This window comes from Synchiropus splendidus, chromosome 8 (assembly GCF_027744825.2).
Source record: "Synchiropus splendidus isolate RoL2022-P1 chromosome 8, RoL_Sspl_1.0, whole genome shotgun sequence".
NCBI lineage: Eukaryota > Metazoa > Chordata > Actinopteri > Syngnathiformes > Callionymidae > Synchiropus > Synchiropus splendidus.
Genome location: NC_071341.1, coordinates 24,392,606 through 24,463,433, shown reverse-complemented (window position 1 = coordinate 24,463,433; position 70,828 = coordinate 24,392,606). Strand labels below are relative to the sequence as shown.

General features: G+C 48.8%; 2 protein-coding genes across 3 annotated transcripts; both read right to left on the bottom strand.

The window, feature by feature from the left end:
• Window positions 1-26,371: 26,371 nt before the first annotated feature.
• On the bottom strand, window positions 26,372-53,638 carry si (sucrase-isomaltase (alpha-glucosidase)). Its single transcript, XM_053872261.1, has 47 exons — window positions 53,515-53,638; window positions 53,360-53,436; window positions 53,119-53,239; window positions 52,717-52,826; window positions 52,442-52,593; window positions 51,569-51,740; window positions 50,969-51,068; window positions 49,530-49,642; window positions 49,320-49,445; window positions 47,498-47,629; window positions 45,545-45,664; window positions 43,583-43,696; window positions 43,427-43,511; window positions 43,196-43,313; window positions 42,115-42,286; window positions 41,670-41,786; window positions 40,780-40,934; window positions 40,405-40,489; window positions 38,972-39,028; window positions 37,774-37,898; window positions 37,401-37,489; window positions 37,256-37,305; window positions 37,009-37,182; window positions 36,636-36,785; window positions 36,281-36,487; window positions 36,059-36,213; window positions 35,535-35,703; window positions 34,715-34,811; window positions 34,462-34,574; window positions 34,092-34,217; window positions 33,693-33,821; window positions 33,504-33,617; window positions 33,366-33,428; window positions 33,179-33,295; window positions 33,022-33,109; window positions 32,818-32,956; window positions 32,549-32,682; window positions 32,403-32,437; window positions 32,140-32,256; window positions 30,784-30,932; window positions 30,080-30,164; window positions 29,956-30,012; window positions 29,756-29,880; window positions 29,604-29,692; window positions 27,959-28,008; window positions 27,380-27,550; window positions 26,372-26,497 (listed from the first exon to the last, which is right to left on the bottom strand). The coding sequence occupies exons 1-47, from the start codon at window positions 53,636-53,638 to the stop codon at window positions 26,429-26,431; spliced, it is 5,436 nt and encodes a 1,811-aa protein (XP_053728236.1). The 3' UTR covers window positions 26,372-26,428.
• Window positions 53,639-63,589: 9,951 nt separating this feature from the next.
• slitrk3a (SLIT and NTRK-like family, member 3a) lies at window positions 63,590-69,193 on the bottom strand. Of its 2 annotated transcripts, XM_053873582.1 has the most exons (3): window positions 68,733-69,193; window positions 68,281-68,365; window positions 63,590-67,347 (listed from the first exon to the last, which is right to left on the bottom strand). In XM_053873582.1, exon 3 carries the CDS (start codon window positions 67,287-67,289, stop codon window positions 64,590-64,592), a length of 2,700 nt encoding a protein of 899 aa, XP_053729557.1. In that variant the 5' UTR covers window positions 67,290-67,347; window positions 68,281-68,365; window positions 68,733-69,193; the 3' UTR covers window positions 63,590-64,589. The 2 variants fall into 2 exon arrangements, with proteins under 2 accessions (XP_053729557.1, XP_053729556.1); XM_053873581.1 differs by lacking the exon at window positions 68,281-68,365.
• Between the last annotated feature and the right edge of the window lie 1,635 nt (window positions 69,194-70,828).

Below are 70,828 nucleotides of genomic sequence, written 5' to 3'. Positions count from 1 at the left end.
GCCCAGTATGGAAACATTGATGAAATGACATAAAGCACCACTTTAGTCTCAACTACTGCAGTCATAGCAAACTTTGCCGGATCACAACTCATGGTTTTGAAATGTCGATGACTTGTCATCTATTGACCAACTTTTGATGTGTTTCAACAGTGAGCTATCGAGCAAAAACCCAGCATTGACTAAGACATTGAGAGCGGAGGATCGGTTCAGAACACTGACCGGGATGATCGAATACCTTGGCATTCTGCTGTGCACTCGCTGACACAAAATGGCCGGAGGAAGAAAAATGGATGTGTCTGCGTGAAGATCTTCATGTCGCAGTCGCTACTGGTCCACATCAGAAAGTGCTCAAGGCATCTGAGGGCCAGGTGAGACTCCATCACATGCTTGAAAGGCTCCGTCAAATGAGTGATGAAAGCTCAGTGGCGTCTCCAGACTGGTGCAGCTCTGACCATAACGACGGCTCTGCCTTGGCTGGGTGTTGTGCTGACAGTGGCTCAGCTTCCAAGACAGTGTTATGGTGCTGCTCTCGTCAATTGTCTTTGTTTCTTCACAGAAACATCAAGAGTGTGCTTTATATTTGCCATCTTTGACTTGCAGAGGCCGTCTATGCTTCAAAGGCTATTTGGCTGCCAGATTGGACTGTTGTAGCGGCCCACCTCACCAGGTCGCAGGTTGGAGCCCAGTTCCAGATGTGAATGGCTCAGCCGTCGGTGGTTCTGCTGCTGGTGACTGGTGACAGTCAGTGGAAGTAGCCTAGATGGTTGAAGAGGGAAAAGAAAGGAAGGAAGACACCCGCTGCCACAGTGCGAGGCCGATTGAGTTTGAGCACCGCCTGGATGATCGGCGCCGAGGTGACGACGATGTGGGCAGACATCTTGCCTGCTGCTTCTCAGGTGGTTCTCTTACACACCACGCGATGAGTGCCGCACTCACATGTGTGTTCAAATAACCCTCACGGGGACCCAGGAGACGCACGGGTCTGACCACATTCTCAAGCTTGAACTCACAACAGAAAGTGCTTGAATAGAAACAACTGCTGTAACTCTCAATGCAGCTGGGATCCGAGCTGTGGAACTAGAGGTGCTGTCAACACAACCCCAGATGGCGGCGGTTAGCTGGCGACGTTCAAGTCCAGGGACGTTTGGATCTTGATCGGCAGCTTCCAGTTTCTCTAGTGTTGCTGGTTTTTTGATCACTATGGTGGAATGTGTCCTAGTTCACCTAGTTTGTGTGTGTGTGTTGCTCTCTCCGTGCGTCTCATGGGTATTGCACTGTAGTGAGTGTGACTCGACCGTACTTTCCACTGACTCGTCTTCGGTGGTGTTTGTGCCCAGTTCAGCGATGGCCACGGTTTTCCCCAGTGTGTCTCGCACGCGGATCAATGCTTCTGTTACCACTCGCCAAACACTGTTGGGTTCGGCCTGTTTCCGACTATGACATATGTATGTTTGTTTACATGACGTGGAGCCTTTGAGCTTTTGGGTTCACTTTCACTTTCCTTTTTTTTGTTGCTAAAAATGAAAGAGAGATGCATAGCGTTAAATAATCCAACCAACAGGTGTCAGGTTGATCACTGTCCGATTTCTTCTTCATTGCTGATGCTGTAAGACTTTTAGCTGAGACCAGTTTTGGATTGATCAATCACAAGTGAATCAACTGTAGAATAAGATTAAAATGGAGAAACATCCAACATCCTTTTTTGTTTTGTTTTCATACACAACGCTCCCATATTTTTTGCTCCCAAGAAACGACTTTGAAGTATGCTGCATGAATTGGCCCAAACACTTAAGAATAATCTATTCCTATCAAAGTCAAACCGACATTCACGGCACAAACAACCTATTACATTGATTCACTTTGAGCAAGGCAGTGCAATTTCAGCCAGTTTTTGAAAACAAATTGTCTTTGAAGTGAGCAGGAAGTCTAGAGGAGGCAATGCATCACTGTAAGTCACCCCAGCCATCCCTTATGTGCCATATTTCAGAGGCACAGAGGTCGCAGACTGTCGCAGTAAACATCCAACACAATAGAAAAGCTAAAAGCACACGCGACCTCTGCTGAGGAGGCGGAGCACCTGCCGCAACAGATCACAGTGAGACGCTGCTGCTTCCTGTTCCTCAGAGGGGCCAAATACCAAATGACATGCAGCGTCGTCCTCACTGAGGCCAGGTGCCCCCAGTATTGGAGTGTGTTCAGAAGAAATCAGTCAATATGCATTCACAGGCTTCACACCTACGTCTGTATACACCCACACCTGCGCACGCCGCAGTCAACCGTCACTCGTGCCGGCAGAGAGGCAGCTGCCTGAGCCAGGCACACACACACACCCGAGTCACGTTGTGGGCTGCAGCTCCTGCCCTGCCTCGACCCTCTCCCCTGCTCTCATGAAGTCAGCGGCTGTTCATCATTCATTTAGAATGGGACCAGCAGGGCTTTTCCTGGTGGACAACTCATGACCGTATTCTAGCTCCCCATTGCTCCCTCCCCCGCTCTACTTTCAACTGACAGTCAGCCATGGATTTTGGTAGAAATGCTCAGCTCAGGAACCTTGTTATTGACATTCATTTCCCCAAAACTTGTCGGTTGAATGATGAAAAGATTCATCTGACTTGAGATTAGTGTGCAACTCATTGATGGAAAGACACTGATGAAAAGGCTCCTTCAGCATGTGGCTGTGTCCGTCACGTTCATGTCTGTCCTTCAGCCTCAGATGATGAAAATGGCTGAGATGCAACAGCACACGTCCGATTGCAACATATGGGAACAGTGGAGTGGAGCAAACTTAATGAAGCGTTGGAGGGATCTGTCCAATTAAAATACGTCTCAACAACACAACAATCATGTAACCATTAGATGATGTTGCAAAGGAGCAGAGCGTTCATCTCACTGTCAGCGCTTTGCCCACAGCCTCTTCCTGGAGAAGTGAGTTTAAAGCAGCACGTCCCCAGTCCACCTCCCGATGATGGATCTCAGGGCCATTCACAAGGTTTTCAAGGATGGCGAGGCGGAGTAACGCCGGGGTCCAAGCTCGCCGCCAGCACCGTGCCACTGTTTTCCTGGCAAGACTCTTCGGTTTATTGCAAGAGATGTTTTCCTGTGAAGCCGCTGTTTGAGTGATGATGAACGTTCTGACACTGTCCTCATCTTCTTCAATCTGCCTGAAGTTTCCACGAGACTTTCATCAAATGTACACGGAGGGCGCCACCTACTGTGCTCTGAGAATCGGCACAGTGATCCGTGAAGCCTCATCAGTCTGTCACGACTTGCTGATGCCACTGATGCAGTAGAAACTTGTCTTGTGATCCATCCACGTTGTTAATCTTCCAGAATGATCTGAATGCAGTGGACATTTGCCAGCGCTGACTTTTCCCAAGTCTAGATTCAAGAACAGACTTGTTTGCTATTTTGATTCAAATGGACAGAGACCATTGTTCTGAAGCTCAGTGCTTTCAAATGCACTGGAATCATGTCGAGTCACAGCAAATCCTCAGCAAGTGTTTCCTCCCCAGGCCACACTCACACAAATGACACAGCTCGGCATCGTTTCTTTCCAAGGCCTCTTATCATAAAGCCCATCACAAATTAGTATGGATCCACATCAGCATCAAGCCGTGACTCGCCAGGCGGATTGTTTGCGTCTTGAGTCAGTGCTACGTTACCGATCAGGATTGCTGAGGTGGCTTGCATCCCTCGTGGGACGCGCCTGTGCTGCCGCGCCAGGGCAGCTCTCTGCTGGATTCACAAGCCTTCTGGTTCTGCGTCTTTACTGTGTCACTTCACGAGTCACGAAAGCATTCGCATTGTGGATTACAACCTTAATTCCTCCCTTTCTCTGAATGACTCATCTGACTGAAAGTGGCCGCAGTCATAACAAACACTCTTGGATGATCCGCTGTGGCCACCACTGAAGGGAGAAGCCCACAGAGACAGATGAAGGAGGAGATGGTGGGCAAACAATGGTGATGGGCCAACGAAGCTTCATGAAACTGTTTCAATGAAATCAACTATGAACTGAGAGCGCCACCTAGTCTGCATAGCACTGAAAATAAAGACACGGTTTCATCAGCCAATGCTTTATTTAGAGTGATATTATGTAATATTTGAACACGCATCCATATGTTGAACATGTCCACTTGGTTAGTTCCAGCGATTCCATATGGCTTGTGATGGGCTGAAGAGGCCTCATGACACAGCGTCCTGACTTTTCAAGCTCAGCAGCTGCTGCTGTTGGACTAAAATTGATGTGGTTCCATTGACATTCTGGTGGAAAACCAATATTTTCTAGAGCAGAAAGCGCCATCTAGTGGGCTCTGAAAAGGAGGGCACAGTTTCAGTTAGCTTCTTTGTCGTTTTCCTCCTTCGATACTGACGTCATTTGTTTTCCATTTTCACTCAAAACTCATCTTATCTTTGACATTGGACTGTGTATATGATGTCTTTGACTTATCAAACACTGTGTTTCTCTCAGCAATGTCCACGCAGCCCATTTATGGACCGTCGCCCAGCCCTGCAGCTTTGGCTGTCATTGGATATTGACTCAAATGTGTCCACTTCATAGTAGTAGGGTTTAAGACAAGGCCCCTCCGGCCACATAAACACAGTGTTACAAGTGCACGTATTTCACCTTTTCCGACGTGACTGTGGTCTGTGAATGAATGCGAGTATATTCATTCACGTTGTGCAGGGGCTGTTGAGTTGTGTAAATGTCAGCCTGTCAGAGCAGCGGCATCAGTGAGAGCAGGTGTTTTCTGACGGACAGGTGTGACATTTAGCTTGAGTTTTAAGAGCCCAGCTCCATCCATCTTTGCCGTCCCTTCTCCTTACATGCGCCCGGACACACATGCCAGTCGCGAAAGGACACTGAAAGAGAGGCACGCTTGCCATTGCTTCCGAGGAGCACAGTCATCGATGCCATTCTAATCGGATCTCTGTTCTTCACATGATCTGTTCCTCCTTGTCTGCTGACCAAACGGAAGGAGTCGACATGTTCTTTTTGGCGCGCCATCTTCCACGACCCGCCGCCGTATGTGCACCGAAATGTGATTTCAACGCCAGGTGTTCTGCCTCTAAAAGGCATTTGTTTTCAGCTCAGACTTGCAGAATATCTCTGGTGCCCAAAGGGTCAGAGGGAGTAATGTGTTGATGCTCTCAGGTGCACCAACCCTGCTGTCTTCTGCGTTAAAGGCCAAAGGATAAAATAAGTTGCCGACAGCTGTGCTACTTTGTCCTCCCTCTGTGGTTCAGTTCAGATGAAAACAGATGTGAGATACACCTGTCTCTTTCCACTGTGCCTCATCCAAGAATGGGTTGCATTTATGCTGCATTTGAAGATATGTTAGTCAAAAACAACAACTATATACATGTATATACATATAAAAGAGACACTAATCCACAGACTGGTGACTGCAAGGCCGACCAGTCTGATGGAGCAAAGACAGCCATGTCTGACCTCCAGCGCCGACAGAACTCTGACCTGACCATGAGACCATATTACAGCAGTTCTGAAATCTCCTTGGAGCCTGTGACTCAGTTTTATACTTTCATTGTGTTGCAAAGCTCTGAATGGTTATTTATCTGACATGCTTTTACATGCACATTGGCCCTGGAGCCATGGTGGCAGTCACCAGTGTTCGGGGAGCTCTCCAACCTTCCAATGCATCAGACAGTCCCGTCAGAAAACTGTCTGTGGCCCCACATTGAGTGCAATGAAGCCATTTTCAGCTCCACTTCTTATGTGTTGTGCTGTATACTGTTGGCCTGGAAAACACGTTCCCTCTCACGAGGCCAATGTTTGAAACCAACAAGTCACTGATTCATTTGTCATGTACACGGCGTTTGCCTTCATCATAACACGATTCATGTTTCCGGGATTGTTATCCATGATTCTGGAGAAATACCCATCACTTGTTGCACGATGGCATGAACAATGACGACAGTCAGTGAAACTGAATCTTTCCATTGTGAATGGTGTCTATCCTGCCAATCTCCTCCAGAGGCCGCGAGGGTTGGGACAGCGCCTCCGAATGAGTCTGATCTGGGACAGTAAAAGCAGGTCTGGAATGGAGCCATGAAGCCCCTCAGATGCCTGGGGTTTAGAGGAGGCCAGCAGGCAAATCCAGGCTGCGGGGAGGACAAGGCTGTCATGTGCATGTGTTTGTCTGTCAAGTGAACACAAGCTTTGCCCTGCAGTGGAATGGATGAGTGGGCTCTCTTTGTCTCTGGCTTCCCATCTGTGTCTGTCTGAAACCTCGTACCTGGATGATTCTAACATTACAGACACACAGCACTGAGCAGTGAAATGGAAGTCAACATCAATGAAGAGACGGGTCGTTCGAGAGAATCTGTAACGACCGTAAAACACCTTCACGTGAAACTGAGACAAATCGTTCCACTGTTATTCAGCATCTGCAAACATGGCACTAGTGAAGACAATCATGGTTCCACCTTCTTCACTGACCGACGGCAGTCACGGCTCACACTGACCTTTGGTGTGGTCTGATTTCAATCCATGGACAAGGACAAGGACAAGATGAAGACAATAAACACAGCGATTCAGACAATAAAACAGCAGGGGCTCTGCGATAGTTTTGTTGAGTCAATCTTGTTGACGCAATTGTCAGTTTTGTTTGGTGTAGTTGGTTTACTTGCTTGGCTCCTCTCCGTCAGCATTGTTTAGAAACTGTCAAAATTGAGTTTTTTATTTTTATTTTATTTGTCGTGTCAGTGGTGAAAGGTGGTTTGCTCTCTTCAGGTTGGTGGAGAGTTCTTGCCCCAAGTGGTGGAGTTTAAGTATCTCGGGGTCTTGTTCTCGAGTGAGGGAAAAGGGGAGCGTGAGATTGATAGACGGGTCGGTGCAGCGGCAGCAGTGATGCGGTCGCTGTATCGGACCGTCGTGGTGAAGAGGGAGCTGAGTCACAAGACGAAGCTCTGGATTTACCGATCGATCTACGTTCCCTCCCTCACCTGTGGTCACCAGCTTTGGGTAATGACCGAAAGGGTGAGATCGCGGATACAAGCGGCTGAGATGAGTTTCCTCGGCAGGGTGGCTGGGCGCACCCTCAGAGATAGGGTGAGGAGTTCGGTCATCTGGGAGGAGCTTGGGGTGGAGCCACTGCTCCTCCACATCCAGAGGAACCAGCTGAGGTGGCTCAGGCATCTGATCCAGATGCCCCCTGGACGCCTCCCTGGGGAGGTGTTCCGGGCATGTCCTACAGGGAGGAGACCCCAGGGAAGACCCAGGACTCGCTGGAGAGATGATGTCTCCGGTCTGGCCTGGGAACGCCAAACCTAAAAAAAAATCATAATAATCTCTGTCTTGCAAACGGTATTCAAATCTGTCCCTAAATGTGAGTCATGCAGCAGTGACCAGTGACCAGAAGAGCAGGCTAAAGAGCAGTCAGCGTTTCCTCTACCATACTATTGGTGGTGTGGAGCAACAATTGAAATATGATTGTGTTTCTTCTTTTCTTCATTTCAGTCTCAGTGCTGCAGTTTTGAACCTGAATAAAATGATCATCTTCATTTGCCTAGAAATGTGGCGACGAAGATCTATTCACTTCCTTCTTGTTCATCTTTCGTCAGTACTTCTACCACAAAGTACACAAATCCCAGTTGTGACTCAGTCAGACACTAAAGTACACTGCAGAAAAAATCCATTTGTATGTAGAAAAGTACTGAAAGTGTCAGAGTGTGGCGTGTGAGATGGAGGCGGAGTGTGGTGCACACTCAGACACAAGCTCCAATGGTGCAGGTTCAGCCAGTGGGGGCGGGGACTAAGCATGGTTAGGGACAAGCTTGACGTGGCTCTCGTAAAGGTACTCGACAGGGAGTTTCAGAAGTGAATGTGTGGCAGGTAGGAGTTTTATTTTGGATCTTTGGTTGGAGAAAGTCAGTTGAATTTGCTCACGTATCATCGCCATACTGCATCATCATCATCGGCAGATGCTGCGCTGCAGTGTTCAGAAGAAACTAACGTTAATAGTCCTGCGGCGTCGTCGTGGCTTGGAAAGAAAAAAGAAAAAAGTCAAGGCAGTGGGGGCGACCAGAAAAATCCTCACTGGAGTTCTATAATTACTCCATGTCATTAGACTCGCACTTTATAATGAACTACCTACTGGGATTAGAGTGTGCAAAGTCACCGCGAGGGAAGGTGCAGAGAGAGAGAGAAAGAAGGGGAGGCCAGAGATACACACATATGTACTGTATATAGGAGGAAAATACGGCGGGGAGCTGGGCTCCATTAGCAGTCGGAGTCAAACTCGTGAAAACATGGGATCAGGTGTCAGTGGAAGACGGTGTGGCCAGTAGTGATGTTTCGATATGAGCTGCTTTCACGGAGGCGCTGATCCTCTCTGGCTGAGCTGAGGAAGGGAAGCATGTGGGAATGGTCCCTGGCACCGTCACGCCTCGCCTCCTGGTCTGGCTCCATGGCGTCTTCAAACTGTGTTGACTGACATAAACATGGGAGAGAGTCTGCAAGAGAGTGAGAGGAAGAGGAGAGGAGCAGGGGGCGGGCGGTCAGAATAAATGAGTGTGTGTGTGTGTGTGTGTGTGTGTTGAGGTGTGACTGCCCTGCTCAACTTGACTAATGAGCTGCTCTGAACTCAGAGCAAGTCCAGCCGTTCCGGCTACGCTTGACCTTGGCGCTAACGCCAACAGCGGCTGACAGTCGGCGCCACCGCCCCAGCCCCACTCCGCTCATTAGCTCCCTCAGTGACGGTGTGAAGAGCATTTCCAAAGCAAGAATCCACAACGGCCCTGACAGGAAGTCAGAGCGTTTGTCTACGTTACAGGCGCCTTTGCTGAATTCTTCCCTCATTGCGTCTCACGCACTAATACAGTCGCTTTCATGCTGTCTCGCAAGGTGGACGAGTTGAAGGAATTAGCAGGCCAACTGGTCACCTCACTGAAAGACTCTGAGACATAGAGGTCTTCCTGGTGGTGGTTCTCCACAAACCCTGCCTTGAGTTGCTGGGACAGGCCCAAGGTTCCTCCACAGGTGGTTCTCTGGATAGGCAAATGCATCTTCCTCTGCCTCGACATCAGTGCAGGTCTCCGTTTTCACTGCTGCTTTCGCCGACTGCATCACGGAGCCTCGTACGCATCTAACAGTGTAGAAACCCTCCACATTCTCTGAGGGCCACCAAGGGCTTGAGCCGTGCTGCGGGCTCCTTTCAGCTAAATGCATTGCAAATTCAGGTACATATGTATGTAATGTTCATGCCATTCCAGCAGGTGGCCACCTGGCAGGTGTGGGACTGGCGGAGACACCTGCTTCACCACAGGTACAGGACACCACACCGACATGCATCCTGGATGTTGACGCCTCTGTCTCTTCTCACGCCCGGACGGTCAGAGCAGCAGGCGAGTCTGTTGTTGAGTTTCTGTCAAAGCCATTGATTGGACTGTTCTAGCTGACTCAGCAATAATGGTGACACTGTCAGGGTTCATTTTTGAATCAAAGTTTCCAGAGAGACACGAAGGGCTACACATTTCTCTGACCCCTTTTTGACAGAGATGAAATGAAAGCCCTCAATACCTGTTAACACCAGATGCTTTGTTTCACAAGCGCCGCTGTATTCCGGCGACACAAGGACCGTTTAGAGTTGAAGGCGCTCAAGTCCCAAAGACTGACCGAGGCCCACGAGGCCCAGAGAAGAGAGCGGCATCAGCCAGAGCACTTGTGACCACATCCAGCCGCGACTGCCACCCACCCTTCACTCAGCCACTGAGGGGCTTTGCTGCTCTTCTGCTTGGTTTACCTGCCGTCCATGAAGTCCACAAGGAGCTAAACAGCACTTTGTTTGCTAAAAGCTCCACTCTGTTCAGACATTCCGCCCTCAGGCTCGGTACACAAGGCATTCCTCACTGAGGCTGATCAATACGGGATTCCCCACCGGCAGAGGCAAAAACACACAGAAAATATTCAACAGCCAGACCATGCATTCGACTGGTTGGATGATCTCTAGAGTGCGTGTCCCGCTCCTTGCTGCGTCTGTGCAGGAACACAAGCAAGGACACACTATGAGACACAGGCCTGCGTCTGTCGTGTCTGTCGGCAGACGCACCGCTCGATCTGCAGGCCTCCAAAAGCACGCGGCTCTACCATGTTTGTCGCTAAAACGCCGGAGCAAATCCATATAATATAATAGAATAAATCGCTTGATTTGACCAGCTTCAAAGTGGAGTCTCGGGGAAAGCGGCTTCTGAGAGCAAACTGTGACGTAGCGCCTGATTTAGAATGTGACTGAGGAGCATGAGCACAGCGCCTGGACGCCAGTCAGCCACGCTTGTCTCTTAAAGACATCTACATGAGGTTTGTGGGATTTGAGTCAGGCCATCTCAAAAGCACCATTGAAGGTAATCACCTCAGACTGGGCTTTGCTTCTTTACCACGGACTGAAACTCGGTGAACGGAAAGTTGCTTGGACAAACAATCCGAATTTCACAGAATAGCGCCCGGTATTTCGGCAGCGAAATGAGTTTCCACTTCCATTCTGGAGACAACAGAGATGGCGTGTCTCCTGCTTTGCGACCGTGCATGACTGGTTGACCGACAGTCATGTGAAATGAGGACACCGTTTCATGAAGCCCATCACGACTGATGCGCTGCGGCTGCAGACAGACAACTCCACTGTGCTGTCTTCATATGCAGCTTTTTCTTTTCCAGCATGAACAAGGTTTTTTGGTGGTAGCCCTCTGGGCCTTGCATGATTGAACTGCTGAATAAAACACAATGAAAAATGAAAAGAATAAGAAAAAAAAAGACAGTTTATGTTCGTTACTGACACACTGAAATGTTGTAACATTCACTTCATACATGAAGGTGAAGCTGTTCTCTGGAGCCATATTTATTGAGCGACTGAGACAGGGGGCGCAGAGGACGAACACAGGACACCGTTGTGTACTCATCAAATGGCATCAGGGCATCATCGGCTTTCTTGTCCTCCATATGGCCCTCGTTGGTTTCCATTCGAGGCCTCCAGCTTGGTGGTCTGAGTTTGCCCTGCTGTGGTAGCGCAGGGTGACATCCGTGTCATGCTAAACTGCACATGGCTGTCACATCACATAAGAACAGCCCCACAGGAAAATGGAAACAAGACAGCCGAGGAAAACAAACCTGTGCCCAATAAAAGAGATGCATTCAAGCAGTCAGTGGCGTGATGTTGACTTGTGTTTCACTTTCCAGCGCTTTCCTTTTTTCTGTACTTTGGGACGGTGGCGCAGAAGCCAGAGACGAGGCAGGAGTGCTTTTGCTTGTCTGAGCTCAGAGCAGGCTCAGCAGTTGACCTTCCTCTCACACCTGCTCCCATCATTGTTAGCAAAACAATGATGGGAAAGCATATATATATATATATATATATATATATATATATATATAGCTTATATTACACAATAAGTAATGAGAAATAATGCATGATTATGAGAACTAGAAGTGCGTAGGAAATAAAGGAATGGAAATAAAACTGAATGACAAAGTGATGGCTACATCAGAAGAGACAGAACAGGTTTGAGTACTACAACTGCCAGTGTACTACACCTGCGACAACGTCCACGCTCACATGGACCGAAGAAACAAAGGAGCACACTGAGCCTCACGCGCTGATCGCAGAATGCTTTAAGGTGATGCTGGAAAAGTGTTTGTTCCGCTTGAGCAGGTGAACATTAGAGTCTGCCTCCGCTCAGGTGGGTGATGAGGGACACATCCCTGAGTGCCCCTCGCGGAGCGTTAAACAGTGAGTGCAACACGACTGGCAACAGAAAACAGCGTATGGGAGAATCCCGCCTCCTGGCCCTGCTGCGGCCGTGCATTCAGCTGAGATTGATGGAAGGCCGCATCACTCTCCTGCTCTACCTCTCGTCTGTCCCGTCCCATCCCTCTCTCTGAGCCGCCGTCACCAGATGGCTCCGCACCTGCCAGCACCGTCAACAAAGCCAGCAATGAGCCTTCATGTCCAGCAAAGGAAAGTCTCTCTTCTGAAGGTACGCAGCAGGCGGGTCGTGCACGCGCACGGGCACACGCTTAAACTGTGATTATCATTCAGGAAAGAGCCCAACGACCAGGGAAACCATGGCGGCTTGTTGTCCTCACTACATTCCGACATCCTGGGTGTCAAACTCAATGGAGTCATGATTCTGCTCAGTCATGACTTTTAATTGAGCCATAGCACTGCAGATACGAGTCTGTATGGAGCGGCAGATCTGCCTCTCTCTGCGTTCTTGCATTCAGGAATACACTGCACAAGGATGGGAGCATCTGGGAGCATCTGGGAGCAGCGCTCAAAGCCTTGGATCTTCATGGATCATAACACAAGTTATGAATCCAGGCAGCCCATCATCACTGATGCAGCATAGCCGTTTGATGTTGGGACTGTGGCGTCCTATCCTGACGCCAACTGCAGCCGTCAGCCTTGCATGTTGTGGCGTGCACGTTTCACTGTATTGAACAGTTTCTTTGCCGCGGAACATTTCAGTTATGTTGGATGTTGCCATTTCTAGCCTCTTACTAGTGACGCACAGCCGTTTGACTGGCTCAGCTCAATGGTCAGCATTTCCCTACCATCTCGCAGCAGTTACTCATGAGCTTCCTGCCTCATTTACACCGTCATGGATGGGCGTGGAGACCTCACTCTCACACTCCAGACAAGTAAAGGACATGAGGAGGCCAGTTGGGTATTGTGTTATAATGATGGTCATTATTCTGTCACGCTGTGACTCACAAACGCAACGCTGTGGGCGACGAAAACGGTGCCTTCTTCAGAGTGAAATGGCCTCATGTCATGGCGCTGCCCGCCAGAGTGCTGCTCAACAGGAAGTTATTTGTTGCTGAAGCCAAAAACAACCTAATGAGACGATCCATTATTGTTACGCTCCTGAGTGCAGGGACCATGAGAGGGAGAAGTGACAGATCAGCAAGACTTACAAGGAGGAGTTGCACTAACACGTGTTTCCAAATAAAACGGCCAAAATGACACTTCAGTCTCAAGGTCAAGTGACCATGAATGACTAACAAAGGCCAAAGTCACGAGTCGCTTTCACAAAACCAAAGTGCGAATGCCTTGGAGCTGTGTGTGTGTGTGTGTGTGTGTGTGTGTGTGTGTGGCAGGGCTCTCGGTGGATCAAATACTGCGCCTCTGGACTGATCCGCCCCACAACCATTAAACAAGCGAGGGCTGGTCTGACGTAGTGGCCAGTCATCAGTGGAGGCCATTCTGGCGCCATTCACAAATTCACGTTTCAATCCTCAATTCAATTGGTTGTCCATTGTTTTGGGCTAAAAAAAAACAATGGACAACAAAGCCAAAGTAACTGTTTAAATACAGCTGCAGTCAGTTGAGTCGCAGAGTTCACTCACTCACATTCAGTGACATTTGCACCGAGCCTTTTTGTTATATTCATTTATGAAGGCAACTTTTTGTACTTCGTCTCGTGGCTGTTTATCAGGTTGTGTTTAAAAAAAAAAAATACTGAAAACTTTCTGCGCGACAACTTTGTTGTCCATACGACCAACAGGGAGCCTTCGAGCTCCAACTGTGATCCTGTGCGCATCACCAAACCCAGAATTACTAGACCCAAGTGCTTGTAGAGGCTCGGACAAGCTCGGGTGCAGTTATCACTGTTTATTAACAACAATAGCAACAAAGTGGGAGGTAGGAGAAGACAAAGCTCGGCGCCGTGAAGCACACAGGAGAAATGAAGGCAAGCAGAGGCTATAGCAGTGGTCAAACACCCACAGCACGAGAGGAAAACACAGCCGGAATTAGAGAATAAGCAAAAGACACTTGCGGGTTCTAAACCACACTCACTATAAGAAAACTAAGAAAAGCTCAAGCATGAACACCAAGGGATGAGGCTCAACTTCCCCTGCGTGGGAGCATGAAGAGTCTGACACCACAGTGTGGAGCCAGGAAGCTCAGGCAGGTGCCCTGCATTAGCTGAGTGCTTCCAGCTGGGTGTCATCACCCGTCAGGAAAAACCAAGGCAAAAGCACAGCAGTACTCGCAACAACAAAATGAAAGCATAAACAAAATGGGTGTAGCAGATATTAAGGCCACAATGGAAGCAGATTTATCAGTCAAGTTATTCTGGGATCTCCAGCCCAGGAATTCCTGAGCGTTCCCTTGCTACCGCCGGAGATCTGGGAGAATTGAACTTGTCCGATAATGCAGTGTCCTCTGGTTTGATTGCACAAGATTTCTTGGCTACAATTGCCGTTAGAAATCATTGATGGCTGTTACACGCACATTCACAATAGCATTGAAGGTACTCAGCCATTCTCCCCTGACAGCACTTTCTTTAGAAGGCCCTGTGTTCCCTCAGAAATGATGGGAAACAGCATGGCATGCTTCTGTCAAAGTCCTGTCAGAGCAGTGAAAAGATCTGGCAGAAGAAGTGGCTTAGTGTTGGACGCAGTAGACCCTGTCAACGCCCCGGGACGGAGACCATGATGAGCTCCGCCGTCCACTGAAAGAACTGGAATTAGCGGCGGGAAGCAGATGCGAGTGCTGTGCTTGTTTGTCTCAAGAGAATCTAAATCAATGTGTCACCTCATTGCTGGCGTGACCTTTCCTGATAAGAAACGGTAGCCTTTTGACATCTCTATCTGTCTCTGTCACTTTGCCCATCTTCACCTCTCAGCCACTGACTTCTTCCTGTCACATGCTCTCACATCATCATTCTCGCACGCTCCCCTCGGCTTCTGAAGGCGTCTCATTCATGGGGATAAAAACCATGCAGCAACTCCGCACTCATCTCAGCCGTTTGCTTTATTTATTTGCCACGTACGCAACAAAGAGAGTCGGACGTCTAGTTAAAGCACGCTTGTGAAAGTCTTGATATGCATGAACGTGTCTTGATAGAGGATGATAGGAGAGTGTCCACTGTGCATGTGTCATGACTGTTGAAGCTCTGACTCGCCACTCTTTTGCCCCAAACTGCTACGTGTTTTCTCATTGCATCAAATAAACATGTTACCGTGTTCTTAGCATGTGAGCTCTGAACAGCTGACGTTTCTTGTCTTTAAGGTGGTCAGAAAGAAAGCTACTGTCACGAACCCCCCTTCTGTCTGCTCTATTTGGTTCGGACCGCTCCCTGCTCCCGCCTCTCTCTCCGCCTCTCTGCCAGGATTGGGGGTTTTTTCCCGCCACAGACGCACACACACACACACACCTGAAGCTGATCCCACAATCATGCCCTGCGCTACTTGAACACCAGCCAGATGACAACCAGCGTCAGTTTGTCACATGTGATGTGTTGCTGTGCGCCTTCATTTCACGAGTCTTTACTGATGATGAGCTTTTGTTTCCCTGTGTGTCTGTGCCTGATAACCTGCTTCCTCTTCCCCCAATCCTCGTCTCCCTGGATTTGTTACGCGCTCATGGATGCCTGTTGAATTTATTCACTTGTTTGTTCTGCTCTTGTTGGTTTGGACTCTGTCTCCTGTTGTATTGATGAACAGCATCCCTTAGTTATTAGATAGTGGAGAGTTCCGGTTTTATTTTTGTATTTCTGAGATCCTCCTTCAAGAGTAGGAGTTGTTTTCTTAAATGTGATGGACTTTACCCTGCGTCTGCTGCGCTTGGGTCTCCCGTTTACCATCGGTACAGCTACCTGCCGAGCTGCCAGAGCTCACTAGGTGGCGCTCTTGGTTTGGACAGCATTTGAGCTTTCGGTACAGTTGGTGGTTCAAATCCAACTATTTTAGAGCAGAGAGCGCCATCTAATGGGCTCAGGTAAGCAGGCTACTGTTTTGTGAAGCCTCATCTACCTCGGTGATCCAGAAGTCTTCAGAGAGCGCAGAGCTCCACCGGCCACTTTGTTCACGCCTGCAGGGGCATTTCCTTCACTCTGCTCTTGATTCAATATGTACTTTTCTTTTGGCATTTAAGACAGCAGTGATCACAGTTAGCTCACTCAGACACCAGGTGGCAGCAGTGCAAGCAGCTGCGCGACACAGTGGACAAAAGAGCCGCAGCTCACTCACTATTTTTTATATTTCAGGCAAGTTAATGCACTTTCAGTCTTGTCTGTTACCGACAAAAACAATGTTAATAAAGTCCATCTGTATTGTAACTTGCTCCATATGACTGTCTCTGTTCTTTAATGTTAACAAGGATAGAATGCTGTGCAGAGGTGTACTTACTGTGTGGTCATTTTACAGACGAATGATGGTATTTCCAGAGGCAGTGGAGAGTTGGGGGCGTGAAATGTTTACTCCTACCTGGGGGGGGGGCCACTGCTCTACACAGAGGCTGACGTGAGCGTGCGTGGGTGCCGACACTAAACTGGAGCTCCACCAAAGTCGAATCACCTGCTGCTTGTCCCGACACCAACCTCGATGATTTGATCTGACACGGGGTTCAGTGCAGACAATCACAGACTCCTAGAATATCTGTTGGTCTCCATGTGTCTGTGAGAAAGCTTTCCAAGACACTGGTGCCTCCACCTCTTTGACCCAGTATTCCACGTCATGAAGCGGCACCCTCAGGTTTTTCAGCTGAGCTGGATTGATGTGCAGGAAATTCCACAGCTCAAAGCGTGCGGGGCACAACTTTTATGCTGCGCCAAAAACTAACTTTATTTGGAGCACATCCTTGGGGTAAAGGTGTTTTCTGCATGTCTTTGTCTGTTCGCCGGCGCATGTGAGAGAGAAATAATTACTCCAGAGGACTCCTCAGACGTGTGTGTGTGGAGGGGTATCCTTTGCTGTCACCACCTCACATCCACCTCTTCCCCTCTCATGAACTAATGACTGAGATTTCACTGACAGTTTGCAGTGAGTGGGCAGAATCCTTCTCTGCAGCTGTCTGACATTCTGAGCATGCAGTTTTAGAGAAACTGAAACCAGAGATGACATCCTGGTTTGGATTCTGACCAAGAGACTGAGAAGCTCTTGAGCAGCAGAGGTTCACACGCTCAAGAGTCGCCCCGGTCTTGGACACGAACGGCACCTGGATGTGTGTCCACCTGCACTTTATGACAGATGAGGGACTCTTTCGGAGCCACGGACCATTGTGCCATTGTGTAACAGGAAGCGACCTCCAGCCGAAGGGGCTGTGCTCTGCTGCTTGATGGTGAACACGTGGACAGTTTCAGTAGAAACACGCTGGATGGCAAAGGGAAGCTGAAACTGACCTGATGCGGAGCCTTCTTGGAAAGACAACGGGTCAAGTCATACTCCAGGAATGGATCTCGGTGACTAACACAGAAGGCAGAAACGGTACGACCTCGGAATAACTGAAGTCGTATCAGACTCTGCTCAGTCATAAGGTCACAAAATGTCAGCTGAGGATCATATAATCCTTTGACTTCAAACTAGAGGCACAAAATCAACCTGCATCTGCCCTCATTTATGGACATTTGCCTACATGGATAAAATGCATCCATCCCCAAATTAAAAACCAAACAAAGCACATTCTTGCAGCAGTGGTGATTCCCGCCTCTGTTCCTGCTTCCTGGACTTGCGGCTCATCGTGGTGGCCACTCTGCTTCAGTATCAACAGAAGACTTGAAGTTATCATTCTGCAGGAGCTGTGTGTGTCATCCATGTGGCCAGCGTTGAAATTTGATGTGTTAATAAAATACATGAAGGTGGCGCTCTGGGTTCAAAAAGGATGTGACGCTTCAGTGAAATGGTTGTTCAAGTCCAAAGAGGGTGCCACCTGGAGGGCTCTGACCATGAGGACGCTGTTTCATGAAGCCTCAGTCGCCAGTCACCGCCTTTCAAGTTCCCCAACCAGTTGATGTGATGATGTATTGGGCAGTCAGACATGGTCAGTTGAACTCCACATCGTGGATGATTCCCGCTCTGCACTGGCACCGCCCACTCGGTCGCCTCCGACACGCGTCTTGATGCGATGGAAGACATTTCCTCACCAGTGTTATTCCTAAAGAGTCACGACTAATGAAGAGGCACGGCTCCAACACGAGGTTGCAGAGGACAAAGATCATGTGCCAAACAATAGAGTGGAAGCGTCTAATGTGCTGGTGACACAGTCCAGAGGTCACTGCCATTACAATCTGCCCGACGGGCTACAGTTCACATGAGTCCAATTACACACATTGCTACACAAGCACGCAGGGCTCTCCAAAGGAAGTGGCCCGTCCCCGCGCCGAGGAGCCGCTGGGCTGGTTTGACTTCACATCAATTAGCAAGTGTTGGCCCCGACCTTTACAGTGAATGGAAACAAAGGTCTGCGAGGCACGTTGCTGCGACCCGTCTCACAAGTGCACTGGCTGGCTCGGCTGACGTCGGAGTGCGTTACGCTCAAACTGCAATGAATCATTCATTAGATGTAATGGTTCACATTAAAAGTGCGGATGGCTCATGAGCACCTGCATATTTGGAGAGTGGCGTCTTTGTCCTCAGGCCAACTGTATTTATTTATAATGCACAGCAAATCTGTGGGATTGAGGAGCTGAAATGATCTGCACGCACCAATTTTCTGATGTGTCACGTGTTCTCTGAGAGACCTTCAATCCTGCCACTACCGGAACGGTGAAATTGATTTCACAAACAAGAATATTTTCAATACCAACACCTGTTGTTTCCTCATCAGAACATTTATGGCTACAAAGCAACCTGCTTTGTGTTTTTAAATTTACAACCGAAATCATCTTCAGAGAATCTGTTTTCGAAGTAACACTTGACATGAATCTTCCCTCTTATTTTCAGATCTCACCAATCCGACATGATGCCAGTCGTGTCCACACAGAGACGTCACTAGTCCTCAAACCTGTGACGTCACGTGCTGAAATGCAACTTGCGTCAGGTTTCTCTCTTGGAATGTAAGAGCCATTTTGTTGTAATGCTGTTTGTACTTGTATATTACCACAACTCTCCTGCTGTCTTTTAAAAGGGGTCGAGTTTGGGTTAGCAATTTAAAAAAAGTCCCATTTACAGTGCTGTTTTTAAGTCCTCGTGTTTCCAAATAACAATGGTAAAAAGCGTGACATGAGTCGCCATTAACAACAACACGAAGCTTTCATGTTTCCCATTATTATTATTGATATCAATTGTGTACAGGAAATTGAAAGGAGCTACTCCGGGCCCAAACTGACTGCAGATTTGAAGCGATGCGTTCAGAATAGCGAACGACAGCCACCAATGTATTTTACAGAGTACTGAACATTTTCTTGGCACCCGTTCTCTCCAGTTGTCTCTCCTCATTTTCCTCAGCGACACACGTGTGCGCAGATGCTCGGTGCTTTGGAAATCAGACGTCAGGGTTTGTTCCATGAATCATGCTGCTATTTCTTTGCTGTGATCATCACGCCTCATTTGAATAAATGTTCCGCGCTGCCTTTATCCGGCTGGATTTTAATGCAAGCGGCAACACTTGGCTTCAAGAGGAAAGAAACGGAGCAGATTAGGGTCAGTAATGTTAAAGTTGTTGGATGAGATTGAGGCACAGTGCGCTGCGACCCTGCCTCCTCTGACTCTGGAGTCAAAGCAACGTCGCTTTATTCCTCGGCTGGAGAACAAGTGGAAAGCATCAGGACGGGCTCAAAAGACAGGCAGGGCTTTCTGACTCGCGCCTCCATCGTGGACGAGGTGAAAGGACACTGCTGCATTCTTCTTCTCAGGGCTCTGACTCTGTGATGAGCTGACGTGTCCCTAAAGACTCCAGGCCGTTGCCTTTTCAGGAAAGATGCCTGGGACTTAGTCACCGTGGTTCCTGACCACTCCAGTAACTTCTCCACGGGTAATGAGTCTTGACAGTCTGTCATTTTGCAGCTCCGCCGCGGCTGTTTGGAGAGGGGACTTTAGCTGCACGCTGGGGTTATTTCAAGTGCTCCCTGGGATGCCCACTGGCATCGGGAGCTGACTTCCACTGTGTCCAATCCTTGCTGCTTGAAGAGATCCCCGTCCCACTGGTTGGGCAGCTCCACCGAAGACAGATTTGGCGGTTTTCAACATGAAGTCACTTGCTGACAGGTGATTTAATCCTGTCATTCTTGGCTTCTCTTACTCTGTCAGATGCAGCGCTCGTACCCCTGGCACGCCACATGCGTGTGTGTGTGTCCGCACACACCCTCCTCCCGTCATCAGAGTTGTCGTCATCAGTGGTAAACGGTGAGGGCACTTCCACCAGGATGGAGGAGCTGCATCTGATAAGGTCGGCAGGAATGCTTTCTATAGCTGATATCGTATATTAAAGGGAGCCGATTTGGCCAAGAGCGGGCCTCCTTCAGGTTCTGCTGCTGACTGGTAGAGTCAAGCTCATGGGCACAAGCTCTCCACCGAAGGCTCTTCTTGAGCGTCAGGACACGCGGCAGGAGGGGAACCATTGATTCAGTTGAAGCAACTTCAGCGTCAACATTTGAGTCCACTGCATCTTCAAATAGATGATTGTGCTATTCATACTTTTGCATTCATCTTGCTGCAACACATTCGGCGCTGTGATCTTGGCTTCTTCACAGCCCTCTCTTGCTTCAGCTCAGTTCCTCGTCTGCATTCTTTTTGTGTTTGCTCCTTTACATTCTCCCGCGCACTAACCTCGTCTGCAACTCTCTTTCATCTCCTGTACACCTGCCAATCATTCTCCCCCCGGCTGCTTTCGATATTTAGATTTTAGTCTGTTTTTCTGTCTTTTTTTTCCTCCCATCCACTTGAGACTCCCCTATATGGCTGTGAGGCACACAGACAGTCCCAGTTGGCCATTTATCCTGATTTGCTGTCAGATACCTGAGTGATTCCTCTTCAGGATGATGGAGGAGGGAAGAGAAGTGTGGGGTCACCGAGGCAGAGGACGTCTCCACTGTATCACCCTCTGCCAGATGGCTGTCTCTGGACTGCTAGCTTTGAAACGGGTGAGGTTTAGTCCAGTAGCAGGCGGCTGCCCGCATTGTGTTGTGCACATGACTTCACTCTGACTTGCCTAATAGTAGGTCAAAATAATATTTAGTCATGATTTCCCCTCATCGAGGAACAACACTGTAAAACATCAAATATTCTGAATATACAGATCCATTGGTGTTTCAGAAAAGGAAGTCGCTTGATGAATGAATCCTCCATTTACACTTTCAATCCACCCACAATGGACAGACAAAACTGAAATTGTAGACAAAACAGATGAATGGGAAAGAGGGGAGGGTGGGGAAACCAACATCAGGAGGCATCATGAAAACAGTCGCATCGCTAGATGGCGCTGTCCACATGAACATTCCCGGATGTGAGGTTTCATGTCACATCAGTTCTGAAGCCAGAGCTCCTCCTCAGAACGGAGTAGGTGGCGCTCTCGGTTAACAAAGGATCTGAGGTTTCATTGAAACATAGGTTCAAATCCAAACAGTTGAACTAGTGGGCTCTGAGGTTTCATGAAGCCTCATTAGCCCATCACCAGCTCCACATGGGTTTCTGGTTCTTGTCTCATGCTGTCCATAGTTGATGTAGCTCTCTCTCTTTCTTCATAGTTTCTTTGAGCTTGATCTATGTCACCGTGTCGCTGTTAATACACCCATCTCAGACTGTCAAATTTACAAATCCACAAACGTTTGGGAGAAGGCGTTTTATTTATTTTTTTCTTTCCGAGCTTTCATTTAGGAAGGACTCGGCATCGTCTTGACTGCACCGATGGTAGGGACATCACTTTGATCTCGATGAGAGAACAGCTGATTTGATGTGACACGAAGCCATTTGGACGTCTCTCGATGCACGACAGTCAGTCCTGAATTCCGTATGTTCCGTGCCTTTAAACCGCTTCAGCGCACAACAGCAGCGCTTTATTCAACTCCTGTGTGCGTGAGCAGGTTCCAAGTCATTCTCCAAGCTCCAGTGTTGACGCTGGATCTCAAGCTCTGCTCAGCCAGTCCACGTCTGCAGCCTGAGGAAGGAATCATTGAGGAAATGTGATGAATTCACTCGCTGCTGCTGAGCCGGACCGAGTCAATACGACGCAGAACATCTTCACTCAAATAATGATGGTTTGACTAAATCATGATTTGCAATAAAACCTTTCAAGACCTTTAATTGCAGAGAAACTGAAATGCTGCATCCCATCAGAGTTGGATGAGCTGCCTCTGGTGTCTCGACAGATGATGGATCAAGGAAACGCGCCAAGATCTAATCTGCTTCTCTCTTGGAGGCGCCGAGTGCCATTTCAGTGGCCGGGTGGCATCAATCCTCATTCTTCAGCCCAGGACTTGATGAACATGATTTGGACGTTCGCAGCTCCTCCGTCAGCCCTGTGCACCGTTTATGCGCAGCATTAATCATTTACTCCTTTCAAGTTAAGAAAGGGAATTGGAAGTCAAGTTACTCAACCTTCTCTTCAAGCAAATACATTTCCATTCAGGGTGCTTGATGTGGACAGAAATGGCACTAAGGCGCGGGAAGTCAAGTTCATTTCTGAGAACAGTTTGTTCTCACTTGCACGGCTGCCTGTCACACATCCATGAAGACGGAGACTCTCAGCACCTGCATGACTGCTCTGACTCTCTGAGGAAAAAAGAGAGGACAGACTCTTTTGTTGCTGGCTGTGTTGCTTGTTTGTGTGTTCATTCCTCTGTTTACAAAACTCTTTGTTCTAAACCAAGATTCACATATTGATTTTAGAAATGGTTTTCGTCCAAACTCCCAGTTGACAATAATTATCATTCGAGCACATTATCATTTTCAAACCAAATGTATAGAACTCTGAAAATAAGGACACTGTTTCATCACGCTTCATCAGCCCACCACTGCTGATAACTTCCTTGAATTTTACTCTTTGGAATCGGTTTGTGAAATTTTCTGCAGACATGGGTCAAAATAAGAGAATGTGTTGAAGAACAAAATCAAAGTCTGCTACTGATGGGCTTATGAGGCTTCATGAAACGACTGTGTGACACTCTGCTGTGTGAGCAATTGTTTCGAAGAATCATATGACATTGAAACCAAAAGCCTCACCTCCTGAGCTCCGACAATAAGGACACTGTTTCATGAAGCCTCGTCAAATCATCACCACGCTCTATCCATTCATTTCCATGAACTGCAAGTTCATTTCTGTTGTGAAGAAGGAAAATTGAAAACCTCCGAGTCAGGGAAGTGGACTTGTGCATGGGCAGCGCCTGTCCTGACCAGCCCAGGGGGGTCAATTTGGGCTGTGTCTTCAGAACGCGTCTCTTCCCTCTGACATCATCCTCTGCTCAGTGTTTTTCAGCTTTCCAGGCAGCACAGCAATGGCAGCACGCAACCCATGAATTGCACCTGCTGCTGCTTACAGGTCAGTAAACCGTGGCATGCTCATGTTGAACGTGATGCGTGTGTGTGTGTGTGTGTTGCATCCTGAAGCCTGCACATCTCTTTGATAGTTTTGTCTCTCTTTCGTCTGCACAGGCTGCCTTTCCCCCTCCTGGTATCTTCCTCCACAGCCACTGATGAGGCCAGCCCCTCCATGGTGATGAGACCGGCGGAGTGTGATTAAAGTGGAGTCTCATCTGGTGGGAAAAGTGACCTCAATCAGAGCTCTTCCAGCAGGAGGACGCGCCCCTCCTCCACGCTTCCTTCCTGCTCCTGAATATATTCCTCACTTCCCTCACTCCTGCTCTCTCTCCATGTCAGTCTCTCTCATCTCCCCTCACCGACTTTCGACACTCATTCCTCATCCCCCATCTGCCTGCAGCGATCAGCTCCTAGTCATTGGCAGCTGACGCCTGATAGATTTGAGGCACCTACAGTACGTAAGAAAAAATACATCAATCAATAAATAGAAATATAAAAATGGAGAGATTGATGTCCCTGTGTTCACAGAGCTGAACTTGACTTAGTCAACACTTGGTATATGTAGCACTGCATGTGGCCCATATCACACACGTGTGATGTGACGAGGCTTCTGGCAGCCCTTTAGCCTGTAAACATCCTTATACAGTGGGACCTCGGTTTTCGAACGTCCCGGAATTCAAACAAATAGGACTTCGAACAAAGATTTCCAGATTGTTTTTGCTTCTGACTTCGAACGAAAATCCAGAACTCAAACGCCCCCAGAAAAAACATACCGTGCGCGGACCGATCAGCTGACCCAGGACGCGCTTTATTATTGTGTATAACGCAGCCTCTGTATGCAGTCGTGTCCCTACATTTACTGACCGTTTTTCTTCATACTGAGGTGTAAAACCTTTCCTGTCTCCACACTGGACCGTGGTAGAGTGTCACAGGGGAGGTGCTGGAGCGCTCACTCCAGGGTTTGATGTCCTGTTGTGGGCTGGAGCTGGGACAGGGATGAGGCCAGTCTGGGACAGAGCGTGACTTGGTTTATGACTTTGTCACAGCCAAACTGCACAGAAGCGCACATTCAGAGCTGGACACGCACCGGGCACCTCTTCACTTCTGGAGAGACGTCACTCACTCGGCAACCCCTCCCACATGCAGCGGCCACACACATAGAGGAACAGCCACCTGCAGCAGACACTCTACATTCACTCCTACAAAAGACTATGTTAAGGATCGGAACGCATTAGTTCTTTTTCCATTCATTGTAATGGGGAAAATCGATTCAGATTTTGAACAATTGGCTTCTCGAATGGCCGTCTGGAACGGATTGTGGTGGAGGACCGAGGTCCCACTGTATTAGCCAGGTCGCTGTCTGAGCCGCCGGGTACAGACTTGCTGATGATTTGACTCCATTACTCCTCCACACTGGTGATGAAGGTGGCAGAAGAGGAAGACGGACGCGGTAAGGTCGGCCAGGCCGAGTGTAGAAGTGCCCGGGTGGCATCTGAGGGGAAATCCTTCAAAGACACTGCTCCTAATGTGCTGCAGACCATGAGCAGATCCTATCGTGTCTTTCTAAATGTACATTCCTTTTAATACTGCAGGTTAAAAACCATCAATCATGTTCCGTACCTTGGCTCCGTCCGAGGAATGTGACTTTATCAGCAGGCCGGCGTGTGCTAGTGCATCATCTGCGTCGGCCGCTGCTCTGATTGTTACCTGCACTGAAGTAAGAGGTGTGGGCTTCGTTGTTGCTTCCCAACACTGCGGCGAATCCTACGGCGGCTGTCGCCATCACGCCAATGATGCTACCCAGGATTATCCATTGGTTTGTTGGCCTCCAAGAGCAGCTGTCACATCTCTTTGAACATGCACGCTCCGTCGAAGGACTGTCATGTAGGAGATCAGCACTTTTCCTTCCATATTTCCGTCAGTAACTGGGCAGATATGCATGAAGCCTCGTCATCAAACCCATGAAACACTGGAGGTGTGCAAAAATATTTTGTGGTTATGGCACTCCTTATCAAGTGTTGCATTACCGGGCCTGCCCAAGTATTTGACTGGCTCTGCTGAACAGGAAGTGATGCAATGGCCCAGTGGTATTGAAATGCTTTTCTGCGTGGGCGATCGGGCCAAATGGAGAAATGGTTTTTCTCGTCGGGTTTGGTGTAATTTGTCTGTGTGGGCCTCGGAGCCTGGAGACATGAATTCACTTCCTGCCAGAAGGATCATTTTACCAACAGAAGCCTTTACTTTACAACAAAGAGACGAGAGATGCATTAAAGACGTGTACTAGGATGGTGTATACGAAGCTTCATGAAACACTGTCCACATTTTACATTCCACTGCCCTCTAGATGGCACTCTCTGCACCAAAGTAGTTCCATTTTCAATGACAGCTCCTGAGCTGAAAATAAGGGCACTGTTTCGTGAAGCCTCGAAGCCTCTTCTCCAGGCCCTCCAAGTGCAACCGTGGCGCACCATTATGACAAAGCGTTTTATCACAATCAGTCCGTAATTTGAGGAGTTGCGGTTGTTTCGCGACGTCTCAAACCACAAACTTGCCTTGCTCCGGACAACAGAAGCGGATATGTTCATGCGTAAAGTAGCTTGCTTTAAAGACCTGTTTTTCTTCAGAGGTGACCGATATTTTCTGACCGCTCGCAAACTGTCCACCAAAGGTGCAATCCACTACCTGGTTGGGAAAGTTTGGCTCCTGGAGTGTCACTACACAGCATGTAACGTTGAAGAGGGCCAGAATGCCAGTTTCACTACAAGAACACCTATCGCAGATGTGAGGAGCCGTGTCGAAGGTGTGTGGCATTGGGAATCTCCTCAGAGAGACGGTTGAAATATTCAGGAGAAGTTTGGGTTCTACACACAGGAAGGATGCGACCAGAAGAAGAGGGACGTCTTTGATGAGGACGCCACAGTGGTGACCAATTCCTAAGAGGACGATTGATTGTCTTTTGGACTCTGGAGCATATGGACAAAACAAAGCACTGCTGTGCTGCTACGAGGATGATGTATGCGTGGAACAGAACAGAGTCAATAAGACAGGTTTTCATCATCCGGACAGCAAATGTTTATTTGAACTGTTAGCGCTCCACAACGCGTCCAAACATGACGTCAACATGACAAATACATTCAGTTTACTTTCAAACAGTATCAGATGGAGTCACTGCACACACAGGTTTATTAAGTTAATAACATCGACATTGACCACAGCAGGTCTTCAACTCCATTTGATCGTGAATGGCGCCCCCAGCGAGACAGACTTGCTGGTGACGTCAATGGTCAGCACCTGCAGACACAAGAGAAGAAATGCATGACCTCAGACATGTTGCCGTCATCGATGTGTCAGAGGTCTTGGTATTCAGGCAAAGTCACGTTTGCCGAGTCCTCCAGTTGCCATAGAAACGTCATGATATTTTCCATGGCACAAGAATCCTAATCCTCTCCTCAATACGCCTGTTCCGGAAATCCCCCTTGTCCTTAGTGCGGTTTGACAGTTGCTACGTCCAAGCAATGATTTAAGACATTATTTCAAGTTCTCAGTGAAACTCCACCCAATTATTCAAATATGCCGTCCCGTCCTCCAGCTGCATGACCTCAGTTGAAGCCCTGTTTCAGAGACTCCAATTTATTTTAACCTTGAATTTATGACTGAGGATTCAGGCGGAAAGAGTTACAATGTTTTGGGAGTTTAAAAAAGGTCTGGGCGCCAGACAGTCTCTTTCACTCCTGGTTCCCTTTGGGTGAAGCACGGAGCTCATTTGGCATGCTAACGTCTTACAGTACGTCTAATACTTTCCAGATACTTCATGGAATGTTAATTTGACCTTTTGGACTTTTGAGAGCTCACTTTCTTTTGGTATATACACTATTTATGTGTATATATATATATGCATGCTCTCAGACAAAAGGAGGGATGGGCCACCAGATATGACGCGGGTCGCACGGTTAGAAGTGACGTGGAGGTCAGCAGGTTGAATCTTCTAGATAAGAAAAGCGAGAGAGAGTCCTGGTGTTTAGGGACGTGCACACACAATAATCCAAACTCCAACTTCACTGCTGACCCCTAGAAAATGGCATCCACTTGAGGCTCTGTCAGTAGATTCAGCCCAGGTGGAGAAACACTTGTCGTGTAGTCACTTGTTCTCTGGCCGGTCGAAAGGTGTCTTACCTGCGTCGCAGTGTTGTACTCTGGAGTCAAGGCCTGTGGCGCACCAGTTCCTACTGTGAGACTGGCTGTTGTGATTTTTCTAAAGCCTGCTCCCCAAACTCTCACCACGCCGAGTGTCAGTAAGTCCTTGGCAGCAATCTTGTTCACGACAACTTGTGATGTCAAGGTTTTCTGGAAAACAAAAATCAACATAAAAAGTGTGAGCTGTCTGTCGGTGCAGATGGTGCATAGATGGAGAGCTCTAATACACATTAGTTGGCAAGCTACTTTTGCTTCTCACTTATGCCTTTTTGCGCAAACGCAGAGCCTTAACTGAAACACACACACACACACTTCTTCAACCTCGTCCCTCTTGGCAAATGGGAAGCCTGTTTTATCGCTGTGTGAAATTGCTTTGGAATGAACCTGCTCGCAGGGAAAGGACAGGCACAGATGTTTGGCCATAGTAGCTGTGCACTGTACGGTGCAGAGCAGAGCACAGCAACTATCACAGGAGCAGCAGGCGAGCGCTCGCTGTCAGACCCGCCACAAGAATCGATGGCTGAATGGTGCATGGCTAACATGAGTTCACAGACTTACCTGCTTCACGTTAAAGTTGGTCAGCAGGTACTCTCCATTTTTCACCGTGTCTGAAAGAAAAGAGGGAAGATGAGCTTGCAGACAACATTCTGGAATGGAAATCCCACTGGATCCAATGGCTTCCGGGGTTCAGACAGAGGACATGTCTGGCAAGAAGAGCAGGTTAAATCCCGCAGATTTACGACAAAAATCATCTGAAATTGTTGATTTGCTTCTCTGAAAAACATCCAAAGAATTCTTCAAGAGAGCAGGCACCTTTGAAAGAGGCAACCTGACTGTGGGAAGTGCAAAGAATATGGAATCTGGGGAGTTTTCATCTATCACCCACCATTCTGCCATCCAGCCTGAGAGTAACTAGACATTCCTTTAGTGAAGCAAAGCCGCAGAGACGAAGCGCACGTGAGCCACCGTGATGGAGGGGGGTGGGGTGGAGGTTTGTCTTGTCATTCATTTGAGGCCAGAAAGATCCCTGACAGTTTCCGTTCAGGCCGAACCCTGTGTGTGTGTGCGTGTGTGTCTTCCACCTCCTCATGACACTGCCAACCTTGAAACAAGTGAATCACCCCCTAAATCTTCAGCCATGGAGAAGTTAATGTCAGTGTCTTGACTCAGTCATTGAAGCTCATCACTGAGTAAACACGTGTTTGACAAAATGGCAGTTTGTAAAAGGCAAACTAAACCCATACGGAACTTAAAAATGACATTCTCTCTTACTCTTCCTGTCAACGTGACGGCACACGTAACCTCGTGACTGTGAGCCGACCATCATTATTGAAACATCATGTGTCGTGCTTCGCTGTCGAACCCTTCCCCACAAGAGCGCGTGATCAGGTCAGTGCCAGTGGCAACGGCTGCGTCAAGTGGGCAAAAGGCTTCGACAACACGGCAGAAAAACAGGCGAAAGACAGGTTTAAGTAAAGCAGGTGGACGGACTTCACACAGACAGTGAATCTCCAGGATGAAGGGCACCAGCGTCGAGAAAAGGGTGGTGATGGAGTGCACATCTCCAGGCAGCGACGTGGAGTTACTGTAATAGTTTTGTCACTCCCCTTTTCTCTCACCCCTCGCTTGCTTCCTATCTATCCGTTTCAGCACAAAGATGACTCACTGAAGGGATCGCAGGCATCTACTCGGAAACTTTTGATGTGTGTGTGGTGTGTGAACCACTTTATAAACGTCGCCTTGCAGCAGACTCTTTCCATCTGATAAACACTATCACTCAATTTCTAAACCCCCATCTGGTCATGCATCGATTTATGATCAACCAATTTCATATTCAATTTCAAGAACATCTGCTTTATTCTTAACGTATTGACGTTTCTTTTAAGCGTGGAAATCAGAAAAGCACGACGGGTCAGTGCATCAGCGGGAGGCTCTTCTTTCCTGAGGCTCCTCCCTGAAGGCTAACATGTGTGATGTGTGCGTCTCATACGGTGCCACCTTCTGTTCACGGTCAGCTAGCCTGAGTCAATCCATCCTGGTGTTTGGACGAGCCAGCTTCCAACATCTCAGGAGAACACTCTATTAAAGCTGGTTGCACAACAAATGTGAATTTCAACCTTCTAAAGACGTGGCGCACATGAGCTTCGCATCAGACCTTCAGAAATAAATGTTGCATGGGCCGCGAAGCTTTGAAGAAACTTACCAATTCCTTCTCCGTCATCCCAGAAGAACGATCCCTTAGCAGTCCCCAAGTCATTCAGAGCCACGATCAGTCCGAGCGGATTCATCCGACTGTCACAGGAGGAATCTCAGTCTCACGTGCGCTGACGTGCAGTCGGCCGAGCTTGTTTCTACCTGTAGTGCGTGTTGTTCTCCGGCTTCTGCCACGGCAGGATGTGGCCCCCTCTCACGTGAAGGTTGATGTGATCAAGTGGAGTGTACATCTTGACCATCTTGCCACGCACACCAAGACTCTCACCCTGGAGACCAGTGTGAGAGTTAGCATGTTCCAGCTGCATGACTGGGCTGATTTGGTGTGGCCGGCATGAACTCACGGTGTAGTAGTCGTACCACTTCGCCTTGGGAACATAGGCCTCCACTGTGGTGACGCCCTGAAGAGCAAATATGTTTGTTGCATGTGAATGTGACTCCACGCATCAAGGGCTGCTGTGTGCCTACCGGGTCCAGAGCAGGAGTGATGAGAAGAGCAGGCCCCCACAGGAACTGCCGGTAGATGTCCCAGGTTGTTTGGTCGTCCGTGAATCTGTTGCAAGCAAAGCGGGTTCTCTCTTATATGAGGGCTGCAATCCCACATGCGCCATCAGCCTCATGAACTCATTCACGTTGTAGCGGGTCGCCATATGTCTCACACGAGGCAAGTTGAAATACATTTCTGAGGGAGTCTTCTCGCATTAGAAGGTTGTCAAGTGTCATGATCAGAGATTTCCTTTCACAATAATTCCAGCTGACGGAGCCCCACACCTTTCAGCCCTCCGCCTGGGAATTCAGCGAAAGCATTTTGAAGGCTTTCTTCCTCCATCACCATGTTTGGGAGCCACATTTCCGATACATTACGTACCCAATCTCACTGCTTTTCAAAGATAACAGCTGACTCTTGGTTTTACTGAAACAGTGTCCTCATTTTCAGCTCAGCAGGTGGCGCACTCAGTTTAAAAATGATGAGAGGTTACGTTGAAATGCATGGGATTTCAGAGCAGAGGGTGCCATTTTGTTGGCTCTGCAAATGAGGACGCTGTTTCATGAAGCTTCATGAACCCATCACTTCATGCAAGTGGAGATGAAGGTGGGTGAATGGTGACATGAAAGTACCCTGCGTGTTCCAAGAGGGAGAGTGAGAAATGCTGCTCTTGGATTTTACTCACTCATGCAGTACTGGCCGGACAACTGTGCTTCCTTTGGTGTGAGCCTCATACATGAGCGTGTAGAGGTACGGCAGAAGTGTGTAGCGGACATTGAGGACATTCCGGGAGGCGTCAGCAAACGTGGCGTTCCAAGCGACGGGATCTTGTCTCTGAAATGTCAATACATGTCATCATTATGTCGTTGACACGCACATGAAGGCAACTTTTTTCAAAAGGCATGTTTTTCTTTGCATGCGATGACACTGGTTTTGAACGGTGGAGCTGTGAGATCGTCTGGAGGTTGGAATGAAAGTGCTCAGAGGACAAAGGGACGCTGGCAGCTTTGCAAAATGACTTGGCAAATGCTGTGCTCTTCAGTTCCCCCTCTGCATTCGCTGACCTTGAGCGCGGGTTACACTGGTGGTCGCTGAAGAACAAAGATATCCAGTGCCATGTACTTCTGCTCAAGTGATGGGTTTTTTTCTCAAATTCCGAGTCTGCGTGTGAGTCATTACTGGATTGAAAGAAGCATGGGGTGCATCTTTCATGTGGGTGCTGACCTGCTCACCTTGAGAATTCAGTGACACCCCTTTTCCATGCCGTTAAAAAGCGCTGCCACAGACTTTCAAATATACACAGACGAGCGCGTCCTGTATCGCAGACTCCTGTGCTGAGAAATTTAGCCTGGTGGGATCGATCCAGGACACGGGTGTTATTGGATTTCTCAGATGTGTTCCACGCTTGGTAAAGGTCAGCCCTTAAATGAATGTCACAGAGACGACAGCAACAAACACTGCTGTCTTTCTGTGGGCGACCGACACCTGATGGAGACTGAAACGTCATTTTGAGGGTTTTTACACATGAAGAGGCTTTCAGTGTGATGGAATGTGTGCAGAAAATTCACTTTAATTTAGTGTGTACAAAATCATTTGGAGCCTGGCATGTAAATGTGGTTTTGATTATTCTGTTGCAGGCATCAGTACGTCAACGTTTTCTCCTTTTTATTTCGCATGAATTCTCTGATGTGGTGTTCTGTGAACTTTTTTGTTTCTCTCTCCAAACTCTAAAACCACCAACACATGGATTAAAAATAGACACTTTGGGTCAGTTTCAACTGGCTAAATCTATGCCATTAACTGGAATCCCAAGGTAAAATTCAAGCCCGAGCAAAACTCAAATGAGCACACGTATTCTTGCAGTTCTGCAACGGTGCCACAAAGATGGCAGTGTGTGAGAGTGACCTTTTGATATGGTCTTTCTGATGCAGTGAGGGTGATGTGAGAAGGCTGACAAAAAGATCTGTCACAGGGAAAACGCACTCCTCAAATGTGCAAATACCAACTGGTGTTGGAGACAAACAAACGTGTCGCTCCTCACCGGGTTGCCCTTGCCATTGTGGTTGCGAGCGTATGGGTAGAAAGCGCCCAACTGCGTCCAGCGGAGACACATCTCATATTCAGCTTTGTTAAAGAATCCACAAATGTCGGCACCCGTCTAAACAGGGGCGGGAAAGAAGGGGATAAGATGAGCCACATACATCATCATAATGTGCACATGACCCAAAGCGTTTTTTGTTGCATCCAAATCCGTCCGCACCTTGTCAAGGAGACAAGGACACAGATGGTAATGTTGGTACTTACGTAGGAAATGCCAAACATGCTGAACTCCATCATGCCTGTCGGAGACAGAGGTCGTTTATTCCGTTCACTTCAAATCCCTCAGCAACATGATAAAACCTCTGATTGAAATTCCAGATGACATGAATAAAGTGGGCGTCTTCACATACCAATGATGGATTTGTACATTTGGTCCCAGCTGGCGTTGTTGTCTCCCAGCCAATGGCCCGACCACTTTCCACTGGATGGGAAGGTGGACCTGGTCACCACGATGCCTCTCTTCCCAGTGACGTTCAGCAAGGCACTGAAGAGGCACAACGTGAGGGTTAAGGTGCACAACCACGGCTACCAAGTGTGTTCTTCGCCATTGTTTCGACGCAGTGGTTCACAGGTTTAGCCTTTAAGGGTTTTCAGCAGACACACATCAACATGAACTTACTCGTATGTCGGCTTGGTGTGAGACCATCCGTAGATATTGTGCACATCATAGTGTCTGACTTTTGTTCCGTCGCTGAGTATCTGTTCACTGTTCATGCACAAAGTCTTGTGGGTCAACCCGCGCTCCATGAAGTCCAAGCCTGTAGGAGCATGAAAGGCGCTGCTAAATCTCTGTGGACTAAACTGCAGAAAACAAAGACCTTACGTGGCATGTACGGTGGCATATCCAGGAGCGGGTTCCCGAGGCACTTGCCGACGGTGCCGTGGACAAAGCTGGCAGGTTCGTTCATGTCCTGGGGATCATTTGCTCATTTTAGCCAGTTGCCTTTTAAAAGCACGTCGTGCGCTACGGTCTCACTCACGATCCACAGGCCGTCAAACTTCATGACTTCGTCGTAGTAGTCCTTTATTTCCTGATGCCACCAGGTGGCCGTCTGAGTGCGGAGGAAGTCAGGGAATGCAGCGTACGCCCTGTAAAGCTGCCACAGGGTGTTAGCAGAGGAGAATAGAGCGCCATCTCGTGGGCTGGCCAAATGAAGGCACTCTTACCTCCACTTGTTCGTCCCAGGGCAGGGTGTCGTCAACTGTGACGTTGGGTTTGTCGGGCCAGACCTGCGTCATGAAAGCACAGAAACACCCATGACTCTGTGGTGAGTTCTCGAGTCCTGCTGCTGCATTCTGGCTCACCTTCCCCCACACAATGGAATCGCTTATTTCTTTGGGCCATTTGATGAAGACGTCTTGTTCTTGACCTCTGTCAAAGGCACGGTAGTTTGTCTCGTTACCTGAGATGGCCGGGTCCTGCAGGGGTCGAAACAACGCGTTAGTTCACACGAGCTTGAAAGGACTTTGACTGAGACTCCTGAAAGTCCTCACCAGGATGAATATGAATCGCATGCCTTCGCTTCTCATGCTGTCGACCAGGGTCGGGAGGTTCTCAAACTTGGGATTCAACGTGAAGTCCAGCTGCCGCTCCATGTAATCGATGTCTGCGTACTGCACATCCTGCCGGGACAGTAGCACTGGAATTCAGCTTCAGACGCATGGACGAGTCTGAGTCACATCAGGGGGAAATACTGGCACTCGGCCGTGGAGGTGCACGGACAAGGACCCGTTAGTCAGTAGTGGGAACACTTGATGGAGTCAGCCATCTCCTGCCCAGGTCTTCTCTCTCTCTGACTGATCTCACACAGGAAATGAAGGCAGCCCGACTGCAGTGATGCTTTCACTTGCAGGGTTTGTCTCCGCACAGAGAGCGTCTGTAAAAGAACTTACATAGGGGATTTTTGCAGCGAGCATCTCCTTGTACAGGTTCGATATTTCCGTGTCGTTTGCATAACCGTAGCGGCAGAGCTGGAACCCAAGGGACCAATAGGCAGGTAGGACAGGTCGCCCAATCAGCTGTTAGGAGGCAAAAGAGTCTGGTCAGGGCATTTCAGCAGAGAAAGCTCTTTTGTTGGGAAGGTTGCATCCCGTCAATGTTGTGTGTGTCCGCTTATAGGAGTGTGTGTGTGTGAGAGTTTGCTTGGCAAAATGAGAGTGCAATGAAGCAGCGCAACTCCAGCTGCTGCAGTCCATCAACAGCGGCCCATGGCCACAGACACGGAGCTTCGTATGCAGGAAGAATAAGCCGCTACAGACGTACTGCAGTGTACTCCTGCACCACCATCTCTGGAGTGGGCCCCAGAACAACGTAGAAATCCAGTATGCCTCCCACAGTCCGGTAGGTCAGAGCTGGGGTTGGCTGCAGGGTCACATCTGGACACAGAAGAGATGTGGATGTTGAGTCCGGGAACCCTTTCAACATGGCGCTGATCCAGGTTTTGGACCAGACTTGATCAGGGTGAAGAGAGTTTAGAGCTGTAGACAGGGGTGTGTGGGTGTGTTTTTCCTCTCACCCATGGCATTGCTGTTGAGCAGCAGCACTCCGTGAGCATGGGCAGTCGTCTCCAAACCCATGTAGAACGGGTGCACGCCGTAGTTGTTCTTCTTGTACTGCAGGAGAACCACAGTTAGAGGAGAACCAAAATGGATTCATTTTCAAGCACCCTTTCAATGTAATCAGGTCTCAGGTCATTCTTTTCAATCATTTACACTGAATCTCAAAACTGGCAACAGGACAAAGCTGTTCTCAGATCCGTAGCAAACCCTTTTTTCAATGACACATATTTGTATGGCAGAAATCTGAAGTACCATTGGAGGCATTGGATACATTTATCTCTTTATTGGCCAAGGGTTGCCTTTTCTTTAGACCATATATGTGTGTGTGTGTGTTGCAACTCCATTTGCTTCACACTGTGTACAGTGTGGTGAGACAGCCAACACATGCATGCTGGAGGACACAGATCGACAGATGGAAATGTGAAACACAAGTCAGTCAGTTGCAACATGCTTCAAGTTGAGCGCGGCACGTTTTTGCCTTCCGCGACTCGTCACTTGTGCCTCACGTGTGATGTCACCAACAGGGGCAGCCAGGGCGGCTCAGCATTCAGAGTTGATGAGGCTACTTCAGGTGAAAAGGTCTGACTGTGAATAAGCATCATCCCCGACCTCGAACCAGGCTGGGAAAACGTGACGACACCCCTCCACACAAAACCCCCAGGAGATGCGTGAAGAGGGGCTCTTTACAAGTCACCTCTGCAGACATTCAGCAGGGCGTTGAAGTGCAGCCCTTGATGAATGAGTCATGTATTTTGAAGAAACAAGCCTGCCACTTACACCAGGTGGCTCATCCTTGGAAAACATTCCCCAAGTGTGATAGTTGAGGTCATGTTTATAAGTTGGATGCTCTGTCTCCCCAAAACCGTAGATGGACTTTGACGGCAGCATTGTCGACACTTGGATGAACATGTCGGAGAAGGTGAAACCTGGCACGGACGAGTCCCAGCTGAGACAGGTGACAAAAGATGAAATGTTAGTGTTGTGTTGCCGTGATGATGGAAACCGATGTGTTTGACCAGAGGGGGATCTCAACGTCAAGGTCTCCATCGGTTGCGACAGTTGCAACACAAACAAAACACATCGATTCTTGCTTTGCCAACATGAGTGTCAGCAAACGGCTACTGTTCACTAAATGTCAGCTTGTTCTCAGAGGTCTGAGGGCATCAAGTCTCAATGAAAAACCCTGTTTCATGAAGCCTCATTAGCCCATCACCAATGACTGCACCGAGTTCGCACGCTTTCAGGAGCATTCTGTCCATATTCTGTTGCAGGAATGGACAGGGCTGAAAGCGGACACTCACATTTTGGTTCCAGTGCTTTTCCTCACAATCTGGATGCCGAAAGGATTTTTGGTGACCATGACTCGGTACAGCCTCTTTGCTTCGCTGGCCTCGGGAGCAGCAGGTGTGGACAGTGGCACCGGAACCTCATACCTCTTTGTCTTTGGGTCTGTGATCTGGACGAGGTTGAGATATGTCAGCAAACTTTCATTTGGCAGGGTTTCCCCAGGTAAGAAGACCCACCTTGAACTGTAGCATGTCAGCAGTGTGGAAGGTAATTTCAACATGGAGTGTATCGATGTCTGGGGAGTCTGGCCGTCCGCTGCTCTTGTATTTTTTGTTTCGATTGAGATCCAGTCTTATGCCTGTGTCAGTGACAGTTTCACCAGTAACACTGTATCCATAGTCCGCTGGGTAGATGCACCATGGCACAGATTCGACAGTGCTGGGCTGAATCAGCAGAGAGAGAGAGAGAGAGTTTCCGTGTCACAGGGTGTCATTTGAAACCAAACACGACATCATTCAGTCGCTGTGTGTTGACCAACGGTTCAACCATTGAAAGGCACCAGTCTGGGATGGAGTGACTCAAGAGTCTCACCCTCCACAAGCATCCTCTGGCTGCACACTTGGTCTCATCTGCGCCGTCCTCAGGATGGCAGTCGAATCGCATGTCTTCCTCTCTGATAAAGTCCCACTGGATTTCAAAGCTCTCTCCGAAGTTCAGGGAGAGGTTCTTAAGGATGAGCACCTGTGTGTTGCAGCGGGGAGAGAGGACAGGTGAGGCCGAGTCCTTGTGTGGCACACAGCTTCCACCTCATTGGCAAACATGGATCACATGACCGATCCCTGAAGTTCTGACTGACTTTCAAAGGCACCGATGCGGGGAGTCTTGATGCTATTAACGTAAATATCGTTGAAGAAAATGTAGTGCCCAAATCAAGGCCAAAGCTTCCTGAGTGACAGTTCCTTACCTGATTTGTAGCATTATGCTCAACGCTGGCCTCTGGCAGCAAGGTGGTGTCAGCCCCTTGTGTCACCGACACGATGCCCGGGTGTGCTGGCACAGCAAGGATTGTTACGGTCTGGAACTTCAAGTCATGTGGATCTGTGTAACCCGTTTTCATGGCATCCGCTTTCAGCACTCCCTGCGATGCACAGTTTGTCCTTCAGTTGAGCGGCCTGGAAATACTTTCCTATTCCAGAGCAAGAAATTCTCACCCGGTCGAAGGTGAAGTTGTAGAGGGTGAACATGTCGCTTTGGACTGTGTCTGTGAATGAGAATCTGCCCTTAGTGCCGCCACTCTTGTTGCCATGGAAAGAGGCGGCGTCTAGCCTGAAGAGTGCTGGATGAGGAAAGCAATACCTCTAGATTCTCCATCGTCCCAGAAAAGGTCCCCGGCTGCCTGGGAGTTACCGTCAGGAGCCACGATCAAACCCATGGGGTTGAGCCGACTGGAGGAAAGACGGATAAATCAAGCAACAAAGAAAGATTCACCACAGTGGTGCCAAAACAAAGTGACACATTTGACCTAGAATACTGACGTAAAATAGCTGAAGTGAAATGATCTGTGATCCGCATGACACATGATTATACAGACCCCAAATAATACCCAGTGGACATGCATGGTTTTGTGTGTCGTTTCCAAGAAGAAGGAGCAAAAGTAAAGTCCTGGCAGTTTCACTATTCAGTGACAATGGACGCTGCTGTCATCGTATGAGTAGTGGTAGTCCTGCACCTGTACACCGTGGTGACGGCTGGCTCCTGGGTGGGGAGGATCGCGCCGCCTCTAATGTGCAGTCCAAGCTTTTCGGCTGGAAGAAACATATCTACGCTCTGTTTTCGGAAAGGCACTTTCTCCATCTGTGGAAAAATCAAGTCAAGATGAACACCAGTATTTTGCCGTCTCAAAGCCAGTGGTTAAATGCATCTCGATTCATCCATTTGACTGCTAGGAATGATGAAGAGGCAGCGACGGGTTGCTCTTGATGGGGGTTTTTTTCTACCCTGTTTCAGTGGGGCGTGAGTGTGTGTGTGTGTGTCCTGTAGAATCTATGACCAAATCAAGACCTGGCCTCAGGAGAGTTGAACAATTTGGATCCTGTCACTACTGTTAAGCCCCTTATTTCCCCTCTGCGGGTCTCATGCATTTTTTTAGCCACTGTTATTTCCGCGTATTGCAAATGCAACTTTGCTATTATTTTTTCCCCCTCAAGTTCCATCACTCTGAAAGTGCTCTGTAGTGCTCTGATACTCGTTTCTTTCTTTCTTTCTTTTTTTATTGCTGTTACATCTGGCACAAATCCCCAAACCGTAGCGCTGCTCCACTGCGATAATCACTGGGGACCCACAAGGACAAGAGGCCAGGAGCAAGACAGCTGATCTAATCCTTCATCTGATCAGCGGCCGCTTTCCGTCGCAGCCACAATGGCCAAATAAGGTCCCTCAGGAACTTTGCACTTCTTTTATCTCTCTGTCATGGAGATATTCTCCCTACTCTTCCCCACCTCCCTTCTTGCCGTGCTGGTTGTTATCGCTCATCTCATGTGTCTCGGTTTCAAACAAAGAATTCAGAGCCAATACTCGGATCTGATATGTGTTCTTTGTTTACAGAGTCGCCTGCTCATACGGCAGCTTAGCAATGACTCAGGACCCAGACACGGTAGGTTAGCTATGATAGGACCGTTTCTCAATGTCTAACAAGAACTTTTGTTGGAGTTGAGAATGACATGAAATGAATTCAGAACACTGGCTTTAGGGTTTTTCTAAATGATCACTCCTTTTTGACTCAACGTTCATTTAAAACGAGGGACAAATGTGGAGAATTCAACAAGGAATTTCACTCATTTCCACGGAACGCCGTCGTACCTCCTGGATCCTTAAACTCCCAAGCTCTGACCTGTTGACAAGCCTGGGGGCTAGATTGGAAAGCTTACCGTCTCGTAGTCATACCACACGGCGTCGGGGATGTACGCCTGGACTCTGTCCACGCCCTGCACACACACACACACACACACACACGCAGAGCAGATATAAGCCCAGTGCAAACTGCAGCGTCTGCTGTACAAACTTGTCTCCAGCATCGCCACCCCGCAGAGAAGGCGTGAAGATGACTTCACAACAGGGACAATCTCACGTCAAGGTGTCGTTTCACAGCTATCCATCATCTGATATACAGCCAGGTGACAGTTCTCTTCCCGGCAGTGTGTTGACTGATAGCTGACACACAGGGAAGGGGAGGACGCACCAGAGCCATCAGCACAGAGGCTCAGAGCCTTTGATAGCCTTGTCACTTTGATGGTCTCTTCTTCTTTTTGGTTTGTCACAGAGACGACGTATGGAGGCGAGAAGCTCCGAGCGCCGTCTTGCAGAGGCATCAGCAGTTGACAAGATTTAGGCTCATTTGAGATGAGAACTCACTGTCAGGTGCCGCCGTCACCTGCCTGTTGCCATCATGAGACCGGACCGCAGCACTGTGCTCGGTCAGCGACTGTGATCGAGATGGACAGGACCTCAGCTGGGACCATCCCAGTGGTGGGGCCGCGCTGAGAGAGCAGAAGTACTGGACCACACTCAAGGGAACCCGAGGGCCCAGTTGACAGCTGCAGCTAAAGAGAATGCAGATGAGAGACGGCAGCTCCCATCTGATGAAAGGTTGAACTCGGAGAGAGAAGGAATGGCCAAGTGGAGGCAGGGTGGATGAGGACTAGAGGGGGTGACAGATCTCCCCAGTTATCCCGAGGATGAAGGCTGGCGGATCTACTCATCTAAACGATTGATCCACGGCCTCATTAGGCCGAGAGAGACAGGCAGGTGCACGAAATCTCAAACTGGAAGGGAGTGACAGAGATGGGGAAATTCAAAAGAGCGGCTGAGAGACTGTTTTGAATTATGACCATGGGCGCGTCTTGACTTTCCAGTAACGTGCCTGCGTGCCTGCGTGTTTCACTAGGACTTGTTTGTTTGTTTGTTTGTTGGCGGCGCCTAAAGAGCGACGTCCTCAGGACACGACTTCCCTTCTCCAGTGGCTTGCACAGGCTTTTAATCAGGCCTCTTTGACATGAATGCAAGCGTGTGCACGTCCACTGACACAGGAGTGCGAGCCTGCGCGCCGCCATCCGCGCCTGTAATCTGCTGCTAATGAGGTCAGCGCTCTCATTAGATGGCAAAGTAAGGAGAGAGGAGATGAAAGCCAGAAGAACGAGGGCTGAGAGGAGAGAGGTCTCGTGTCATCTCTTCCCATGGAGGTCAGGGAGCCTGTGTGGGGGCGTCACGAGATGTTCAGGATGGAGGACCCAGTCTGAGCCACCGACTCTGTTGCCATCTACCTGGGCATGTTGAGCTGGGGGTTACACGTGCGTGCACTCACCGGGTCGAGCACTGGAGTGATCAGCAGGTGTTTTCCCCACAGGAACTGTCGGTCAACAGCCCAAGTGGCGCTGTCCGAATAAAATCTGGGAAGAGAAAGAGACAGTTTTCCATGTGCGTAGCGTGATGGGTTGAGAAGATTCTTTTCAGAGCTCAGTAGGCGGCGCGCTGTGGGCTTTCATTGAAGTGTTTCCAGCGGGCTCTGTTTCATGAAGCCTCACCAGCTCATCACTACCGGCCATCAGTGGCCTCAGCATGAAACAACCTGCGTGCTTCAGCCTGTTCTGTTATAATAACAATAATAATGACAGTCATAGGGATCATACGAACAATTTCAACAAAGAAAAAGAGGCAAGGATGATGCGTAAAAACGTACTCGTGCATGAGGGGCCGCACCACGGTGTCTCCTGCGGTGTGGGCTCTGTAGAAGAGCGTGTAGAGGTAGGGCAGCAGAGTGTAGCGGATGTTCAGGTAGTGTTTGGAGGAGCGAACCAGTGCCGAGTCAGCGCCGTAGGCCGCAGGGTCCTGGGGCTGCAGCAGTACACACACGGGGACTCAAAACACAGAAGCCATGCACGTTTCCTATCATTTGTGGCGCAGAGTGACAGGGTGATTAGTATCCAGGCCTTTTTTTTTTTCCATCTTGATCATCGTTTCTGCCCTCGGCTGCAGCGTGTGATGAGAAGTGTGTGTGTGTGTGTGTTATTATGGCTCCGTCTCATTAGAGCCACGATTAGGGCAAAGCATCGGTCACACATTAAATGTCTGGATTAGAGAGGAGCATCATTTTAATGTCGCTGTCCTCAAGCAAGTCCAATGGCTCAAGTCCCACTCATGATGAATAGCCATGTTCACACACACACTCTGGCAGGCAGCGAGTCTCCGTTGACCTGTCGTGACCCACAATGTGCCATTTCTGCCGCCAGACTGAGAAGGGAAATGTCAGATGAAGAATGCATGCAAGAGCATCAATTTTCAGGCTTTTTTACCACTGACTTGGCTGTGTTTACTGACAAGAAACACTCAGTCATGTCAACATCCACAGTGACTCGGGTTGTTTCCTCATATTGTGGAAATGAGTTTCATTTGTTACTGACTGCAATTGGAAAACAAAAATCACAAGAAAGATCTTATGTGGCCACTAAATACACTGTTAAGCTGCAATTGTTTCAGAAGTTGATTTAGCCAAATGGAAAAGTGACTGTGGTGTGAAGCACACATTCGGGGAAGGTCAGATTTTCAGAGCCGCATGTGTCTTCACTGTACCTTGTAACCCTGGGCGTTGTGATTTCGGCTGAAGGGATAGAAGGCTCCCACCTGCATCCAGCGTTGGCACAACTCTTCAGATGAGTCGTCAAAGAAGCCGCAAACATCTGCACCAATCTGTGGTGAAAGAAGGTACGACGTGGTCACCGATGACGTAAAGGGACATCGATGGCGCAGTTTGATCCAATTCCCCCTCTTTGTTTGTCATTCGATTTCTGGAGAAGCAAAAACTGGAGCCATGACGGATCACAGCAGCACCTGTCCTCGCACGCAGCTGCGTGCGCCAGTGGTTTGAATTCTCTTCTGTTCATCTTACTGTCATATTAAATTCCAATCAAAAGTTGTTTTGAATAAGAGTCTGGCCTGTATCGTTCCCCTCCTGTGGTTCGTGGGACAACAGTTGACAGTCTCAATCCCGATAAAGAGCGATCAGGCTGTAACTTACGTAAGGAACCCCGAAGAGCCCAAACTCCAGCATGCCAGGGATTGCCCATTTAATATCATTCCAGTTGGCAGCGTTGTCGCCCAGCCAGTGACCAGAGTATTTCCCCACACCAGGGAAGGAGGACCGGGTCAACATCAAGCTGCGCTTTTGTCCAAAGACCTTCTTCATGGCACTGCAAACCAGAGTGACAGCAAGTCAGACAGCTGAGCATATACATACCACATGAACACACCAGGACAAGTGAAGATGTTCACGACAGCATCCGTTCAATGACAACTCCTGCTTATGAGCTGCAGCTGAGAGCGTCGAGCGATGAGAGGTGGCGTCACAGTAATGTAAGAGACCGAAGAGGACAATGACCTCTGATGTCCACAAGCTGTTCTGGCATGAGCTGAATTGTGATGTCCAGACCTCAGATTTTATTGTTGCCATTGTGCCAGTCATTTCTTCTTGAACAGCTCTGCTCAAATTTCTGTAAGGTTTTTCATCCTGCTGTTTTTTTACATGACATGAATCAGGCACTTAAGGCTTCACGTCGAGAAGAACAAATCAATAAAGAGTAGCAACATCAACCCTGTAACTAGAGCCCAGGGGCTTCATGTCTCACACAGTCTTCTGCCCTTTTCCTGCTCCATCTTTATGTCCGGCAGATTTGGAATTTCAATCATTCATTTGACTTACTGTCTGTGTGTGTGTGTGTCATTTGGACTGTGCACTACTGTAACGACACTTCAGTAACGTCAAGCATCCATCAGACTCAATGCATTAGTCATGGGCCGATGAGGCGGCCTGAAACAGTGCCTGTTCAGAGGTGGCGCTCTCGGGATACACTATGATGTGACGTGTCATTGGACTGGTTCATCAAAAACAACCACTTTAGAGCAGAGAGCGCCGTCCAGTGGGCCCTGAAAACGAGGGCACTTTCAGGAAGCCTCATCAACACAGCACGACTGTACATGTGTTTAGTTATCCAACACTCTTTCAGAAACTCAGACCAGCGATTTTTGCCGTCCTCAACAAGCGTACTGTAACAGTGTACGACACTGGTGTTGTATGTGAGGGGAAAGCAATGGGGCCTTACACTTCACTGGCCAACACCATGGAGTAGGCGTACAAACTGTGGACGTCATAGTGAGTCCCCCATTCCTGCTTGGAATCCATGCACAGCGTCTTGCTGTACATCACTTCGTCCAGAATCTCTGTTGGAAATAGAAGCAGGGGATGGAAATGAAGAAGTTAGATGACAGTGTGAAGGACATATCACGAGCGCAACGCAGCTCTGACCATCAGTGTGGGAAGTGAGCGTCCTTACTTGGTGTGTATGGAGGGTAGTTAAGTTCATTGTCTTCACAACCGTTTATTGATCCTTTCTGGAAATTTGATACTTCATTCATGTCCTGCAAATGGATGAGAGCATGTTCAACACCCACAAACCAAAGCCCATATGGAGACTCCAGCTGTCACTTACAATCCAGAGGGCGTCATGTTTGATCTCCTTGTAGAAGCGTTCGTATTCATCAGTCCACCATTCACTGCAGTTCGAGCTGGTGTAGTCTGGGAACACTGTCTGCCCGGGCCACACCTGTGTCACATCGAAAGCGCGAGCCAAACGTCAGCTTTGGCTTTCTGTCACCAAGGGATCGAGTCCATGTGAGCGTCAGTTGTCTCTCTGTAACATCTGGAGTGAATGTCAGCTACATATAGGATGTCGGGTTGAATGGGTTCTAGTGATGAGGCTTCGTGAAACGCCGCCCGGTGTGGTGAGGTTTCATTGACATGCTCGTTGAAATTGAAAGATTACAGAGCAGAGAGCGCCGTGTAGCGGGCTGGATGACACTGTTTCATGAAGCCTCAGCCTCAGCCATCGGGGCTGTTGTTTAGACCTGGCAGGAACCAAGCGTCACCAAGCGTTTTGTTGCCAGTGTTGTCTCCAGACTGATGCGCTAGAGTGACATGAGATTAGAATTGCAGCCCAGTATGGTTCGCTCAGCATTCTGAGCCAGGACGAAAGTAAATCAAGCCTCCGGAGGAAGAAAGTGGGAGCAGGCCAGGAGGCAGCGGCACGGCAGAAAGGGAGACGGCAGACGCCTTGAAGTCGTGCGCAGTGGAACAGCGATCGATAATGTAATAGAAATCTCTGGAGGTGACTGCGTGGTGGCAGTCATCCTTAATGACATGTATTAAGAAAAATGATTAGTCCAGCATGAGAGCGGAGGCTGGTGCGGCGGTGCGCGCACGGAGCCGTCAGCGCTTCTGGACCGCCTGCGAGATGTTCAATCTCAAGGCTGCTCCACTCGGGCTCTTTTTTAACCCTTACTTCCTCCACCGCAGAATTTATAACCCGGTTTGTGACATTAATCTTGCTCACGTCCACACACTCAGGCCAAACACGTGCATGACGTTTATCTGTCACTGAGCACTGGGCAGAAATGCAAGGCCTTGCCAGTAGATCCGAGTGACGCTTCTCCACTGTCTCCATCTGTTACTGTGTCTTTACACCATTATTTCTGCTTTCACTAGATAAAGCTCGGCCCGCTCATGTTGCTCTGTATCCTAGCAACCGCAGCTGTCCCAAGCATGTTACGTAACTGCTCCATAAGCAATGATGTAACTGATATGCCAGAGGTTATTAGCAGAAAACAGGTCCATAAAATGCTCTGGAAACAACCCGGGGTCAAGTCTACATGGACATAAAGAAGTGGCCGCCTCATTTAGCTTATCATTCATGGTCCAATGCCTTTCTCTTCTTCTTCTTCAGACATGTGCATTGGGTTTGACATGGCAGTAATGGCTATTTCAGGCGGCGACAATATTCACCGCTGCATATCTCTGACCTTTTACGTGGAAATCATAATGGGACTGCAGGTTATTAACTGGCTTCACGTCTCGTCTGCTCAGTAGGTGCCTCTCTTTGTTCAAAGTCGACGATGAAGTGAAATGATGAATGTTCAACGATCGTAGAGCAGAGAGAGCGCCATCTAGTGGGCTCTGAAAATGAGCTCTCTGTTTCGTGAAGTCTCACAAACACATCACTAGCCATAACTACTGAAAACTTGCACAGTACAGCGAGTACTCTTTGGGATGTTTGTGCGTATCAGTATCATCATCTAACTGTTTTTTATGTTTATTGAATGATATTTTATTCCTGTTGTACTTACACAGCTCTTATACTGTAATACACTGGCCTGCTTGAAATGATGGTGTGTTCCTCTGTGGATGTGACTGATGGTACAAACGTAAGTGTGATGTCCTTGGCAGGAAGTCGCTTTATTTGATCAAATTATTATTTCTTGGTTGAAGGACTGACTACATGAAAGGAATGGAAGAAGTCCAATCCATCTGTACACATCATGGACTGAGGGAGGAAACCCAGAGAAAGACGGCGTACAAACTGAGCAGCGAGCTTCTGTGGTGTCCATGATCATCTCACCTCGCCCAGCAAAGGCGTTTTTCCATCTGAAGTGGTCACCCAGGCCTTCTTCAACGTGCCACGGTCATAGGAGTCATAGGGAGCATTTCCCACCCGCTTGCTTGTGGCAATAGCTGGATCCTGTGGATGATACCAGCCGTTCAGTGTCAAGCACCTCTCACTTCATCAACCTGGAAGCACTTCATTTCTAAAGGAACCACAGTTAAAGTCTCCATAAAATGAAGTGGCGAATAAGTCAATCGTATGTCTCGATCCGGTTATAGCAACCATTATGTCATGACTCTGCTCCTGTTTTGTCCCTTGAGTCATGTTTTGGTTTCTTCCGCCTCCCTTCCTGTTCCTCTGGCACACGGCTGGAGCCAATGAACCCCTAATCACCTAAGCACTTAAACACCTGGGCTCCAGCAACAGATTGTTTCTTCCAGTTCAGCTTCTAGTTTCGGTGACTTTCTTCCGGTTCCTGCGTTTCTCCCAGTGTTTCCCTTTCCCGGTCATTGCTCCTCTAGTTCCTGAGAGTTGGACTCCTTTTGTTCCCCGTGGTAACTCCTGGTTCTCGTGGCTCTCCTTGTTTCGGTCTCTCGTTCTGTGCGCTAGCTAGCTCATTTAACTCCTCGTCCTCTTGACTCTCTTTGTTTCGGTCTCTCGTTCTGTGCGCTAGCTAGCTCATTTAACTCCTCGTCCTCTTGACTCTCTTTGTTTCGGTCTCTCGTTGTGTGCGCTAGCTAGCTCATTTAACTCCTCGTCCTCTTGACTCTCTTTGTTTCGGTCTCTCGTTGTGTGCGCTAGCTAGCTCAATTAACTCCTCGTCCTCTTGACTCTCTTTGTTTCGGTCTCTCGTTCTGTGCGCTAGCTAGCTCATTTAACTCCTCGTCCTCTTGACTCTCTTTGTTTCGGTCTCTCGTTGTGTGCGCTAGCTAGCTCATTTAACTCCTCGTCCTCTTGACTCTCTTTGTTTCGGTCTCTCGTTCTGTGCGCTAGCTAGCTCAATTAACTCCTCGTCCTCTTGACTCTCTTTGTTTCGGTCTCTCGTTCTGTGCGCTAGCTAGCTCATTTAACTCCTCGTCCTCTTGACTCTCTTTGTTTCGGTCTCTCGTTGTGTGCGCTAGCTAGCTCATTTAACTCCTCGTCCTCTTGACTCTCTTTGTTTCGGTCTCTCGTTCTGTGCCCTAGCTAGCTCATTTAACTCCTCGTCCTCTTGACTCTCTTTGTTTCGGTCTCTCGTTCTGTGCGCTAGCTAGCTCATTTAACTCCTCGTCCTCTTGACTCTCTTTGTTTCGGTCTCTCGTGCTGTCAGCTAGCTTATTTTGGATTTTTACTGTGTTAAACCCTGGTGCCTGAGTTTAGTGTTTTGTTTCTCCCAGTTTCCATGCGTTTCCTGTTCTCTTTTGTAGTTTATTCTCGGTTCATTTGTACATTCAGCTTTAGTTAGTTTTCTCCCGGTTCAGTGACGTTTTCTGTTTTGGACTTTAACTCATGTTTGTGGACTTCTGCTAGTTTGGTTTCTCCCTCTGGATATTTAGATTTTGCTCTGTTTTCTCCCGGTTCGGTGACGCTTTCAGTTGTGATTCTGTTGTTTGTTTAATTATTAAATATTATTTCTAACTTGCTCCTGCCTCACTGTAACCTTCACCACTTGCGCTTGGGTCCAGTTCCACATTCCCAACACGTGACATTTGCTCCTCGTTCCCTTGAAGCGTGACACATTAGCACTTAAGGTATTGTATGTTGCCCAATGCTGTTTAGTGTTCTGGGCAGAGATAGGAAATTGTTCATCACAAAATGCTAACAAGCAGTAGCATTAGCATTACAATTAGGAAGAAAAATGCATTGTCTTGAAGGTAATAAAAACCAAAGACTTGATCTGGATTTTGAGGTAAATGCCGTCCAACCTCAGTGGCATCGTTGGTCGTGTAGCACAGATTATGTATGATTTATATTATTTTGGATTTTTACCAAGATAAGGATGTATTTCTGGCCCTTCTCGTTGAGGTAGTCGGCAAATGTCGGCAGATCTTTGAACTTCACTTTGTCGTACGTGAAGTCTTTCTTGTCCTCCATGTAGTCGATGTCAGTGTACTGTATTTCCTGAAGAGAGAAGGAAGAAACACAGATGACTGGCGTCTTTTCCTCCACCATCTCCTTTGGAAGAGCAAGTTAAATGTCTAAAGCCTATTACACTTTTGAAAGTGGATTTATTCTGTCATGCACACTCTCAGCGACCTCTAAAAAGCTTGACCCCACCTGCTCTCGCTGCCCACTCACACTTATCAAACCTGCGTTGAGTCTTGTTAACCGCCACAACATCCTGCCGGCAGTGTAAAAGCCACGGTCCTCTTGTACCTCAACGGGCAGGAGAGGCGAGGAGGGCCAGCGATCTGCTTTTACATCGCCGGAGCAGCCGGTAAAGGAGTAACTTTGACTGTTGGCTCAGGCTACGAAGACACTGTTTTCGACCAGACTTCTCCGTGTCCTGCAGCTCTCGTGCACCGAGGACAAAAGCAGCATTGGAGAATCGTGACTAGACCTTTACACTGTGTGAATCCATGCAGCAGATGGTGTAGAAGAATCTGCCAGCTCCTCCTAATGTCGAGCGGCTCTAAACCTATCATGGCAAATGCTTTCCATCTACTGTTGATCAAATAAGTCCCTGAGTGGAGGAGGAGAGGTATTTGGATATGAAACCAAGATACAAGACTGAAATCTTGCTCTGTGTTTGTTGGGGTTTGGTGACTCGATGAGGCAGATCAAGCTACGCCCTTGATTGATGCCATGTTAAAGCGCTTAAATAGCCGGATGAAATGATTAATTCAGTGGTTTTTGAATCCAAATCATGTCCAGCGTGGCTTGTTGAACGTGCTGAGACCTTTCACCAGGGGAAAATGGGCTGAAGCATAGCAGTGGCGGGGCTGAACCTGGAGCAGAAGGCAGACTGTCCGCGATGTGACAGCGAGCCGGACGACTGCGGCCACCCCTATCATTCTGGCCGTCCAGTCAACTGCTGATTCCACCTTCATATCACGTCTTGGCAGATAGTGGATTTGGTTCTTTGCCTCTGGAGCATTGCAGGCGAGGATCAATTTTAATGTGGGTTACACAAGGCCAAACCTTCTCTCCCTTTATCCTAACCTGTGTCAACCTGGTGAAGATGTTGCGCCACTGAGAGAACCAATGAATGTTTTATTATCTGAATATTAACTTCACTTTGAACTGACATGTAACACCTGCATTTTAAGATAACATCTTATCGCCCATGGGATATACAGGAACACATCCACAGGCCTTTGGTTTGACTGCTTAATGTATAACATGGAGCCTGTTATGTCAAGCCCAGGACCTGCCTTGAACTTTGGGACCTGTCTGCCACATGTCAATGATTAGCTTGTGTTGACCTTTGCTGGAATGTTGATAAAACACCTTTGAGGCCCATTTATGCTCAGCGTTATGCACAGATCCAGATCTGGACGGAGCCTTCTGTCCGTGCTCTGCGTTCTGTATTTCTGCACGTTTCCACTAAGCTTATGGATACGTGTCTAATGGGACACGAAGAAGACGATGGGCAAGAGCGACGTGACCAAAGCTCCTTCCACAGTTGCAACAGATTGTTTCAGAGTCTGTTGTTGCTCCCCCTGGTGGCTACACTGGCGATGGGGACAACTTTGTCGCTGAAGGGAGCATGAATGGGCCTTTAGATGAGCTGCTCATGTCACCACCTCACGCAACATGTTTGGGTTTAGTTTCAAAGTGGCTTATGAAGAGAGAAAGACTCAGTCCTTACATATGGAATTTCAATAGCGCGGTTCCTGTCCACGGTATTCTTAACCTCCTCCAGACTTCCATAGTCCCACCGGGATAACTGGAATCCCAGTGACCAGTAGGGAGGGATTACAGGTCGTCCAATCAGCTGGAATGATATAGACATGTGTTTGCCGTTAGGTACAGCAAAGCCTCACAAGCAAAAGATTCAATGTCCGATAACCAGCCTCACCTCAAGGAACTGCTGGACCACTTGTTCCGGCGTGTTTCCAAAGAAGATATAGAAGTCCAGCACACCTCCGATGGTTCTGTAGGTTACTGCTGGTGCCGGCTGAAGAGTCACCTCTGAGCGTGAAGACACAAGTGGTGAGTCAACTGTGCAGCAAACTGCCATGAATGAAGGGGACCAGTATTCGTGCGACACGTTACATCACAAACGCAGAGAGACTGTGGGGATGGCAGCTTGGGAAGCCACCGGAATAAGACGACAGACATGAAAGGGGAAAGACCCGGGCAGGCATTTCCGTTTCTGTCTCCTGCTCCTTCAGGCGAAGCAAACGTCTCCTTGGATGTGTGCGTTTGGTTCCTGATTAGTGTCACTTAACAAAATGAAGCGTGTATGTCACCACACGACTTGTCAATCCCGTCCTGTATGTGGAAGGAACTCTTCCATGAAGCCGTGAAGATGACTTCCCTGGACTCCAGAGGACTCCTGTAGTTCACCTTGCATCAGGCAGGAATGTGTTGGCGCATCCACGTGGTCTATTGCTTATTCTCTCAGCCCAGTCAGACTTATCTCCACAGTGCTCTCAGGTCTGCGTGCAAAGACTAAGGAATGTCTCCTGCTCTCATCTGCCAGCTTCTGCACACAGCTGATGTGGCTTCCCAGCCACGTGGTGCACGTGACTTCCACACGCTCTGCATATAGAGGAACGACGAGTGGATCTGAAACCGCGTGGCTGAACACAATCACACTTGATTGTGAGTCATTGAAGTTACCTCGCCCGCCGTGTCTCACGCTCGGTATTTGTTATCTCCCTCTGCTGTCGGGGACTTACAAGAGAGGGCCGAGCACAGTGCCATGTTGGACATGAGACGCCACAGTAGAATTACTCATTCACACAGCCAACATTTACAGCTGCTTGATAAAACACTGCCACCGTCATCCTTTATGACCACGGCAGCGGCAGCCCACGCCATGCCAGGTGAACACGTGTGGCGATGAATGGGTGTGTTTCTCAAGACTTATCTATGGGGATTTTGCATTCATGCGGCCCTAGTGAAAGGTACGTCAGAGGCCCACAGGTCTGTGCACGTTTACTCCTGTAACATGTTGGCCATCGTCAAAAGGACTTTTGCTTCCAATGTTGACGCAGAAGTCCATCTTCCGTGTTGAGGCATGAGGTGCTTCAGCTCAAGCAAACGTCCTGCCACGGCTTTTCCTGATGTGGCAAGACTCGGACTAGGAAGAGGACATGATCGTGGGCTTTACATCAAGACTTGCATCCGGACGAGGCACTAACTTTTACCAGGGCCACCCCAGAGATCACAACTTATCAGGATCTACTGCTACTGGAAACCAATGCCAAAAGAATGAAAGGACTGCTATACACACGCCAACAAGCACGAAGTTCAGAGCGCAACAGACTCAAGTCATGACATGCAAATTACCCATCGCATTGCTGTTCATGAGGAAGACGCCAAACGACTTCCCACTGTTGTCTTCAAGACAGAGGAAGAAAGGGTAGTGGCCGTAGAGGTTGTGGGTGCCCTGTAGAAACAGTGGAGAAATACATCGTTTTCATGTTGATGAAGAATCTGGATCTTTTGGCATCTACTAAAGCAGCTTTTGAAGCCATCTTTAACATCCGCAGTAGTAAATTCTGTATCTACATATGGCACCGTGCCGTCAGCCTCGGAGGCTCAGGTACTACTGCCATTCTATAAAGACACGAGGACATACACGCTCGCTCCAGCAGTGGCCCAGAGCTTCATGGACACACACCAGTGGATGTTTGAAGTTTGTTCGACCACAGTTAAGGAAGAAACGTAGGGGATTTTCTGCAACAGTTGATGATGAAGCCAAGTGAAAAGAGGCTTGATGTCTCTGTTCAGTGTCACCGGTTCTCATTAAGCCTGGCCAGTGTCATATCAAAGCTGCGTGCTCTCTCACTCCGACTATATCACTGGGAACTAAATGGCCGGTAATTCCTGCGCACAAACCTAGAAACTCATTTGACTGTGTTGCACAGCAGCTGTCTTCTCCCTTACCCCGTTAGGAAAACCATCTCTCGTGAAGATTGGCCACGTTCTCCAGTTGGTGTCGTGGAGAAAGCGTTGGTGCACGTGCTCCCCCAGGCCGTAGATATTGTGGGATGGAAGCTTGGCAGACAGCTGAAGGTACTGGTCGGAGAATATCAGCGGGGCCATCGTCGTGTTGAATCTGACAGGAAGAAATGAGAGGGCATGACTGTGACACCACAATGAAGATAAAAACAAACTATTCCATACAAGCATAGACGTTTGTCGTGAAGCATGCCGCACGCTAGCCGTGTGGCTGCTGTTGAGCAACTTGGTTCCTGGATATCACTGGGTGGGGTGCAGTAAAAGTGCTATCTCCATCCAGCTTACTTACACAATAAACGCTCTCATTTTATGTCCCGACCCCTGACCTGTGATGATCAGGATAATAATCGCCACGAGGTTTGATCAACGGATTTATTATTCCGACACGAGCAGTGATGGACTTTGTTTCTTTGTTGACGTCGGACACGTGGCATCATGTTTATCACAGTGATAAGAGAGACTCAAACATGCGTAACCTAGAGGAATGAATCGACCCGCACCAGGATGATCGTAAAAGATCGTCAAAGGGGATAAAAGACGATCTGGCCTCACATAAATTAGAACTCCATCCTGGAAGTAACTTCACCTTTTGCAGGCAGTTAGCAAGTTAATAACATTTAAAAAATAAATAAATAAAATTAATACATCTAAATGAAATTACAGCACAAGTTCATAGGCCAGTCACTCAGTGCTGGCAACAGAGGCTCATGATTTCCCCTTGTGTTTATATCCATCCTATGCAAAAGTCTTGACTAAAAATGCCTGCAGCAGTTCAAAAAAAGCCTCCTGGCAACTCACATAGCCTTCTTGGTCTCTTTCCGGTAGACGGTCAGCCCAAACGGTTCCTTGGTGACGACCAGTGTGTTGCCGATGGGGTGGCTTGGCTTGCTGGCCAGCTTCGCCACGTGTTCGTGGGGCACCTCAAACCTCGTGACGTGGGGATCGTAGATCTGTGGGAATGTCAGACGTGGTGCATCTCAATCTACTGGGAGTGTAACATCCTTCCCTTCAATTGGAGTTTTTCTTAGCAGTCTTCATGAAGAAAGAGAAATGACGATGGAACCAGTGTGTACCTTGAACCGGAGACGGTTTTCGGTCTGCATATCTGCCTGGAAGGCCAGTTCTTTGACATCTTTGCCGAATAAAGAGGGCGATCCCATTCTCATAAGACGAGCCTTCACCACTGGAAAACAGTTACGCGTTGAATCAATCGCATCAATCCATCCTGTAACTCCAAAGTACAACGAGACGTGTGTGTGTGTGTGTGTTCTTTTATTTCATTCATACGCTCCACACAGTAGCCGAGCTAAAAGTCAGTGAAGTCGAGCAGAAAATGGAAAAGGCTGTATTCCTAAGTCAATCATGTTTCCTGGCTCTCCATCCAAGTTCTATATCACAAGCCCATGGTTTTCAAAAACGTCACTGACAAGTAAGAAAAGAATTGAAAAACCCCCCATGAGAGAAAAAGGTCATACCGTTTGGATCGGACTGGTCCACAGACTGAGCTACGTATCCGTGGTTGGAGGAGAAATAACACCAGGGGACACGTCTGTCGTCCAGCGGACTCCAGCAGCAGCCGCGCTGCTCACACCTGGCCTGTCGATGCATGGCAGCCATTCATATGCTTTCTCATTCCCCATACATTCCACCCTCCAATAATAAGAATAACAACAGCGAGCAGGAAAACTAATCTTTATCTGGGATCCACTGACTTACCTTGGACGCTCCAGCATCTGGAAAGCAGTCCACTCTTTCTGCTTGGGGGATGTTTGGACACTGGGGAATGAACTTGTCTGCGGGTGGATCAGCTCATGTTAGCTGATATACAGAAGGCCTGTGTTCCTTCACCTTCCTCGATCGTGGCCACTCACCATCTTGGATGACCCCGCTCTCTCCCAAGGCAAACAGCACGATGAGGGCGATCGCTGTGATGGATATCAGTGTGAACATCACCATCAGGGCGATCTCCAACCCTGAAAATTTCCTTTTCCCCATCTGTAAATCACACAGGCTCAGCTGGTCACAAACATCACAAGGACACATGTTCAAGTGGTTGTAATAAAGAGATTTCACATATACAGTTCATGAAGCTTCGTGAGCTCAAAGCAATAGTCAAATCCACTGCAAACTCAAGGCCGTTCCATGTGGCCCATGAGATCTTGGAATTCGGTAGTAGTAGCGCAACAATATCAAGTGAGCCACGCAGATCAGTTTTGAAGCCGTTGTGGAGGGAGCCGGTGGTCCCAGGGTCAGCACTTTAAGACATGGTGTCGCTGGTCAGCTGCGGAGAGCTAGCGTGTGTCGCTAGCTCTCCGCAGCTGACATCTTGAACCCAAACTGTGGGGTCTAAAAGCCTTGGTGGCAGTTAGCAGCATCACTCATACTACGTCTTTATTTACTCATTTGCTGCAAATGTGGAAAAAAAGCGATCCTTAAATTTCCATTTCACATTGGGCTGAATTACACCAATCTGATGCCGGCTTCTGTCCTCGTCTCAAATAAACAAGTTCATTCAGGGTCACAACAAAGCGGAAAAGGATCGGGGTGGGGAGAGTCCTCCCTCGGAAATCCACCCTTGTATGCAGCAGATGGACTTCAGCCGACGCTTCAGGCCCTGAAATAGCAGTCGGCTGATGCCAAGTTCACCACAGCAACCGCTGGTGTGTGGCGTGCGACCCCAGCAGTCTGACCCCGTCAATATGCTGGCGTCTCTGCTGAAATGAAGTGTATCGATGAAGCGGGGTGAGATATCATCACACGCTGAGACCTTCTTCCATCAAGGCGCCATGATTTGGATTGACTTTGTTCTATCAAATAAAGGGACAGGCGGGACGTGTGGATGCAGCCGCCTGAAGTTGACAGCCAAATAGAGAAAGGAGCATGCGTCTTGGTGAAGGAGGAGCTAATGGCTATCTTGTTCAATGTGCTGTGAAGATCAGGACGAAGAGTGAGACATGTCCACGGCCCCGTGAGTCTGGACTCAGCTGACTCATCTAGCGCCACACACAACAATCGCATAGTTGCACAGAGGCTGAAAACTGGACACCCATTCAGTGCCTTGCTTTGACGCCTTCCAGCACTGATACTTCCATGATCATTATTATTATTATTATTAGGCTTGAATGACTCCATCAAGCACTGAGAGCGCAGATGTCATTCCTCCTTTGGCCTGAAATAAATCTGTATTTTTGCTGTCTTCATCTTTGCTACATCACTTGAACGGATCCGAACGTACTCTGATCAACTCCAAATATCCACAGCCATAAAGCAAAATGAATGCTGCGCAGCACCAAAGCATCAGCGTTGCCAGCTGAGAGTAACTGCGGCTGAGCCGAGGGCTGGCCTTACCTCTGCGTCTCTCCCCTCCCGGGTGAAGGTCTCCTCGCAGTGACTGCAGGTGAGAGACAAGAGAGCTTTATAAGTGAGTCGTGCACCATTAACAGCACACGTCGCCGCCCCTTTACGCTTTACTGTTGACAGAGGAAGAAGCCCAGAGGCACGTCGGCCAGATAGATGCTGTAAATAATCTGATAACCATGCACTTTGGACAACAAACAAACACCACATCAGGCTCGGGCGCCATTATCATCATTCGATTGGTAATATTTATGGCCAGGTGTGCATGGATGCGTGCAAATGTCTGCGTGGGTTAGGGTTAAACATTAGCCCAAACTGTGACTCAGCACATGCAATGGCTTAATAATGGCGTCCGTGTGTTGGGAGCGCAGCAATGGCAATTTAATGCTGAGATTCTTTGGGGGAAAATTGTATTTTTTTTTTTTTCCCAAGGGCAGGTGTGGCAGTTCCCACTGGTCTCACAGCAGCAAACCCTTTTTCCTTCACCCCTGTGACGAGTCCCTAGACAACAGGCAAATGGATCCAAACTTGAGCTAGCAGAGCCAAACATTTCTCCGCTGGCCAGACGCACATACAGTGAGAGGGCCGCGCCATGCGCAGGCCTGTGTTGGGCGCCCGCCTCACGGGAATCCTTGGGCGGTACGCGACATGGACATTTGTCAGTCAGTGCTGACACAGGTCTCCACTATTGTACCGCTCTGGTTCGCTCCGTCCAAATCCAATTACACTCTGCCACTGCCAATTTTCTGTTTTTTCCTCGATGGAATCGCTGAGCGATTTCAATAGAGCAAACTGAAATTGGCAATTCCCCCTGCCTTATTGATCCACTCATGACCAAGCACTGCACGCCCGAAAGTGCTGCCAGAGTAAAGACTTGTCTTCCAAATGAGTGTTGTTGTGAATGATGTGCCGCGAGTCCACGACGGAGTCTCCGTCCCCCTCCAGTGATACGGCACGTGTTGGAAGCAGGCACAGAGACGAGGTGCTTCAGGTGTGGCACTGTTCTCTTCAAGTGTTTATTGATGTTATACAATTTGTTCATCGAGCTTGGTGCCTGATAAGCTGATCACATGCTCTTTTTGGACTGATGAGCGTTTTGCTGAGCCATGTTTGCTTTCAGAAATTCACACTTCGAGGCAACACGGCTCCACGTCATGTGTCTTTATTGGGAAACAGTAAAGATACAGAAGAATGCTCACACGAACCCGACCACCATCAGTGTTAGCCATGAGGAGCAGTGGCGGCTTTTTTATCATATTATTTTTCTGTTGGCTGAGAAAGAAGCGGACGCACTTCTTAGTTTTTCAACTAGTGATGGGCTGATGAGGCTTCATGAAACACACATACATCCATCGTCAGTTTCCCCGTGCTCAGTCCTGCACAGAGCGAGCGCTGCTGAGAGCCAGTCGCAGCAGTCACTGCACAGCGCTTCACGAGACAGCGTCATCATTTCCAGAGCCCACGACATGGAAAACTCTTTGGACAGCCATTCCAATGAAACCTCTCATCACTGTTTGTAAAACCAAGAGCGCCACCGACGGAGCTCAGAAAACCAGGACACTGTTTCACGAAGCCTTGAAACTACCAACGTTTAAGAGTTGCCAAAAAATCCAAAACACCAATGCAACCGAGTGCCTCTTGAGCAAGTCTCATGAAAATGACACTGCACCACAGTCCTTACTTAAATGTAATAACCATTTCATACACAACATTCTGAGCTGATTGGTTCTGATGCTGTGAATTCAACTACAGCACTTAAATAACTGGCTTCTCTTTTCGCCCCCAAAATGGCACCAAAGAAGTAGACAGCCCACGTGCACTGTGATTTAAAGCCCCTCAAGGGTGAATACGCACAAGCGTGCAGTGAGACTTTGTTTGATCAAGACGAAGAATAAAAACATTGTCAGGTGGTGTTGTTACCATATAGTTTTCCACACTACAGTGAGTCAAATTTGGCTTTAACGCGAAGCCCAAACAGTGGCGTGAATATGTTACTACTCCGCCAGAGCCTTAGTTTTTCGTCATGATCAGCGCAGTGTGTTACGTCGACTTAAGTGCTTGTGCACCTGAAAGTTTGAATAATTCACACTCCTAATGCGCTATATTAGCCAGAGCTTGGTCAACCATGCAGTGTGAAACACAGCCAGGAAACTCACAGGGGAAGAAGAAAGGGGGAAAGTTGTCAGCCTCCTGTCATGTGCTCGGGTCCATGCGCCACCAGTATGTCACAGTTCCATGTCTGTTGCGCGGCCAGCAGAACAGGGCGGTGCCTGTGTGTTTGGAAGAGCGTGACGGCATCCACCAGGATTCCTCGGCTCTTGAGTTACCACCCCGTACCGTCGTCTCAGATTGCATTGCAGATTTAAGAGCTAATATAATCAGTGGACTGGCTGCTTTACATCTAAAGCGCTGATGGAAGCGAAATACATTTATGCTGAAGTAACTCTAATAAAATAAACATTACAAAGCAAAACTCTCAGCGACCCAAATACATCATGTTTATTAGTATGTTTATGTTTCCGTGAAGGTGCTGGAGAGACAGAGCTAAAGGGGGGAAACGCAGCTTTCAGCCACCATCAGTCAAAACACTGTCCGTATCCTCTTCTGCCGCTGGACTGAACCCAGGGTTCTGAAGTCAGGGGCATTTCATAAAACCAAGACGGAGGTGGCACTCTCTGCTCTCAAATCCATAGATTTGCACCAATATAATGACCCCTCACAACAGTTTCAGACCCCCCCAGAGCGCCACCCACTGAGCGCTGAAAATGAGGCCACTGTTTCATGAAGCCTCATCGGCCCATAACAACGAGTAGATGAAGGAAATATTTCTTTTAATTGTGTTAGACCTCTCTTGGAGGAACTTGGCAGTTGGGGAAAGTACATGACATCAAACCAGGTTTCATCCGATGAAACTCACTTCCTTCTATTCCTGTCTTGCTCATCAGTCAGGAAGGCAGAGGTGTTAGCCACGGCGTTGCCATGGTTACTCAGCGCGGCTGAACTTCTTTCAGGTGCCGAGCGCTGGCTGCAACAGAGTCTGGGCTTGTGAGCGTGCGCCAGTGTCAGAAGGATTGAAAGAAAACTGTGTTTATCTTTGACTGCAAATCCCCCTTTGCTCTGTCACTCGCACTCCTTGCAGCTGCCTGACTTTCCCTTCTTCTCCCTGTGTTTTCATTATCACCTCAGGAGCAAAGCCTGTCTCTCCTCCTCACCAAACCTGACTTGAAGGGACTTCCGTCTGCCTCCGATGCCATCCATTCCTGCGGTCGGTCTGCCCTGGAACATGACGTGGAGAGCTGACTGCATGGATCCCGCGCCGGCTCTGTTCTTCTCTGCTCCGTGCTCCATCCATCTGTAATGACCTCTGTTGACTCGGAGGCCACAGTGACTCATGGCGTATCTCTGCTTATATATAGAACGCTAAATGGAAAACTCAATTTGATTCCTCGGCAAGTGAAACCACACACACATTTATATATATATATATATATATATATATATATATATATATATATATATATATATATATATATATATATATATGTATAAGTATATTTGTCCTTCTTGAGCAGTTGACCTTCTGCATGCTGAGATGTCTGAGAGCGCCACTGTGTGCTGGTGTTGTAAACTAGGTGAATGACTTGTTGTTGCTGGGGGACTCTGGCTGCCAACACAGTCGAGTCCTCTCTTCCACTAATCGTTATGCAGCGGCTTACTGCGCCACTCTTCTTTAGTTGGAGGAGCACATGATCTCCACACACACACACACACACACACACACACACACACACACACACACACACACACAGCCAACGTCATAGCTGCTCACACAGCGAGCTCTGGGCCGGACTTCATCACACCAGCTGCACGGCTCCGAGACGGCAGGCCATGTCATGATCCTGTGCTCGTGGCTCCAGCACAGGCGAGCACATGTAGCATGGCTGTTCCGTGCGTTCTCCAGGCAGAGGCTTCACAACTCAGCCATCGGGAAAGATATGAATTAGCATTTTCACCTCCCAGAAAACTGCATATTCATTGCAGCAAAAATATCATTGGGGCACACACTAGTTTTCCAAGCTACGGACGTCTGACACTAAGGAATTTTGTATGTGCGACTGGTGAAGTACACATGCATTCCTGTCTGTCTCTAATACCAACATGGCGTCGATCAAGAGAGAGGAACAGAGAGGAGTGAAGGAATGAACCATTGCGAGTCCTGCCTGAAATATAGACAGGCCAAGGTCGTTTCACTTGGAAGACCGTCAGACCTTCCAGTCAGATCCAAGAGAGGGGCCTTGAAAATGATGCCCACCTTTCTTGATCATACAATACCAGCACAACTACATCAGAGGGATTTCCTCCTTTCTTCAATGAGCCTCTTCGATTTCTCAATATATCTCACAAAGCCTTTTAATGATGGAATTTCCTCGGAATGTCACGTGACGTATCGATGCACTGCACAGGAATGCGCTCAACCTCTTTAACTCCATCCTTCTTATTCCCGTCGCGTGAGCTTCGTCTCCAGAGCATCTCAATCCCACAGAGAAGTCAGCAGAACCCGAGTCCGTTTGTCAGGGACTGTCTTCTCCTTCATGTCTTGGTCCAACATCGCTTCCGAGCCTGCTCCCTCAGCACTGCCGTCACTCAGGCTTCCATGTGGCGTGGTCATCCCATCCTGATGTCGCCTGTTGTGATGTCAGCAGCTTCACAGGCTGCAGCCTTCACGCCTCAGAAACCTAGTGAACAAATACAGTGCAGTGCAGAGAACTCGCTTCTCAGCAGAATCAATCATGAAAACTTCAAACCACAGGCACAGCTTCTCTTCAGCTTCATGGACTCGAAAGAAAAGAAAAAGCATCTGTTTCAAAATATGAAACACTAAAGGAATAAATTGAAAGCAACAAGTGTGGTTTTACATGTGATACATTTGTCAACACTCACTTCCCAAGGGGCTTTTTCAGGCTCGTTTCAACCCGCTGGTGAATCTGCGTCGGTTTTCCACCTTTAATGGGCTGTTCAGTCGCGTTATAGCTAACATTGCAAGTGATGCGGCGGCAGAGAAGGAAAACAGGAGTCCCGTCTGCACTGCGCGTCAGCGGACTGTTCCACATCCTCGCACACACTGCCCACATGCTTAGGCGTGGAAATACACTGCCAAACATGGACCATCCTCCAACCACATGGTGCGCGCTGGCACAACTGCCGCATGAAGAAGAACCACAGAAGAAAGGACGGAAGCCGCACAGGAGTGCTGTGATTCTTCAGCTTGGTTCCATGCCGCAGGAGCCAACGCCAGCTCGTGAGCCGGACCCCTGAAAGAAGACGCCTTTCTTTCTCCCGCCACACTGGCTCACTGCTGTCCTGCACTGCAGCACTCTTGACTGATGTGTTGAACGTGTTTTCATGGTCTGAAGAAAAGCTGACTCAAGTACATCTATCTTGGAATTTATCGATCTTCATTTTCACCAGTTCAGTGTCGCACCATCGGAAACTACTCGTTATTAATGTTGGTTCGTGGTGCAAAGTGCATGGGAAGCATTGTGGAAAATAGAGAAACGATTTCTGTGGCGGCGAAACCAAGCAAGCCGTCAAAACGCATGTTTATGGATGAGAGGAAACAGTGTTGTCTTTCACACGCTCCCGCACACACACACACACACACAAGAGCGCATTTGTGTTTATAGTACCTGCAGGGTGATGCAACTTCAGCACCACGGACAGAGACAAACTGCCCTTTTCAGCCAACTGGAGATCATTTGCTGCTTGAAAAACAGTCCGAGCACATCACATTGGTGTGCAGTAGGTGCCCAGCGTGGAGCTTCGTATGCAGTGCTTGGCCTGTTCCGTGAATGACACATGCTTCGCTGTGAAGAGGAACCCACAAGAAGCTGATTTCCTTCACACCCAGGAGGCGGAAGCCTTGCTCTTCATTACCAACTACTAACTAAGCAAACGTGCCTGGCTAAATCAAAGGGAAACAAGAGAGGAGTGTTTCACAGTATCAGCACCTTCTCACACTCGGCAGCACAAGCAAAACAACTCCCAGAGGTAGCAAAATAATCCAGGAAGAGAAACAGAAAAGAGCCCAGCACAACGAAAGAGAATCCCCAGAGGAGCACCCCCCGCCCCACCCCCCAAAAAAAGTCAGCGCTTGCAATGGATCCAGAGAAGTTAGTGAGTCAAGCCAACAGACGCAGCAACAGCCACATGGTATTTCAACACCGCGTTCCGATTCTGAGCTGTGGGCACTTGCTCTCTCAAATCTCATGAGTGGGCCCATTTGAATCAGCTCTGTCATGGTTTATGGCTTAATCCTGCATTGATCAGAAAAAAAACCCCTCTATTATTATTGATGGAAATCCACATGTCACTACACATGCATTAAAAAGTATGCTTCCATGCCTTGCTTCCCATACGACTAGGATCTGGCACGACTTTGCCCGAGGGGAGCGACCGGACTGCAGGCCATCCAGCTGACGTCGCTTCAAAGAAAGGTTTTCTCCAACAGTGTGATTGATAAGCTGCGAGGGATCAAGGGGACGATCCGATCTGAGATAACGGCAGCCAGAGCTTCAGCTCAACACTGAAACTCTGATGTCTGTGGTCCATTTGCATGTGAGGTGCAGGCTTCAATGCAGCCGATTTCTTGGCCCAGTTGAGGAGCAGCCCTGTGCTGCGCTTCAGACGACATCACCTCTCTTTTACAAATGATGTGGTCCATCCATCAGTGAGGTGGGATTACAGGAGGAAGCTCTCTCCAGGTTTGTGTGGAGCCAGTGGCACGGCCAGACAAGGTCTGATATAGGTTCCCAATGAAGCAGACGGTGGGGTTTGAGATCAACGACCAGAGCAGTCATCTGAACGACTGGAGTCTGAATCCAAAACCTCCCACTAGGAGATACCTTCGTCTTCACCATGAACCCTGAACTGTCACCATCGCAAGCACAAGGTCAAGCATCAAAGATTCCTCCTGTGAAATCTGCACCAGTGTGATTGGTCCGTCTCATTGGCACGGGACAAGTATGGCTTATTGGACCAGACATGTGCACAGCCTGGACTCGTGAGCATGTGGCATCATCATCATCATCATCATTCCTTCATGACAGACACCAGAGACAGAGGAGACTGCCAGAGCGACAGTCAGGTTTACACTGGGCGTGCCACCTCCAGTGCAATCTCATGAAGCCTCAACACGCGTCACTTGAAGCTGCCAAGATATGACTTAGTCGGTCATGTGGAGAGGAGTGACAGCGGACATGTTGCCAGATGGAGGTCCCAAGTGTCGGAGAAGAGGAGGCGACCATAGTGCTTCATGGATGCAGGGATTGAAGGCAGCTGGATGGAGAGGAAGCGTGAGGGTGAAGGTGGAGGAGAAGCACAAACAATATCCTTATAGCACATTCATAAAAATAAAAACAACTCACAAACAAGCGGCCTATACTCAAGGAGTGGGGAACAGCCAGGAGCCGAAACACAACACATGAGGAACGCACAGCTGGCTGCTGAGTCAAACCCCATTCACTCCCATGACCAGCCAAAAAGCTGAGCTCAACCACTTCAACCTTTGGGCTGAAAATCATTTCGCGTTTAGAAGCGACAGTTTGTGTTGAAAGCATGGGACGTTGTCTTTCATTATACGTCAGAGTGAAGGTCAGAAACGCACACGTCAATTGGATTTTGAATCAAAGAGAGCGCTCACTATAACGGCTGACTTGTTGGAAGCTCTCTGAATGTGAAAGAAGACAGACCATCTACACCACTAAGATCAGCTCAAATAATGTGTAATGACAGTTTGGTTTTATAGTCATCATGTTTTATTTTTGTATCACTGTCAGGATAATATCAATGTCATTTCCTATCAAAATAAGTAGTATACACTGTGGAAAACTGTATATATATATACTCTAAATATTCACTCTAAAACCCCAAGAAAAGAACAGAGAACATGAATTTGATCAGTTCTTTTGTTTTCAACGGAAGAGTGTGTGAATTAGAGTTAGGACATGTGAACACAACACACATAAAAATCAATATATATTTCAAAACAACCAACGCAAATTCTGTTTGGCCTCAGGGGGAATTTTCCCAGAAAACATAAAAACGAATTCATCATAAAGTAAGATGAACTGCACCTCACCCAACAAACGTTTAACCTCATGATTTTAGAGTCAGTGAAGATGGAGGTTGAGCAAACAAGAACAAAAACATCCGTTGACCCTGTGCTGTTGCCCTCCGGTGGACTGAAAGCACATTGCTACATGTCCTCAAATTAGCGTCAGTCAAGATCAGCAGCACTGAAGGCAGCACTTGCTTTTGAAATCTTATTTTGTTTCATTGAATCCCCCTCCAAATTGTCGCGCGTCCTCCGGACATTGCCTGGCATCCCTCACCGCGAGGTCGTCTGCAACTAGGTCAAAAGATGTGCAACAGAACGCTCTCATGCTTCGCTCGCGCTCCACAGACGATGAGAACGCAAAACGTTTTTTAGAGCCCCGTCCTTGATGCGCTTTTTCCACGATCGAAACTGAATTTGGAACGAAGCCAAATGAGACACGGTTGACACACAGAGCCGCGGCGTCCAGCCCTCCATCAGATGATCGCAGACTTTTGTTTTGCTTTTATTAGGAAGTCTATACCAGACGCATATTCACTGTACATTGTTTTGACATTACCTTTACAATTCAATTTGTCACTGAAATTACAGAATAAATATATGCACATTTTCTTCAACTGGTTCGGAGAGAAAACATTAAAGTGCCGCCTACAATGCCGATAGTGTTGTGGTTGATGGGGGATCCAGAAGCAACGGTCTGCGGAGGGAGGGGCAAAGTTGTGTCTCAACAAAGTGCGTGGAGATATTCAGAAAAAAGACTTGCCACTGAATAGTATTCACAAATATTTTCCCTACGACGGTGCTCCCGGCTTTGAGAAGCACTCTGATATAGACAGAAGTCTTTGTTCATAGTAACAACCAGCAGTGTTGACAAAATATCAAAATTAAATAGAAGACTTGACTGTGAATGTGTGGCAGGACCTCGGCTCACGTGGTAGAGTTCGGAGCAAGATCCGTGCACCACCTGCACTGCGGCGAGTGCAGGCAGCAAACTGCAGTTCTAACGCCTTTTTCCCACTCTTTCTTTCACTCATTTCATAGAAAGGTGGTGTGCACTGCTCCAGGGTGTTTGTACATCCGAGTCAGGAAAATAAAGACGACCAAGGAAAGAAGAGGAAAACCAATCCTTTGAGTGAGGGAGACATCCAGCTCCCGTGTGTCTAGTTTGTCATGGAAATCTCACAGAAAGATGTGGCAAATCATTTCTTCTTCTTCTTTTTTTTTTTTTTTTCAAGATTTCAATGACAAAATCCTGTTCCTCCCGGCTTTGTTCTTTTGCTCTGTGGGGCGTGAGGATAGAATACATTATAAAAATAAGGGCTATTGACATTGCTGGCGACTCGGAAAAAAGGCACTTGATTGACAGATCAGAGAGCGGCCTCTACTCCGAACGGGTGTCTGTGTCTGTCAGGGTTGTAAGTGTGGCTGAAATCATGCTCCATTCGAGGGGTATTGTATGTCTGTGGCTTACAGATCTTAAAACCGATACGATTTTTCCAATACTTCGAGGTAATCTGGCTTTGTCTGAAGCTTTGCCCTCAGTTCGAGGTAATCGCTTTGGGACGAATCCGGGTAGCATCCTTTGCCCGTGGTGAAAAGCAAAGTGTCCTTGAGTCGTGCATCCTGCTGCAAATCCGGGTACTGCATGCCTGGTGGATGTGCGTGCGCCACGTGCATGTCCTTTAGTTTGGGGGCCGTCCCGTATAGACAGTCTACAAAGCCCACAGTGGGTGTGGGTCTCTGACTGTCAATCACAGTTGGGCACAGCCCTCCGTTCTCATGCAGCGCCGCCATGTCAGCTGCCGTGTGGTTGACTGTGACGATGGTGTTCAGCTGGGAGTTGGACACGGCCAGCGCCCACTCTCTTTCCTTCTCCAACAAGGTTCTGTAGCTGCCGCCCTGATCTTTCTGCAGTGAAAACTCTCCCCTCTCGTCCTCGGCGAGTTCCCCCTCTCGGGGTTTGTAGATGGGATTGTTGCACATCTGTGTGACTGGGTGCGGGATGTAATCGTAAACGTGCCCGTGGGCGTGCGTGTGGCCACCGTGCGAATGCATGTGCATGCTTGTCGACGCTTTCTCTGGGGTGCCCGTGTTGGCGGTGCTGGCTGGCCTTGGCGGGTCGTCAAAAATCCTGCACTGCATCTGGATACCTGTTAGATCCACCTCCGACCGCTTCCTAAAAGGCTGCTTCTTTCTGCGGCGCAGAACAAAAGCAAAGAGGGCAGCAGCTACGAAAACGGCAGATATAAAGAGGAGGAGTAGGCTGAGGATGAGAACGGAGAGAGGCACAGGTCCCGTGGCGCTGGCCTCCCCGACGTCAGACCTCCCCGCGGTGGGATCACCGCCTGCAGGAAGGGCCGGAGATGGTCCTGAGGAGTACTTGAGCTCTGGACAGAGGACTTCCACTTCCAGGGAGCGTAGATCCTTCCCAAACGCAAACTCGGGGCTCTTGCAGAGAACCTCGCCGACTACAATGACGGAGGACAGTTTTTCAAGCCAGTGTTTGAGGGGTATGATGTCACAGGAGCACTCCCAGGGGTTCTGGTGCAAATCGATCTGGACAATGGAGGTCAGGTGCTCAAGGACTCCCTGCACGGGCAGAGCCAGGAAATAATTGTTGCGCAGGTTGAGCCGCGCCAGGTTGGTGCCAGTGAAGGCGTCCGACGGCAGGGAGCGAAGCAGGTTGTCGTTCAGGAAAACCAGCTGGAGATTTGGCATGAGGGAGAAGGAGTTGGCTTGTATCTCGCGTATGACATTATATTCGAAATACAGGTAACTCAACATGTGAAGCCCTCTGAACATGCCGGGAGTCAGCCTTTCGATATCATTCCCATTCAGGTACAAACTTTTTAGGTTGGGTAAGTTAATGAACGCCCCCTCCTGGACGTACGAGATCCTGTTGTTGCCTAGATTCAGCAGATCCAGACTTGAGAAGTTCCAGAAATCGGAGCGATATATTTTTTGGATTAAATTCCCACTGAGATATAGCTTTTTCGCATTGAGGGGCCGCGGCAGCAGCTCAGAGATGTTGTGAAAGCCTTTGTCTTTACAGTTGACCGTCAGCCCCAGATCGTTGATGTGAAGGTTGCAAATGCACTCCGCGGGGCAGATGATCGGTATCGGCGGCCTGGTTTGGTATCGGGAGATGGGGGGCTGGTTGACTCCAGGGTAAATGCTACGAGGGGTGGGGGGATTCTTGGTGGGCCTGGATCGTTTGGTGGGCTTCACCCTGTCCTTGTACTCCACCGAAGACGCGGTGTTGTGAAAGGAGGAGAGCATGGAGGACGGCTTAGTGGGCCATGTGTTCTCGCTGCTAAACGGGATCCTGGGAATGCCCAGCTTGGATTCAATATCTGCGTCGGACAGCAAAGGGCAGAGCTCACTGCGCTTGATTTCCCGCAGGTCCTTGCCATGCAGATGGAATGGGTACTCGCATGTGATTTCACCCACAAGAGCCGTGTAGGGTATTCTCTCTAACCAGGTTTTTAACTGAACAATCTCACACACGCAGTTCCACGGATTCTCCTCCAGCTGGATCTCCATCAGGCTCCTCCCCACATACTCCAGTGTGCCTTTATAGGGCAAAGTCTTGAGCCGGTTTCCTCTTAGGTCCAGATGCGTGAGCGACACCGACCGGAACAGGTAGCTTGGCAGCACGGGGATCAAATTGTCATTGAGGATGAGCACTCTCAACTTGTGCAGGTGCCTGAATGTGCCGCTTTCAACCCGTTTGATGACGTTGTAGTCAGCCTGCAGGTATTCCAAGCTCTCTAGTCCAAGGAAGGTGTCGTTGCGAAAAACCTCCAGCTTGTTCTCGTGCAGGAAGAGCCTTTTGAGCATCCCCAACCCGTTGAACGCTCCGGCGTGTATGTCTTGCAAGGCGTTGTTGCCTAGATTGATGGATATTGCGTTGTTGAGATGAAGGAAGCTGTTAAAGTACAGCTTCCTCATTGAGTTTCTCTGCAGGTTGAGCTTGAAGGGCCGACTCCATATCTGGCTGATCTGGCTGACGTTTGTAAATCCCTTGCTGTCGCAGTGCACGTGAAAGATGCCCTCTTTGACTTCGCAGTAGCAGGGCTCAAAGCAGGGCTCGTCCATCTCCTCGGAGTCCTCCAGCAGCGGGACAGGGGTGGTCCATCCTAAGGCTATGGTGCTCAGCAAGGTAACCCACAGCATCCTTGCTGACACCGCTGGGATGAAGTCTCGGCCCCAGGGACAGAGCCACTTCACAGCACTGCAACGGAAAACACAGTGAGAGAGACCAGAGACTGGCAGGACGTCAGCCAAGGCGCCACAGCCAACCAAGACAACAGGCTAGAACCAAAAAGAGGCTTCAAAACCCTATGACGTGTGTTTCCCTTCAAGCGGTGGATGTCGCGTGACAGGGAAATCTAAGGTTAATCACTGGGTGGGTGTCCTTCTGGGGGGCGATCTGCTCATCGCTAAGAATAAACCCTCGCTGGGAGGTTATCCGAGAGGAGACACCTTCCTCCCGCTCCACGGCGCCATGCCTTACATAACACCGACTTCAACCGACTTTACTCTCTCTGGCCATCAAGAGTTCAGTTGCTTCCATTTCTGGTCCAGAGAGAAGTGGGAACAGCAAGCATCCCAAGGACTTGCATATTCTTTACCACAGCAAAATGAATCTCTGAGACTGATGTGTCCTCATTTGGAAGTAGAGGCGGATTTGATTACACTGGATAAATAGTGCGTACAATCCGTTCCAGCACGCGCGCGATGGTGAGGTCGAAACGGCAGATGAAAAAGTCCATGAAATATGAATGTAGTGGGATGCATTTTTAAATAACGCTGCTTCCTAGGACACACTAAAATAAATAAGGTGGAAATCCATCTCGGATTATCAGCAATACCTGTGTGTGTGTGTGTGTGTAAAGGCACACACTTCAAGAATTCAGAACATGAGTGGGAGACGGCTGCAGCTTTCCTTCATCACACACACGCACTCGCACGCAAAGCGTTGCAGTGGCACTGTTCAGCAGAGCCTAAATGGTCGGGAATATATTCTTCCGCACATGCCTGACTAAAGAGCGCGTTCACAACATGCGGACGACTCCAGTGCCGCTTGGATCTCATGCTGCAAGTCATGTGACTAAATATTCCAAGAACACGTCTTGACTGGTGGCATTAAATGGCGAGAACGTACTTAGTTGACGAGGATTCCAACTTCACATGTCCGCCTCCGGTGCGCCCTCGTGCCTGGAGTACCCAGATCACCGCCCCATGACGGGCTGCGGGGAGAGGAGAAGATCACTGTCTCTGCTGTGATGGAAAATCGCAATTCAAGCAAAGCAGGGAGAGATGATGGTGTGATGCAGAGATGCGCCACAGGAGCGCGTTTGACTTCCCTCCAAATTACTATCATTGGGAAAAAGCGCCACTTCCCGAATACATCCAAACCGCCATGGCCTGAAACAAGTTGCGCTTTGATGAAGCACCTTCCCAGAAAAATACATCTAGGTAGCGCAGAAGCCCGTCGTCGTGACACTGACACCGAGCCACCGGACCGGGCGAGCAGCTCCCGTCGAGGCTCCGTGTGTTTCCAGGGGAAGTAATAACGCGCGCAGTCACTGAGGCAAGCATCGCCTCCCAACTCACCTTAGTTTTCGTCTGCGATCCTGAAGCATCGGGGGGAAGGAGAGCGCCACTAGTTCGGATGGGCTCCGATCAGTCTCGCGCACATTCTGTCTGTCTCTCGCCGCGGCTGAGCCGAGGAGGGATGGAGACGTGATGGGAATGAAATCACCCCTCGCTCCCCGGTGACACTGACTCTCCTCTGACTTTCCTCCCCCCTCTTTTCTCTCCTCCAAATCTTAGGATGCAAGTCCCGGACTCCGTCCGCGTCCTCTTCCTTCCGCCTCCCCTGCCGGGCTCGCGGACCGCGTCCTCGTCAGCTTCAGGACCGAGTGCGGAGCGGCACCGGGAACCAGGCGCCCGGAGTCATGGCATGTAGTCGAACGGTCCCGTCAGCTGACGCGTCTTCTGTCTGACTTTCACAGAGTCCGTCTTCGCCTCATGCGTCATAGAAGTGAGGGCGAGGTGTCGGGGAGCGACGGGCTGAGAGGCGCACAGGAGAGGGAGAGGGAGAGAGACGGGGAGAGGGAGAGAGGCAGGGAGAGAGACGGGGAGAGGGAGGGGGGGAGAGAGAGAGGAAGAGGGGGGGGAGGGAGAGAGAGGGGGAGAGAGAGAGAGAGAGAGAGGGAGAGAGAGGGAGAGGGAGGGGGAGAGAGAGAAACAGAGAGAGAGGAGAGAGAGAGGAGAGAGAGAGCGCGCGGGGGGTGCGCGCTGTAGTGCCAGATTCTCCCCAGAGGAGGAAAGAGAGGGGGACCCATTACAGCCCAAACAGGCGAACTACATGAATTCGCCGATCAAATCGTCACGACGGTTGATGCAAGTCAGAGCAGACTTTGACTCTTAATCCCCACTGTTTTAGCAGCAGCAGCAGCATCCAACCTGGAGCCACAATCATGGAGCAGAGAGCACTCGGAGGAGAGACGCAGGGATGCTGGGCATCCTTCTTTTTATAGCCTGTCGTCCCACGCTTGGCCTCCAGCGGGCAACACAAGTCCGTTTTCAAAGCAGCAGCAGCAGCAGCAGCAGACTGAACGCACACAGGCGCCACATCAACGCGCCTCTGAATCATGGAGCTCTTGTTTTTTTTTTTTTTTTCTTTGTTAGTGAGAGCACGATCGTGCAGAACATGTTTTTAATGACAATTCTGTTCCATTTCTGCAACGAGAAGGAACCTTTTCACCCGAATGCTTTTTAAAGCGACACCTGCCTTATGCTTGTCTAGTCACACATGATGTCTTTCCATCATTTATTCGTCTGGCACCATGCAGTGTACGCCTGTTTGGTTGCTTTTTTTGAGTTTCACTCAGTGGTGAAGGAGGTCAGGTGAGTTCCTGAAGTCTTCTGGCTTCACACGACTGCTGAATTTTACAGTCTTTCTGATGATGATTTTGGAATGTTCATAGACACATAGACACAAGCTCAAGCACTGTGAATAAGACGTTATAAGAAGGGCGCTTCACTTTGCATTTGCACCAGAGCTACTGCGTGAATTGTCACTTAACAATGATGAAGCCATGTTATGTCAGTGTCACGCCACCTGCGCTGGCCTTTACAACGCATGAGAGGAGGTTGACATAAACGCTCACCGATACTGTCTGCAATAGTTAATGACGACACCAAATCTGCTGGTTCAGTTCTTGTTCTCGCTCAGGAGCCAACAGCCAGGCTCAGTGACAACACAGAACAGAACACAGTTTTATCCACACTCAAGCCGAGTCCGTCATCATTAGAGATTCCCAGCAGCAAAGTTGGTATTGCAGAAGCCCCTGGTGGGGTTGTGAGCCCCCAAATGGATAATCCACAGGCAGTGAGGATTATTATTGGAGGAGAAAAACCGTAGTTGGCTTAGCGAGGAGAACCTTGATCCAATTTGTGTCCTGGGTTTGGATTTGGCATCTGGCATGTCAATGGCACATGGCGCATTATGCTAAGTAAGGTTGCAACCTGGTGAGTCGTAGCCGGGAAATAGAAGAAGCCATGGTGCGCTCCCTCAGTCTGTCGTGGAGCAGTGATCACATAATACTTTTTAGATCAGCGACCACACAGAACACTGCAAACAGTCGTTTGAAAAGAACAGGGATCCATGAAGAGTTTTCCTGAGATGAGTGAAGGTAGAGCAG

Excerpts from the sequence above, each read along its gene's own strand:
- si (XM_053872261.1), bottom strand. The coding sequence starts at position 53,638 with ATGGGGAAAAGGAAATTTTCAGGGTTGGAGATCGCCCTGATGGTGATG. Across the intron at positions 41,787-42,114 it reads GGCTCTTCGGGGTTCCTTAC|ATTGGTGCAGATGTTTGCGG; the intron begins GTAAGTTACAGC and ends CTTTCACCACAG. Across the intron at positions 33,296-33,365 it reads CCTGGGACGAACAAGTGGAG|CTTTACAGGGCGTACGCTGC; the intron begins GTAAGAGTGCCT and ends ACCCTGTGGCAG.
- slitrk3a (XM_053873581.1), bottom strand. The coding sequence starts at position 68,761 with ATGCTTCAGGATCGCAGACGAAAACTAAG. Across the intron at positions 67,348-68,732 it reads GATCGCAGACGAAAACTAAG|TGCTGTGAAGTGGCTCTGTC; the intron begins GTGAGTTGGGAG and ends TTTCCGTTGCAG.